The sequence below is a fragment of the Nyctibius grandis genome, chromosome 5 (genome assembly GCF_013368605.1).
Source record: "Nyctibius grandis isolate bNycGra1 chromosome 5, bNycGra1.pri, whole genome shotgun sequence".
In the NCBI taxonomy this organism is placed as follows: Eukaryota; Metazoa; Chordata; class Aves; order Nyctibiiformes; family Nyctibiidae; genus Nyctibius; species Nyctibius grandis.
The window spans coordinates 62,499,219-62,571,307 of NC_090662.1; the positions used below are offsets into that span (position 1 = coordinate 62,499,219).

General features: G+C 43.7%; 1 protein-coding gene across 1 annotated transcript; it reads right to left on the reverse strand.

Moving 5' to 3' along the window:
* Window positions 1–4,093: 4,093 nt before the first annotated feature.
* On the reverse strand, window positions 4,094–32,358 carry ISX (intestine specific homeobox). The gene is made up of 5 exons (XM_068402521.1): window positions 32,187–32,358; window positions 24,121–24,363; window positions 9,560–9,711; window positions 5,006–5,122; window positions 4,094–4,330 (listed from the first exon to the last, which is right to left on the reverse strand). Exons 1-5 carry the CDS (start codon window positions 32,356–32,358, stop codon window positions 4,094–4,096), a joined length of 921 nt encoding a protein of 306 aa, XP_068258622.1.
* Between the last annotated feature and the right edge of the window lie 39,731 nt (window positions 32,359–72,089).

Consider the following 72,089-nt stretch of genomic DNA (forward strand, 5'->3'; position numbering starts at 1 on the left):
TTCTCTCAGGTAGCTGATACGTGGGCAAAGCTGGTCCCAACCCTGCCAACTTGTCGCGCTCCCCATCCCCTTCTCCCCGATGTGTATTTTCCACCCCCTTTGGACTTTGTCCCAGTCTACACCCTCTTGACTGGTGCTGATTTACGTTGGTTCTCGGACCTTGGTCGTCCATCTAATTGTTTTTAATCCAATTGAGAATTTTGCCCTCAATATCTATGTCCCAGAGGGATTTACAAGGAAAGATTGAGGACACCAGATAGATAGGTGAGACAAAGAACAAGCCAGGGCAGTCTGAGGGCTCAGAGGTGTCTGTGGTGCACAAACATCATTGGCAGAATCGTGTCTTCCTCCTGCTGAAGAGGACTAATTTCCCTGAAATCGGTGTCTTAGCTCACTGAGAAAAGTCAGTGTGAAAATGGAAATCAGGGTCATAAGCCAGGGGGAGGAATTGTTCAAGTTACAAGGGGTTTTATGGGGGATTAAAGGATGAAACTGTCATATGGACAATGTAAGCAGAGTGTCATGGAGAGCTGTGAGACTGCAGAGGGGCCTCCCCCGAGGGGGCTGTAAGCACTGTTGTTTGAGTCACTTGAAATCAGGTGAGGTAAACCTCTAAGCATCTGCCATAAACAATGGCCCTTTATTTTGTCAGGGACTACGACAAGATGGGGCTCTCCTGTTGCTTGTTTCCAAGGTGCTATTAGGCGAATGTGACCTGATCCAGCGGACTGTGGCACCAGCTTTCCAGGACGTCCATCAACGGGGAGCGCGTAGCTCCATGCTGTCACATCTCATTGCCGCTGCCTTGGAGAAGTGATTCAGATCCGCTGAGGGAACAAAATGTTATCATGACTGGGTTTGAGCCCGAGCTCTCTGCCAGGACTTTTGGATAGAGATGACAACCACACATTTCTGAGAAGTGGGATGAGTCGACTGAGAGGTGGTCAGGGATTTTCTGGCTCAGACAGGTGTAGAACATGTGCTGGGAGATCAGATGGGCTGGTTCACTCCAGAGCAGCACAGCTGGAGCCATACACCAGCAGTGAGAAATCTGATCGTTTTTTTCCCAGCCACCTGCTCAGGGAATACCACAGACTATTACTCTGAAATTAGGATGAAACTATGACTGCATTTCTATACGCAGGTCTTGCTAGTGTGTGGTCAGCTTCCTCGGATGACTTGCTCCTCTAGCAACCCTTTGGCAGGTTTAAGATACATTTATGCCTAAAGCAATCCTCTCTGTCTGAAGGTCTGTGGAGTTTAGGGTGTCACAAAGACTGGTGTGCCCAACCTGGCATTTTCTGGAAACATCAGAGTATAAAACAATACAAAAATAGCATTCTGAGGACAAGCATAACCATGAAACAAGTGGACTTTCTTACTTCTTGCTTTGAGTATAGATAGGGGTGCAGAGGAATGGAAAGATGCCACTATTAGATGAGATGGGATGAGAACTGCAAGACTAGGAGATGTTGGGGTTTAACAAGATGCCAATGGCAGAAACTTCCCCACTCCATGCTAATTTATTCTGGCTGCCCCTCAGAATAAAATTATGAAATTGGTGAAAAATAAGGTAACAGTATTAAGTCTCTCTGGATTTGACCAGCTGCATATGGATGGAGATGCTATACATATCCTGAAACCTAGATTTGCTGTTCAGTGGGAAATTCTGAAACTTCATACATAAATAAGAAAACCAAAGTAAAATTGTTCTATGTCAAAACAAACCCTCCAAGTATTGAACCTGCTAGCAAAAAGGGAATTCTAAAGCTTTGATTTTTCAAGATGAAGTTGATGAAGTTTGCTCAGCAGCATTCTCATTTCTCTGGACCAAAACAGGGCTTCTAGAGGACCTCAGAGGCATGAAGCAGAGGTTCCAGATTCTGGGCAGGCATCATGATGTGTAGGAACCCTGGCCATGAGGTTATCAAACAGACACATGGAGTGGACAGAAAGTAAGCAATAACCCTAGAAAGCTGCTTAGTTTCTATTAAAAGGCTGGCGAAATTTGAACACTCCATATCCTGACCAAGAAAAATTGTCACATTATGATCATCCCAGAATCCTCACCTATGCTATGCAAATATTCCCACAGGATAAAGTGTCCCAATGCAGGTGCTGGCTTGCAGCCCTGGTCTACTTTTGCAAAGCGTCATACCCCCTTAGCTTTAGATGATTACAATGCCAGTGTCTATATTCAAGCTAATCATTGCATAGGGACAATTCACACCCTGGAAACTTCACTAATGCGTGGACTTCACCTAATCTAGCAACCTTAGTGTGATCACTTTTTCTTCTTTAAAGTGAGGAGGCCAGGGTGCTTAATTCAGGTGTGTGTGGCTGCAGTGCAGTCACCTAAAGTTGCATGAGGTGAATACCATAGCTAATTCCTGTTGATTTTAATCAGTTAGGTGCTTAAACCCTTTTGTTGGAGCTGAAGTTTCGTCCTGTATCTGACTGGACTGCCCTTCAGATGACAGATGACAGGGATGACTAGGATATAAAGTAAAAATCCAAGCAGGTGTGGGAAAAAAGTCTTGTGTAAGACCTATAGGAGGAAGGACATAGTATATCTGACTTCTGCTGAATAGTTGTGGCCTGGAGCAATGAAACCCATATAAGGCAGGATTTATCTTTTCCCCTGCAACAGTCAGCTACTCCCTAGCTTACAGGTCTCCCAAACCTGAAGTACATGGAAAGCTGGTACCAGCCAGGCAGCAAGAAAGCTATTGACTCACTGTGACCCACTATGTAACTAATAATTAGCAGCTAGAGGAAAGCTGAAGACCTGGCACCTGCAGTCTGGCTGGAGGGATTTCTTAAGTAAGCAACCTATTCAGAGTCATAAACCTACCTGCACTCCCACGTGCACAGGACAGCCTCCCCAGCAAGCCTTTGGGTCACAATTTGCTTTGCTTTTGGACTCTGTCAGGAATGGCCACCCTTACAAGTGATATGTCTGGGAGGGAGACCACATTTTAATGACTTTGCTCAGTAGCTTCCCCTGTCAGTGTGCAATATGTGCTGTGGCTGAAAGACAGAAGGTGGTGCAAACCTTTAAACAGTGCTTTCCAACAGTGCTTCCCATGAAAGTCAGTGGAGACATTAGTGGATTGGACCCTGAATAAGCAGGGAAAAAAAGCACCATATGTTGGAAGGAGATGAATATTACGTAAATAATAAGGCATATAGACATTTTCTAAGTGGGCAGGCTGATCTCATTATTGATCTACAATTAAACCAAACTGTGGGGTCATACCATCCTATTATGTCTAGCAGATTAAACTCAGTCTGTCTCTTTTCGTTATTGTTTCTGGTGGAGTTTTGGAGCTTTATTAATTCAGGTCAAAAATTGAGAGGCTTCCTCATAAGCATTTTAATTAACCAGCTGAAGAATTCTCTTGGCCCCAGAGACTCATGGTACCAAATCCAGAGCTCAGCACTGCTACATCTCTCAGACTGTCATATTTCAGCTCAAATTGTGTATCTGCCCCTTTATTCAAGTCAAAAACACAGACAGAAAATCAAACCCACCCCCCTCCCTCATTGACCACCTGGAAAGAAAAAGGTATCTTGAAAGTCTGATTTTTTGACCTAAACATGTTCTTTGGACCCCCCAGTGCATGGGGACCAGAATGTATGAGAAAAACGACCTAAACCTGCAGAGAAAAGCCCTTTTGGCTGGACCCTGGGGCTATGCACAGCTCATCACAGGCATCTTGCTTGCCCCAAGCCACTAGCACAACAGGGTCATCCAGCATTGTCTCAGGGCTGAGTAAAACCTTAGTCCTTTTGCAGGGCTGCTTGGTGCACTGTCCCTGCAGGGAGAGTCCCTCAGTTGAGCGGTTGGGTTTCTACAGAGCATGCTGCTCCTCAGGCAGATGGGGAGCTCCTTCCTGGTCCATGGTGGCTCTTGCCAATGTTTGCTAGGCTGTGGCGACTCATGGTGGCACTCCTGCGGCAAGATGACCTTGCACCACAGGCCACCCATCATCCTGGCAGGCTTGTTCAAGGAGAGAAACCGCACACCCCCAGAGTGGTCATGGGTGATAAAACCATGCCCCCAAAGTCCCCCATTCCCCTGTATCCTCCTCTATGTGGAGCTGGCGCAGATACTGCTCCTTTCCAACTTGTGGGGTAGCGGCATGCCGTAAGTGGGGAGGACATTGAACAGCAAGTACGGTTTTGGGAAGGGCAGCATCTCCAAGTGGTGGGGGTTGAAGGAGAGTGTGCTGGGCAGCCAGGCAGTTGTCAGCTGCCCTTGCAGCGGTGAGTAGTATCCCACGGCAGGGATGGTAGCAGTGAGCTTTCTTGGCATCAAGCTAGGAGCCTTTCAAGAATAAAAATGCAGTCTCAGGTGAATCAATACAGACTTTCAGTTAGATACAATTCATGATCAACCCTATTTGTTTCCCTGGTGCTCAGTAACTAAGAAGAAAAGTTTAGAAGAACAGACTCCCTAAAACTGAGTGGTGTGCTGTCACCCAGGGAGCAAGGCAAAATAACCTTTGTTCTAGCCATGGAAAAACTCCTGACAGGGAAAGAGCCTGTCTGCCAGCTTAGACAATATTAACTGTCCTGGACTTGGCAAGGACATGGGTCAAGGGCAAAAAGCGCTGGTCAACCTAACAAGGCTGGATGTTGTAAAGAGATACTGTCTATAAATAAACATGGCTTTGTGGCTGCAAATGTCACATTTCTTCCTGTTCAGGAAATTCCTGATGCTAAAGATATTTTGAATCAAAGTATCATTTACAGGGAAGTGATTTAGAAATAAAATGGGGAAGGATCATCCTGCAAGAGATACCTCACGATGTATTTACGAAACAGATTTAATTTCATGAAGAAATGTGTTATTTGACCATATTTGCTGGGATTTCTTTTCATCATATTGCCATTTTTGTCTTTCCAGTCCTCCTCTGGGACAGTCCCATGTGAAGAGGTGACCTGGTGAAGGAGAGCTCTCTCTCCCTCATTGGCTTTATAAATAGCCTCCGATACTCACTGTGATATCTGACTTGGGAGCAGGAATAAAATCAACTTCTGTCAGATGCTGAAGGCCACCAAAGTTGCCAAATTTTTCATGTTTCCTCCACTTTGCCCTCTGGTTCTGGAACCAGATCTAGATACAGGCAAGAAAGAAAAGGCACAGAAATGAACAGGAGATGAAGGAGGAACAGCTCACATCCATCTACTTTGCCTACTCTCTAATTGAGCATCAGAAAACATTGACCTCCAGCTCAGCAGAACCAGGGGCTGAATTTAAAGGAAAACACTGGATTCGACACAGCGCCTTTCACACTTTGCATAGCATGTTGGATTGCTGGACTATCATGACAGCCTCCTTTCTCTCACAGCTCACAGAAGAGCTAGGATCTCCCTGTTCAGGGAAAGACAGTGTCACAGGGTGCAGCAGGTCTTCCAGGGCTCTCCTGGGAAAGTAGACCCTTTCCCTGTCAAAGCTTTGCAGCAGTTAAGGCACACGGCATTATGTTTTCTCTAGGAGGTGCAATTTGTTGCATGACAGGGCTCTTTCACCCTGTTCCCAAGTGAACAGACTGGGAAAAGACCCACCTAGATGTTTTGCTGGGCTGCATAAAAATGTGTCACTAGTGGAGATGTAGTAACAGGGTTCTTCCTATATTTAGTTGGTAATGTTTTGAAATTCACATAATAGACCTAAGCATAAGACCCAAGGGGATGAAACCTTCTAAATCACTCAGCAGTCTGTTATCTGCCATCTCTTTTGCACTGGAAAACAGAAAACTAATTTTCTCAGGGGAGTTTCTTTCATTTATCAGCTGATTTTACCAGTCTGGCTTCTGGCTGAGGCACACAAGTATTTATTGTGCAGCCACAGCAGTGCATCTTGCTGCATTGCTGTGAAAAGTTGAATCCCCCTTGCATTGTAGTTTCTAGCTGGCCTAGGAACTTGCTGTTTGAACGTAAGCAAGTGGTTCACATGAACACAAGGTGTTAGTGATCAAAACCAGATGCTACTGGGCATAAATATGTACGTATTTAAACCAAATAATGAACAGCTCAATTATTTCTGCATGTCTTGCTCAGGAAGTAATGGGAATGTCGGGAGCCCTCTGATATATTGCTGATAGTTAGCAGTATCTGAGGTTACTGAAAGGGCAGTTTTGTTTATCTGGGTTTGCATGTGTTTGAGAACTGCTTAGTCTGTATGAACTGCTCCATTCCCTTTCTACTATGCAGGAGTTATATGGTGAAACAGCGCCATAAAAATGACTCCTCTTTAACATCGACAAAGTGTTTGAGGGCAGAGGGGGGACTGAAGCCAAAATTCAGCCTCTAAAGTGCTCCTTTCAAAGTCTGCACATGGGATAAAGTCCTCACTTCAGGGACTTTTTTTTTTTAATAAAGGCAAAGCTGTGTTCACAGACTGAAGTGCTCTTTTTTGCCCAACCAGCTCTCCAACACCCTTACCCTTAAAATGATTTGTCAATGCCCACCCTGAATTTCTTTTACTGGGATTTAAACCTATTCCTGCATGCTCTGTCTACCACAGATATCAAGCTACTCATATCATTTATTCTCTGCATGCTACTAACCTTAATTTTTCCAGTATTCCTGAGCTATGGCACTGAGACAGAGCACAGTATTCCCATGTGTGTTCACAAAAGTCACACCAGTGCTAAAGCCAAGGACAAGTGCCTCCTTAACCCCGCCTGACATTTCACAAAAGACTAATTTGCCCTCTCAGCAGTCAGCAGGTTGCCCAAGGAAACAAGGACTAAAACAGAGTGCAAAGGGAGGGTGTCATGCCCCATGTTGTAGGAAGGGCCTCCATTTGTTGCTCTGTAAGGTTGTCCGCTTGTTTTTCCCTTGCAGACACATGACCAATGATCTAGAGCTTGCTGTACTAAAGAATCAGCCTTTTCATTATGTTCCAGCCCCCTAATCTTTTTACCATTTCATAGCACTATCATTAAAGATTTTACTAGTTCAAATTCACCTTTGTGTCAGTAAATGGTTCCTATGAGAGACCACTTTTGAAATGTCTTCATTTGCAATCAAACAACTGTTGCAGACCCAGCTTGTCATCTACTAACACATGCCATTTGAGCCATAGACTGGTTTGGGCTGGGTTGGAATGGGCCTTTTAAAGATGATCCCTGCTGTGCGCAGGGACATCTTTCACTAGATCAGGTTGCTCAAAACACTGGCCAACATGACTTGGAACATTTCCAATGTCAGGACATCCACAACTTCTGTGGGCAACCTGTTCCAGTGTCTTGCCACCCTCATTGTAAAGAATTTCTTCCTTATATCCAATCTAAATCTACCTTCTTTCGGTTTAAAACTGTCACCAACAGTCCCATAATAAAAAGATGAGTTTGACAACATCTATTTTCCATAAACCAGTGTTGATAAATATTAAATATATTACCCTTTAATTCTTCATTAACAGAGACTCTCATTGGCTTTATCACTGTTTTGCCAAAAAACAATGTTTGGCTGACAGGCCAGTCATTATTTGGTTGTCCTGTTCACCCTTTAAATACTGACACAACATTAGATTTCTTCAAGGCCCCTGGAACGTCTCTTGTGCTCCAGGACTGATTAAATATCAACACTGATGACCCAAAGTGCTTCTCAAGCAGCTTTTTAAGAACTACTGGAGGTAAGTCACCTAGATGTCTGGATTTAAAAATATCTGTCTGTAGCAGCTGCTGTTCAACATTGTCTTTATGGAAAGTGTTTCATCATCATCATGTGATACTACCACCTTACCTGACATATTTCCAAGGATAGAGCAGAAATTATGACTGAACATCTTTACCATTTCTGCATTATCCTTGACAGTCCCACTGTTTCTATAAAGTAACAGATCAATATAATTGTTCAATTTTTTTGTTGTTGTTCTTAATGGACTTTTATTGAGTTTCTGATGATCCTTAATATTTCTGACCAAAGCTTTGGCCCATATACTTCTGCTTTGCTTATTCATTTTTTATAATTTCTTGTTTCTAATGTTTACTCATCCAGCATTCTTCATTTTGTGTTGCATGTAGGCATGCACACATGCAGGGATATAATTCCATCTATCCACTTAAACTGATTCACAGCAATCATGCCTTTATTTCTTGATTGGAGGACACAGGCTTTTTTGCAGTTATGAAATGTTTCACTTGGTTACCCCATGGTTGCTCACCTTTTTTTTTCCCCCCGGTTAAATTATCTCTCTGAGGTGATTTGACTTATACTGCTTTTAGCTTTGTCAAAACTATTATTTCAAAGTACCGAGAGCATACACAAATTCTCTGCACTCTATTTTGTATATATGTGACAAAGGCAATCAATCAAAATTATAACAACTTATAATTTGTACCTAAGTTACTGCTAATTTTCAGTTCTGTGGCTGGTTTCCCTTTATCAGCCAAGATGAGGTCAAACGCAGAATTTCCTGTGTCATGTGTAACACTATATAGTCTGGGAATTTGCCATCTGCAATTTATATATGAGAGGCTTTCTACTTCCTTCATATACATCTCAGGTTGATGTTTCCCACTCTTTTTTATTTTTCCCCCTACAGATTATAAATAATTTTTTAAACAGAAGATTGTCCTGTTCTTTCATATGATTTGCTGTTCTGTTGAGAGCACTGACTAGTAGCCCAGCTTGTGCTTTATACCATTGGAAGTGCATTGTGGGTGCACTGATATCGCTAATGGGCATATTACGGCTATGCTGTTCCAGTTCTCCCTGTCACCTAACTATGAAGCAATATCATCATGGTTAGTTGATAGTCCCAGGCATGTCATACTCAATAAACTGCTCTGTGTTGAACTTTGATTGTTAGAGTGGGATATGTGGATAGAAGTACACTGATGACTCCAGCATTATGGCGAGTACAGAAACTGCCTTGTGCAAAAATCGTCACAACAGTGCCTGGTAAACACCACCAAATTCCAATGCACAGTGGTATGCCTATTTTAATGTAGCAGATTTCATATGCAGTAAACATTTGGGGTCAATTTTGAGCTCAGTCAGCAAGACTACATTACAGCTGGGGGGAACTGGATTAGTTTCCATGCACTGAAATTACAGCCAGGGCATTTATAGCCTGTGATATCAAAATACAGAACAGTAAAGAAGCATTTTCGTTTGGGCAGTTATTTTCACTTTTTTGGAGACCCTGTAGAAGATGAATGTGGATGACAGTTTGTACTGGATGTATATTAGTCTATAAAAGGTTGATAAATGATTAATAAATATTTTCATAAATGGCTGTTCTGTCTCTACAGAGTCCAACAGGTTGCTCATAACCAGCCGTAACTCCTATTTGCTATGCATTTAATATGCTTAGAGCTCCTGTTAACCCTTTGATTAATCCCATTTGGTCAGTCCCAGCTGGATGACAAATATTTTTTTCCCTATTTGTAAGAGAACAGTGATAGTGGCCTCCTCTGTAAGGTAACAGAGAGGTCACATATTTCATTAGCGTTGTCACCCAGGCATAAACTATTAAGAATGTACTCTGAATAAAGAATTGGTGCAGTGAGCATAGCCTTTTGGAGACACAATGTACCTGAACTCTGGCTTCTGGGAGGTTTATCTTTGCTGCTAGTTGATTGCGAATATGGACATCTGGGTAGTGAGTCACTTGGAAAATCTTCTCCAGTTCCTGGAGCTGCTCAGCGGTGAACGTTGTCCGGATTCTCCGTTTCCCTTTCCTCTCAACTGTGCAAACAAGGAAAGGTGTATTGCATTTTACAGGAAAAGGCCACAGGGCCACAAGAAGATTCAGAGATCCAGCAATTTCTGTAAATTGCCACGCAGCTGGGATGGCACCTCCAGCACCTTCTAGAGATGTACTTACCATAGTAAGCAGAATCGTGTCTTCTGGCTCCAAGTGTCCAAGACACAGAATCGTGTCCACTGACTGGCTCCTGACCCAGCAGTGAATGTGAATGTGAATGAATTCTTTTATCATTCAAGGAGTGAGTTAAAAGTGCCAATTTGCAGTGCTAATTCCATGGATCCACTGCATGTCAACAGCTACAAAACCCTATGTATTTTAACCACACTAGCCCTGCAATGGATTTGGCATCAAATTCCTTTAGTGTTAGACCAACCTTTGACCCCTTTTTGCTCCTGTCACATGCACACATCTGTTGCTAATTTATAATCCCTTATTAACTATTTGTGAAGAAACCCTTAATGTAAATGGAACAAAAGAGTAGATACTCCATTTTGTCTTGGTGCTGTTCTCATGCCTGTAATGAATCACCATCTTTCTTTCAGCTCAAATTTTCCATCCCTATCTTTTCCTGTCGTACTAGTCTTACTATGCTTTCCTCAGGCTCGGAGGTATTATTTTATTCCATTGTCACTCTATTGATTTTGATGAATTTTCTCCTCCTGTATGCCAGCAAGGTCAAAGGGCATTCAAAATGCATGAATGCTGTGGAGGGAAGTCAACCATTCCAGTCTGACTGACCGCTGCTCTCTTCCCATACGATTCCTTCGGCAGTATTTAGAGATAGCCAGCAGTTTCACTGCAGCGTGACAGTGGCATTAAAAATGTTACCTTACAAAGAAAAGTCATGGTATTCTCCTGACTGCACTGTTGTGGTGTGGGGACTTTCTAAACAAGCTTAACCTTAAGAACTACAAGGCCTTAAAACCCATGGAGCAGCATATGGTGAATTTTGGATGCTGTGAATTCCTAAGGGGACTCTTAGAATGCTCCATTCCTTCACCTGCTGTGGTGTGACCTCACTAAAGACTTCCCTCAGCACTCCTACACTGTTTTGAAAATGCCCTCCTACACCAGGATATTTTATTTAGATCATGAACTCTGTATGCCGCTTGGTCTAACTCAGAATAAGGTCTAGGTTGTTCTGAAATGATACTGCAGGGCTGATGTCTTGCAAGGAGGAGGAGAAAGGAGCAGCAGAAGTGAGCTCTAAGGCAGCTGATCTACAGAACGTGGAGTTCAGCCTCGTCCCAGGGCTGGAATCCTCTCTGATGCACAAATGAAGTATCTTCCAGCTGACATTGAACAACCAGTGCAAAAAGCCATGCCCCAAACATTATGAGTCACAGGGTTTTTTTCTACTGAGCTTGGAAAACTGCAGCCTGATAGGGGCATAACAATTCTAATATCTCCAGTGACTATGATGAGCTTGCTACTCAATGACCAGAAGTAATTGGCAATGACACCATGTTGCTTGAGAAAATGACCTTTTTGAATAACTGCTTTTGGTCTTCCATAGTCTGATGACAACTGCCAATTCATACTATGTAACTAGATGCATACACTTCCTAATGGGAACAGTTAACCAGAGAAGGTTAGCTTATTCCCTCAAAGAGACTTTGTACTTTTTTTTCCCCTTTTGTTCAACCATTAGCATGAACTTTTCTTTTTGGGGGCTAAAGCAGTGAAAAAGGTAACTAAACACCTTGGCCAATATAAACTGGGCTCTGTGACAACCAGAAAATGACATTTTTCATTCTGTAATTGAAACTTCATTGTGACTCTGTTGACAAAGAAAATAAGGAACAAAAAATTCTGTCCGTTGACTGGGTAGGAAGATGCCTAGGACACCATACCTGGAGATCAGTAAGTGAATATATTGCATTGTGAATATTTAATATTTTCTAAACCTTTTGGATACTTTGAAAGGAAACCAGTCATGCAAGAATAACTGAGGAGCATCATTTATCATAAACACTGTTAATACTCCCATATCTCAGAAACAACCTAATAAAGCTGATGTCCAACACACTTAAATCCATATCATTAGACTTTTCATCAGCCTACCGAAGTACTACTCTTTAGACTGCAGCACTGGCTTCAGCCCCAAGAGAAAAATGTTATTTACAATGAATCTTGCTGGCACTACTGGGGCCGAGATCTGAAATGAGAAATATTTTTGTGGGTTTATGCTGAAGATTGCAATGGGTACCCTCTCCAAAGAAGCCCTGATTATAAAAGTTGCATCTACTTGAACCTTCCCAAAAGACATCTGTAAGGCGGATTTATTGCTATATAGATTAAAAGGGAAATACCAGTGCTGAGAATATGAATCTCAGGACACTACGTCCCCTGTAGATATGATAGAGCTAACAGTTCATAATGGTGTCTTGTCTGGAAGATTTTCACCTCACATCTCTCTGTGGGAGCTAGCCTCCATATCCTCCTGGGAGATACTGCAGTCAGAGTACCAAGCTGATATTTTGTCAAGCACATCATGTTCTGTCATACGGTAATGAATCTCTCTGCTATATTTGTATCATTACAACGTATGGTATTTGTATTTCTCTAGCACAGGGCAATTCATATAGCAGATCCTGACAAGTGAAGTTTGGCCTGACCTTGTCATGATCTCAGAAATTTGAGGCCTCCTTGAGATGTCTTGTACATCTCCCTGAACACTGAGCTGAGTTCCTGCCTCTATCCAGGGCAGAAAACTGGCTCCACAAACCCAGGAGAAGCTGCAGTGTCTACCTCCAGCATTTCCAGAGTGGAGCAAGAGATCCAAGCTCAAACTGTGACCACCTCCTTGTTCCTGTGGTCCTAATTGTACATAAACATCTAGGATGCTGGTGGGGTTCTTGTCCTGACAGGTTTTGTATGCCCAGGCAGTCTATGTGCCTTCTAGGAATCAGAAAGCCTTCAGGAGAGAGAACAAACCTGCCTACCTCCTGGAAGATTTCTGAATAAGCAAAAAAATCCCAATATACTTTTTAAAAAAAAGTACTAGGTTAATGAACTGAAATATAATTTCATGACTATGCAAAGCACGTCTACATTTTAAAACCTAAAATGTCATATCAAATAATAAAAAAAAAAGGTGTATTTTGATATTCCATCAGAATACAGCAAATAATGATTTAATGCAGCATAAACCCTTTTGTCTCATACATTAACCAGACTCTGCACAATTGGGATGACTGAAGTGGACCATGATGGGATTTAAATGAATGCCGAAGACCAGCTGGATCAGACTTCATCACAGCGGGCACCACACAAACAGCAATCATTAGTTCTTGCCTGTAAGCACATATGATGACAGCTATCATCTCCTCTTCATAATGGGGAATCAAAGCTAGGGCAAGACTTTTAGTGCCCAAACCAGAGACTACTACCTGAACTAGAAAGGAATGGTTTACATTGTTAGACTATGCTAGCTGCAGGACTTCTCCATAGACTGTATGTTCATACACACCAGAGACAGAGATGATAATGTGGGTATCTACCTTCTATAGGTATGTCAGTGATAAGAAGACGACTAGGGAAAATGTGGGCCCTCTCCGGAAGTAGACGGGAGACCTGGTTACCCAAGATATGGAGAAAGTTGAGGTACTCAATGACTTTTTTGCCTCAGTCTTCACCGGCAAGAGCTCTAGCCTCACCACCCAAGTTGCAGAAGGCAGAGGCAGGGACTGGAAGGATGAAGAACCACCCACTGTAGGAGAAGATCAGGTTTGAGACCATCTAAGGAACCTGAAGGTGCATAAGTCCTTGGGACCTGATGAGGTGCATCCATGGGTCCTGAGGGAACCGGCGGATGAAGTTGCTAAGCTGCTATCCATCATTTTTGAGAAGTCATGGCAGTCTGGTGAAGTTCCCACTGACTGGAAAAGGGGAAACATAACCCCCATCTTCAAGAAGGGAAAAAAGGAAGACCCGGGGAACTACAGGCCAGTCGGTCTCACCTCTGTGCCTGGCAAGATCATGGAGCAGATCCTCTTGGAAACTATACTGAGGCACATGGAAATCAAGGAGGTGATTTGTGACAGCCAACATGGCTTCACTAAGGGCAAGTCATGCCTGACAAATTTGGTGGCCTTCTACGACAGGGTTACAGCACTGGTGGAGAGGGAAGAGCAACTGATGTCATCTACCCGGACTTGTGCAAAGCATTTGACACTGTCCCGCATGACATTCTTGTCTCTAAATTGGAGAGACATGGACTTGATGGATGGACCACTCAGTGGGTAAAGAATTGGCTGGATGGTCGCACTCAAAGAGTTACGGTCAATGGCTCAATATCCAAGTGGACACCAGTGACAAGTGGTGTTCCTCAGGGGTCAGTATCGGGACCGGTCCTGTTTTACATCTTTGTCAGCGACATGGACAGTGGGATTGAGTGCGCCCTCAGCAAGTTTGCCGACGACACCAAGCTGTGCGGTGTGGTCGACACGCTGGAGGGAAGGGATGCCATCCAGAGGGACCTTGACAGGCTTGAGAGCTGGGCCTATGCGAATCGCATGAAGTTCAACAAGGCCAAGTGCAAGGTGCTGCATGTGGGTTGGGGCAATCCCAAGCACAAATACGGCTGGGTGGAGAATGGATTGAGAGCAGCCCTGAGGAGAAGGACTTGAGGGTGATGGTTGACGAGAAGCTCAACATGAGCCAGCAGTGTGTCCCTGCAGCCCAGAAAGCCAACCGTATCCTGGGCTGCATCAAAAGCAGCGTGGCCAGCAGGTCGAGGGAGGTGATACTGCCCCTTTACTCCGCTCTCATGAGACCCCACCTGGAGTACTGCGTTCAGCTCTGGGGCCCCCAACATAAGAAGGACATGGAGCTGTTGGAACGAGTCCAGAGGAGGGCCATGAAGGTGATCAGAGGGCTGAAGCACCTCTCCTACGAAGACAGGTTGAGAGAGTTGGGGCTGTTCAGCCTGGAGAAGAGAAGGCTCTGGGGAGACCTCATAGCAGCCTTCCAGTACCTGAAGGGGGCCTACAAGAAAGTGGGAAAGGGGCTTTTTACAAGGACAAGTAGTGACAGGACCAGGGGGAATGGTTTTAAACTTAAAGAGGGTAGATTTAGATTAGATATTAGGAAGAAATTCTTTACTGTGAGGGTGGTGAGGTACTGAAATAGGTTGCCCAGAGAAGTTGTGGATGCCCCCTCCCTGGCCGTGTTTAAGGCCAGGCTGGATGAGGCTTTGAGCAACCTGGTCTAGAGGAAAGGTGTCCCTGCCTGTTGCAGGGGGTCTGGAACTAGATGATCTTTAAGGTCCCTTCCAACCCAAACCATTCTATGATTCTATGATTCTATGATCTATCCTTGGCTACCAGCTTAAGTTGTGGGTGCTGGCAGGACATTTAGTACAGAGTTCAGTGGATTAATCAACCTAGACAGCCTCAAGAAATCAGCTGTTACAAGCAATGCAAAATCATCTCTACAGGGTTGAGGTGTGGAACAAACTCAGTACTGAAGATCCCGAGTCTAGAAGGAGCTTCAAAGTCTACCCTACAAAGAATATACAAGAATGAGAAGACAAAGGCTGTGCACAGCTGGTGTAAGTTTGGGAAGAAACTTTTAGTTGACCTGGGACATCTTACGGTACCTGAGAGCTGGATCCATTGCCTTGAACCACACAGTATTTTAAACTGTGCTGGAGTTGGGATGGTGAATGGATCTTCCAGATAATCTCTTAATGTATTCTGTCCCACTGGCAGCGAAGAAGTGTCCAGGACTAGATAGCATGGCTTCAGAGAGAATAGGCTTGTGAGTTTCTGGTGTCTCATGTCAGCTTCTTGGGTATGAAAATGACCCACATAACTTGGTAATGGGCAAAAGAAACTCCCTATCAGTTCATTCTTACATCCTCCACATTTTTCCTTCTTGAAAGGTGAACTGTTTTACAGATGAGACTCTTATGTAAGGGAAAGGTCTACACAGTGCTCAGAAGTGTCAATCCTACTGAAACCAGATTTTTCAAAGCTGAAACTAATCAGATTAAACAATACACAATAACATGAGGTCAGCTATGGGCCAGTACAGACTGAAGCACAGGCTTTGATTTCAACTGGAAATGAAATTAAATTGCTAACAAAATAGACTCCTGTGAACTAATCAAGGCTTTTGTCAGTAGGAAATCTAGAAGTGTGCATTTTTTTCTATAAGTAATCAGTCATTCTATTTCTTTTTTTAAAAAAAAACCTATAAAAAATACAAAAAATCTGTCTAAACTCTATGTTAACATTTTCTCTTGCAAAATGAAACTTTCTCTGACTGTAGCTTTGATACTTCTCTTTGCCTTGGGACCTTAGCTTAGAGATCCCATAGCAAACAACAGCATTCAGAATTACAGTCTAATAAAGAATGTGGGTGGAAGATATAAGACTAGAAAGTGTTGGAAGTGTAACATTGGCTTTGCAAACATGGCTCTAAAGTCTCTGGGGAAATAAGACTCTGTCTGAGTTTCCTGAGCTATTTTCTATGTAAAAGCTGGGGATATTCAAGTGCACTTTTATGCTCTGTGAAAGTCATTTGCAGGTTAGCTGACTGCTGAAACCAAGCCTGAAAGTACCAGGCAGCTAAATATGTCAGCATTTGCAGATGCTTAGAGATACAGCTGTCTATACATTGCCTTACTGTTGACATTGGAAGGGCCAGATTCTCCATGCTGATAAAGCAGTATAGCTCCTTTAAATTCAGTAACAGGCTCCATGTGTCCTCTGCAGATCTGGCTCTATTACTAGGTTAGACTTGGAGCAAGTTGAAACATTTGAACTTTGTAGAAATACAGATTCTTCTTGAAGGTGCGCAGTGAAAGGATGAGATCAATGGGTACAAGTTGCAGCAAGGAAAATTCTGATTATATAATAGGAAAAAAATGTTTTCACCATGAAGGTAGTCTGACATAGGCCTGGAGAGACTGGTAAGTCCCAGTCCTTGGAGATAATCTAAACTTGACTGGACAAAGGCCTAAGCAACCTGATTTAAGCTGGCCCTGCTCAGAGTTGGGGTTGGACAAGATGGTCTCCAGAGGTCCCTCCCAACTTAATTATGTGATCTCTGACTTCCAAACATCCATATGGACTGAAGCCCCCCCCCCCCACATTTCTTGCCTAAAGTAAGGGAATTTAAGGCTTTAATACTATGCACAGCTCAAGGAATCTGATTTACAATTGCTTACTTACACAGTTTTAGCTTAGTGTATTATGGCTTATTTCCACTATCTATCTAGTATAACACAGTTACAAGATATTAGAGGTATGAGCAAATCAATACCGAAGACTACTGCTTGTACCTGAGTTTGCTAAGTAAAAGATGTGCAGCTGCAGCAATGCCATACTTAAGCAAATTCGTTCTGGACTATAGTCTGTAGTAGGCAAATAGCCTATGGCACATCTTGCACTGCTGTTTCTCAGCTGCCCTGCATACCTGAGCCCGCTAGATAAATGCTGCCTCTGGGAGATCTCTGCAATTGCATCTCCCATTTACACTTAGCCCTTTAGCAGGCTAAGACTGTATCAAGCCTATTGGTCTCATTACAAGGGTGCACATACTGGAGGGATAAGGAGGAACTAAAAACACAAGAGAAGGGCTGGAAGTCAGTGCTGGCACATATTTGCTTTGGAGTATGTAATCTAGGTAGATGAAAACAGATGAGATCAGTTTATCTTGCTGCAATCCTCTTTGTCATTTCTGGACAGACACCCTCTCACAGTATGCGATAACCAGATCCAAAGATTTTACTTCTTCTTTGACAAGAACAGAGAAAGCAGTGAAATAAGCAAGCAAGTGGCTTTAGCTACATGTCCTCAGAAATATTTTTTTTCTCTGTGTAACAAAGTAGACTGTATCATTTGTTTCTCAGAAAGAAAGAAGGGAGCATTGAAAAGAGCCTCATTATATCTGGTTAAATTCTGTTTTCCCCTTTTAGCCTCTTTAAAAGAAGATCCTCTTGCTCTCCTTTTTAATTCAACCAATTATAGATACGTGGGTCTCCCAGCCGGTTCCTTCTCGTGGCTTTTCTGAACGTTGTTCTCTTGTGGTGACATTCTGCTCATGGCGGCCAAAAACCATGCTAAAAACCAATTGCACCTCTATCAAAGAGTTATTACAGAGTGCTGATGGCATCAGGATAAAACGTGCTTGTCTGTGTATAGAGATGTGCCTGTGGCAGTCCCTCTCCTAGTTAAAGAGATTGTTCATGGCTTTCAAAAGAGCTTGCGCTGCAATATTTAGGTGAGTATGGCAGTGTGGCTGATCTTTATTAAAGTGGTCTTTCAGCCTTTTTTAAGAAGGACTGGCATAGGCAGTGAGACTGATCTTAATTGGATAGGTACAATGTGCTCCAGATAGAGCCTCCTGCTAGTGAAACGCAGCATTTAGCATCCAGCTGCTGTCCGTTCAGGCGTTGCCAAAGTTAAGACAGAGCAGCACGACTTGAACTTCTAAAGGCTTGACTTCCTCCCTTCAGTCCACAACTCCTTGACAGAGAGTTGCTTCTACCCTGGCGCAGAGTACAGTGCCTAATCACCTGACATCAAGGCTGAAATGCAGACTTTGGGCGCTCTGAGCAGGAATGCTAAAAATACCAGGCTAGAAACCTGTTTAAGCAAGATGTATGGTGGCAGCCAGGGGAGTTTCTTAGTCTGCTTGTCAGAGGACTTGGCAAGGAGTAGATGGTATGTATGAAACCACTCATGTGGATAGTTCGATGCAGAGGATGGTTCTCACCATCAGCATGAGCTCCTGGTGAATTTAACCCTTCCTATCTGCCAGCAAAATGATGACAGTGTTCACAAATGCTGCTACCCTGAAATGGTGTTGTGCATAACTCTGGCACAGCCAGTGGCCAGCGAAATATCTGGAGGAAGAAACATGCAGGCCATGGTTTGAGGGACACCAACTGACAGGGGTGTGTGTTAGTCTCCCTCACCCGATATCAGTTCTGTACCTAGGCTAAATGACCTGCACCTTCATGAACTCCTTCAGGTCAAAGTGAATTTGGGCTAGGTATATGTGTGCTTTCCCCATTCAGCTAAATCTCAAGTTTGAAACGTATTTTCTGTGAATGTTCAGCTGTTGTCAAACTTCACCTTAAAAGCAGTGGCCAGTCTAATCCAATAATGGTTCTTACCAAGGAAAACAGGTTCCCTACCACTGTCCCCACACTCTGGTCAACCACTTTTGTCAGAAACCAGCCATTTGCCCATGGAGAAAGCTGAGCTTATTGCAGGTTGTACAGACAGTCTGTTTTCTACTTTATTCCTGCTCTTTGTGCTTATTTGTACCTGCAAACCTCTAGACATCAATCAGGCATGCTTGTTTACATCCGTTCCTCAGAGTCTGCGCTCCCTCCAAGAAAGCATAATTCCATCATTATTTTAGTACATAGTTTCTGCTGTTTCCCATTTCAGAATAAAGCACTTGCTAATACAGTAGGTAAAAGGCCTGCCCTCAATTTCAAAGAAGAGTAATTAAAAGTAACAAAACCCGTGGACGTAATGAAAAGTTCTCAGACAATTTAGAAGCTAATAAGTACTTGTAAGACCTTTGAAATAAACTTATCAAGATGTGCCATCAACTTTACAAGTAGTCACATTACACAGATTTGACTAGCAGGAACAAATTAACCTCTGGGTCCTGTGTAAAGTACCCTCTGGATCCAAAATACCCAGGAAAGAAAGGACTACTGGAGGAAAGCATTGAATTCTATGAATTCTAACATTTGCTTTAACTAAAAAAAAAAACAAACAACCCAAAAACCACAAAGAAACAACACAAACAGAATTTATGATAGTTCCCCAACTGCTGACGGCTTTGCTTTCTTCAGCTTACTTGTATCAGTGAGACTTCTATGTGAACAGAGTCTAAAGGGTGGGAGTAAAGCATTCAGGTTTCATGCCTTTCATTTAATATCCAGGGTGTGATTATAAACAGTCGGTCTTCAAAGAGGGAGAAAAACAAAGAACCAGCCTTCAACAATGCCTCAGGTAAACCCACTAAAACAAGGTCAATGGTCTGCTGCATTTCTAAATGTGTATAAGAATACTGCACTTCAGAGACACAGAGCTGCAGGGACAATTCACACTGATCAACAGAAGACAGGTAAGACAGCTAATGGATGCAAAATTATATATATAGGCATTTATTCTTTCCTCTTGCTTTTCCTTTTCATTTAGAATTGCTTCCTTTTGTTCTACAGGACAATGGGATGCTTGTGCCCTTTCTCACAGTCCCATTGGCATATTCTGGGCAGCTGATATTTATCTGGGATTGTGATTATACAGTGTTTCATTGTCTCTTGGGCGTTTTATAAATGCATTAAGGTAAGTCAGCATATTGGGGAAAAGACTGTTCTGCGAGAGATAAACCATGCTGTTTCACAGGGGTACACGGATTTCACCACATTGTCCACAAATGAACAGTACAAATGAATTTATGGCTTCAGAGAAAACATAAACACTAAGCTAAAGATGCTTGCAACTGGCATCAGTACAGAGGGGACATGACTTATACTAGAAGTTCTCCAGAACTGAGATCATCTCTATATTTCCTGTTGTGTTTAACAATAATTGCCACCAGAATTTGTCAATACGCTTTGGGATCAAAGATGTTATCATAATAATAAACAATTAGATTAATAAAAAGATACCTGAGCTCCCAGTCAGCAATGTGCAGAGGATTTCTGCTATGGAAATATTTGGGTGATGTTGACTCGTTATGGCAGCCTCCTCTACAGTGAATAATGAAGACATGAGCTGCAGGAAATAACATAGTTCAGTTTTTCCCATAGCCTGAATGCCCTAGTTTCTGGTGGAACTAGGAGCCAGCTCCATTTACTGAAACCTGATCTAACTTGTACTTGAATTATTGCACAGAGAAGAAATCCCACAAGGCTGGGCATCTGCCAGTGTCTTAAGGTGATGCTGCTGTCTGGCTTCTCCAAGGCACTGACGGCTCCCTTGCTGGAGCAGAGGACTGGAACCATTACCCATGTGCAATGCTGGGCACACTCATCCACTGCCTTTGGATATAAATAGTTCCAGTGCACACGCATAAATGTATATGATCAGACCCAGCATGTGTAAAAGACAGTGCAAAAGAATTGCCCATGAGGATCTGAACTAGGCTGGGATCTTGTACATTGCAGTCTTGAGCAGGTTAGGCAGGCATGGAGGCATGTAATCCTCTCAGGCTGCCGTGCTTGGCTGTCGTGAGCTGGTTAAGTCCCAAGGGTGTTACACAGAGCAGAGAGAATGAATTAAAAGGAAAGTGGGAGCTCAGGACTTAGCTTGGGTGATTACGTGGACATGTTGCTGTGATGCTGATCGACAGCCACAAGAGTTGGTCCTGCTTGTTCTTAAGTTTTGAAGACCCTGGCAGCGATGGCAGTTGCATACAGCAAAATGGCAGCAATTAATCATTTCACAGATTGCTGGCCCAAGCAATCTGTACCCACAGCTCCAAAGTAAAGCTTCTCTCAGAATGATCTCCTAAAACGGCTTTTATCAGTGCCGCTTCCCAAGAACCAGGTTTTCTGAAAAAGTTCTGCTGAGCTTTTCGTGCAGAAGGCCACAGGTGAAAGCACCCAACATTCAGGCTTCCAAATTCAACTGGAGGCTTAGCAAAACTAAATGCCACTGTCAGCACTTCTCTAGCATATGAGGGCTTTTCTCTTTTTTTGCTTACAATGCAACCTCTAAGTTCAAAGTGCAAGAGGCATTGCTACCTGTAAATGGTTTGTGATAAGGGCATAAATCTATTTCGTTTAAATGACACTGCATTTCTAAACCGCTTAGTCGCAAAAGCCATTTTGTGGGAAAAGCAAATTTTTAGGAACACTGCAGTGTTACAGGGTTTCCTGGAAATATGCTTCAAATTCCCACTCAGGGTCACAGTCATCGTGCTCCAGCTATCTCAGACCACCTGCCCACGAAGGGCATATTGTCATAGACTCCTCATCATCTTTCTCCTCCTATCCAAAAAAAGCACCAGACAAACCCCAGCCCTCCTGCCTCCAAGGTGATTGTATAACATGCTTGATTTCTTCTGCTCCCTGATAACTATACAGATGTGTATGCTTAGTCAGAGCCTAGTGCCCTTCCTCAGAAATTATCCAGGTATTTTATATAGATAGAGGTAGTCTGTGAGAAAGAGGTGAGGGAACGCCCAGCCAAGGTCTTCTTAGGTCTTTCACCTCAGAAAGCTCTCTTGCTGCTGAGGTTGGTGCTGTTCGCCTAGGCGCTTGTAGGCATCCTCAGTGTGGGTGTGAGGGAGGTTCTGGGGACACCTGCATGGCATATGCTATGGGCATTTGGCACTGCCTGGGTGCCTTGTCAGAGGACCTGTAACTGGCCTATAGCTACCATGCCAAAAGTGCGGCTGAAGAACCGCAGAGTCGATAAGCATGGAAACAGAAGTTAATTTGCTATCAGCTCGAGATGTAAGGATTATAGACTGCTTCAGGGATGGTGCAGTCTACCTCTCCTGCAGGTGCAGCTACTGACCTTGTCTGGGAAAGGTGACTCCAGCCACAGTCAGAGGCAGGAGAAAAAGAGCCGCCAGCTCTTCCCCCCCTAATTTAAAGTGGAGGAAGGAGGCTGAAGCTTATGATGCTGGAAAGGATTTTAAACCCAGGCCTCCTGCTCTCTGTTAAGAATGACACAGTGCGTGAACGGGATCCGAAACATCATTCTTTGTGCACCGCGGGGAAAATGCCAATCCAGTGCTTTAGGATCCTCCCCCCTCCTTCAGCCAGTTTCTATCAAAGGCTCAGCAACGGCAGGGAACAAGTAGCCTAGAAAATGGCAGATCATTAAACCTCTGCTTGGTTTCAAAACCCCACTGCCACCAGGGAACAGAGGGATTTTGTTTAAAATGCCTTTAAAATATAAGTTGTCATTGAAAGGGCCTGCTCAGCTTGGCTCAGTTTTGTGCAGATAATTACATACTTCCCCCCCTGCTTTGCTGATGAGGCTGGTACCAACAACTGTGCTGGTCAATGAGGCTAAGTGCTGAGTGGGGACAACCGCCTCCCTCCTCTGTCACCCTGGGAAAGCCACCTCCCAGCTCCAGTGTGATCCCCGTGGCTGGGCACTCCCTCCGGCATGAAATATACTCCTTTTTAGCACTCACAGGCAACTCTGAATGCCAGATACGTACAGCCCTGTCTCTCTTGCAAGGAGGCAGCATGATTTTGCCATACTGCCATCAGGGCAGAGGGAGGTTAAAATATCCAGTTATCTTACAAGGTTTCTTTCTGCATCAAGACAGATGCTGTCTTGTGCAGGAGGAGGAGGTGACAGCAGCTTGTCACAAGACTCATGTATACCATAGCAGCAGCAGCAGGAACAAAGCTTTTCTTTCAAATATATTTCACAGAAAGAAATGTTTCTTCTGCCAACTTGCAGAATATGAGCCAAGGAAGATGTGTGGATCTCAGTGAAGCCAGCTGAGTGACCCTGCATCTGCGGTCACATGACATGAGCCCATTAGCAGTCTTCGATGGACTTAATTGAAATTGCTTTTTTTTTTCCCTTTCAGAAAGAAGTGTATAATAAACTATGCAGCAAACGCCTTACTGCTGCTACTGAGAACCTGTTTTCTGGAGTGTAGTATGATCGTCTGTATTAACCTTTCCTAAAACTCAAAGAAGTTAAAGCAGTTTTTGTCACATGCTACTAATAAATTGCAGTCTGTCTGTTAGGAACTTGTCTTGTTCAGGTACCATGCATCCTGCTCAGCTTAAAGTCTCTGTGCAACATACTGGCAAAGTACGTTTGTATTTCCTTTGCTTTGGCTAAGAGATAGACTGCTATTTGCGAGTGTTCACAACTAGTGAAATTAGCAGACCCGGCTAGCCCAACATGGCTGGGCTTGAAAATTGTGCCTGATACATCCTGCCTGCCAGACCTATTGCACATCGACAGTTTGCCTGTGTGCATGCTGATGACCTCTTCATCACCTGTACAGTGGGTCCAAGGTGTACAGAACACATTAAGCTGATTCGGCATGTTCAGCAGCCTCGCTCCCCACGTTGTGCAATGCCCATTTACCAGGAAACGGGCATTGCACAACCCAGGGAGCGAGGCTCCTGAGCATGGTAACACCGTAAATTGCCACCCCAAGTAGGAGGGCAATAAACATGCAAAGCAGTCCCTATCACTAAAATTGGTAGGGTTGGCAGGCCTGAGCTAGATCTTTAGCTCAAAGAGTAGGTCTCCATGTTTTCGACGTCAAGACTGAAGAACCATCCCCGTGACTCAGCCATGAGCTTAGCAGTAGAAATATTTGTGATGTCTGTTGCTAGGTATTGTCACCTACATCATTGTAAGATAACAGCTGTGTTTTTTGGGTGCTCTGGGAGAAAGTTTGGACATAGAGGCACTCACCATGAATTGGATGGTCCACTGGAAAATCACATAGCTGATCTTCCTCTTCCTCATGTTTTCTTTTGTCTTCCAAGTGTTCACGTCCTGTGTGCTCACTCAGGAGGGAAGCTGGGCTGTCAGTAGGTCTCCTGCAGTGATCTGCCTGCACTTTCTTTGCCCTGGCCAAGGGTGTAGCACCTGTGGCAGTGAGAAGCATTTTGGCTGAAGGTAAGTCACAATCTAACTGACTCCTGCTGCTGGAATCTGTGAAGGACACAGCACAAGACAGCTTTGAATAAAGCAACCATCGTTCAGCGCACCTTCCACTTTGTGTGAAAAAAAAAAAGCATGGGTGTGGTTTAGATACTTCACCATTCAAACCTGATCATATTTAAAACGGCCTTAATCCTTCTGTGCTGTGCATCAATACCAAGATGACCCCATGTTGGAGGGACATGATCCTGGTGAATTTGACCCCAAAATCTAGCCTGTTCTCTGCTTCCTTCCACCTTAAAACTTTCAATGGTCCTTGTGGGAGATATTAAAAAATGGACTGCAGAAGTAAGTAAGCACAACCAAATGATCAAAAAAGCTCAGCTTCCCTGTCAGTATCCAAATCGGTGGCTGCCTTTTCTGAAGAACTCAGAAGTACAGTAGATAAGGAGCTGCTCTGAAAATCTGTCAGCAAGGTCACTGTGAAATTTGCTGGATGCCAAATGCTTTTAAAAATCTGGTCCTTTCTTAAATGTCCCTGTAGGTACATCTACCCTATAGGAAGATGGGCCAGAAAATAGGCTAAAGGTCAATGTCTTCCCCAATTTGGGTCCATTTGTCCTTTCTTCTACATCTGGGTTGCCTGCCACTCAGATTTAGGCATTGGATAATTCTAAAGGCATTCTTTGCCCAGGCTGTCAACATTTCCAATCTGCCTTTGTGACAGGTGATGCTGGTGATATCTAGGAAGGTACTGACAGCCAACTCATCTTCATGAAATCACCTGCATGCTCTTGTTGACAGGACAAACATAACAGGAGTGCACATTGGTCCATTTTCATGAAGTGCAGCCATAAGGTTAGCTTAGATTTGAGCATGGGCATTATAAACAATCTCAGTGGGAGCTGAAGGTAACCTCAGCAGTAACCAGTGGTGACATGTGCTAGGACACCTGATCCTGAGTGGTGATGAAATTGGCCAAAGAAGCCACGATCTTTCTTCTGCCATGGTGTTGCCTTATTTCTAACACCATCGCCTCTGTGTGTAGCAGGGGTACTGCAAAGATCTTTCAGATTAGTTTTCTGCTCTCATGAATGTAGTATGAGTCCTTACTCTTCCTTATAAAGGTAAGCGGACCTTGCAGTGCCATGCACTGAAATATAACATGCTGGGAAGCCTCGTGGTTCAAGGCAGTGGGCTGTCTGTGGCTGTTATCATCCCAAGGGAGGTATACCAGACACTCCCATTCTCTTACCCGCTCTTTTCTACATTAAATCCTCACCATAAGGCTCAATTCTGAGTGCTTTATGTGCTGCCTTTGGTAGATGCAATCAAGGCTCAGGCTTGACTCTTCAGAAACAAGATAACTGGGTCTGTGCTGCTTTAATGGCAAACCTACAATTTATTCTAGTTTTCCTCCATGCCTGGATTTCTTTGCTCGGAAAGGCAGAGCAAGAAGCAACACATAAGCATAATGGACCCATTGGGGAATTTAGGTTCCATGGTCAGCATGACCCTGAAGCAAATGTGACAGCACAGGTTTGTCTGCTATTACCACCAAAGAACATTAAAATATTAATACAATAATGGACTGCACTCCTGAGCAGCACCCACATCTAGGTTCTGGGATTTGCAGCACCTGTGGCTGTTCCCCTCTCCTCTCTCCCCTCTCATATCTAAATATCAGCAGGTGTGAAGCCCAACAGGCTGTACTGGAAGAAACTCATTTTTTTAATATATATTTTACTTCTGGTGCAGTATCTAGCATTGGCAAAGCAACTAACTTTTTAGACTTGTCAGAGTTTTATTTTCTGCACAAATAACAAGTTCTATTTGTAACCAGCCTTGGAGCAATGATAATTATAACATCTGGAGACAAAGTGCCCAATTCTGCCCTTAGTAAAAGCCCACACAATAGGAATTTTACAGAGGGCTGACACTGACATGAAGAAAATGCAGTTAGAAGAGCTCTGGAAATTAGTCAAAGCCTCATATCAATAAAGGATGACTGTTCAAATGCTATCTTTCCAAATTATCACCAATCTTTGGGTAAACTTCTAAACACAATTGCATGTGTCCAACCATGCTGACCTTAAAAACCTGGTATGAGGTTCACCTCTGTGTTTGAGGCATATTGTGCAAAATGGGACTCATTTAATCCCTTTAGGATCAACTAGGTTTGAGTTTTCTAGTGAGAAAACAGGTGAGAATTGGAACAATATTTGTGGTATAAAAGAGAAGGATAGACCTGGGAATGGTCACTAGTGTGGGGCTGGGGTTAAATGATTTGCTCAAGAATTCAGAGGATATCAGTGTCAGCATAAATTCTTAGATTTTAATCCCTCATTCCTAAATTAAGGACTAGTTGCATTCCCTTGCTAGATGTGATGCTGTGAAATGAACATGTTACAGAAGTGATGGTACTTAAATCCTACAGTAATGAAGAACATAAGGGTACCTGAGCAAGGTGCTCCTGTAGGTAGTGATTAAAGCTTTCATAAATGACACTGGCATTTTCTGAATTATAGAAGACTTTTCATACAGCTTCATCCTTCATACACAACTTTCCTCCCCAAAATTTTTCTCTGAGATGCTCACATACCCCAGTGATGAGCACAACTTATATACATAAGCATGGATAGAATAATTATAGACTGAAGAAGAGAAAACAGGAATGGAAGACTGTCCTAGGCAGATGGGAAAATACCAGTGTCTCTGTGAACTGGTGAAAAGGAGTGGAAAGATTTGTTGTTTGGGATCAAAGAAACAAATTAGAGTGGCATGAACCTTAAAGAGAGGCTGGAAAAATCAAGAAAGTTTTCTGGAGGATAAAATTAAAGGCAGATGATACTGAGTTTAAAGCACATATCTGAGAGTTAGGAGTCCCAAGGTCTAGACCTGTTTGCATTGCAACCTCCTCTGGTGCTTGTTGTCCTGAACAAACAAGGAGGCTGTCTGAAATGGTAGCTTTTTAGGCCAGCCAGTATTTTTTCAGTGCATATTCATGTGACTCCAGCAGAGATCTCTGAAAAATACCTGCGAATTGGCATGGGGTAAAATTTCCTCCAAGGAATGCAGTTTTCCTTTCCTTTTGTTTTCAGGGATGGCAACAACATTTCATCCTGGCACAACATGAGATATTTGTTACTGTCATGCACAGAAATGACTTTGACTTGTGGCTCAAAATGGTATTTTTGGCTTGACTTTCAATTGCATAGGAAAAGATAGGAAATTTCAGGCAAAATAGTAAGATTTCTTTTTGGAAGCAGGAGGTTATTTCAGATGGCCTAAGTTCCATTTCAGCCTTTTTGTGTAATCACTGGAGAGAGACAGACCTGTTGTAGGCATAAGGCTTATGATTTTTGGGGTCTTACTAAGGCTGTGAACAGGAAAGAGCCCATCACTGAGAAGTGCAAGCAGCTTTTTATTGTGCTGTTTTTCTCTTGCTTCTATACCACCTTCTTTTTTTTTTAGGTGGATTGTTTTCCCTTGTAATAGGTGGGGTGAATTGGTGGTATCAGCCAGGTGGTACCTATTCAGTTATATTTCTTCAGCTGTTTCCTCTTTTGCAATAAAGCTGGGTGGAGTGTTGCTAAGGGTGGAGTGTTGCTAAGGGTGGAGTAAACAATCACCATATTGACATTTGTGTGTGAAGCAGCAGTTGTATTCCCATTAATTTGCATATCCTTGACATAATGGGGCATAACACAGGCAGAATGACAAAATTACTGTATCTGTTACTGCTTTTACTATTAATTTCCCAGGTGTAATGTCCTCATCCCAAGCTTTCCTTAACTTGATAAAGGACCTGCTGTTGGTGGAACCTCATTGGCAGAAACTGGGGGAGTAATGAACAATTATTTCAGATGCACTTTCAAGTACATTGAAATCAAGTTCCCAGGAATTTCAGAAGAAGGATTTCTTCTGAAATAGGACTGCTATTCTCTGTTTAAAGGGACTGCTACTCTTCTCTGTTTAAAACAAAAGAGTTGGCACTAGGGAGGAGATCAGCACTTGCTGGGTGTTTATTTGTGTCCCTTGCAAAGGCCACGGTTACCCTTTGTAGGCACTGTGACAAAAAGAAGAGAGGGAAAGCATAGACTGAATACTAAAATGTCTTCTTGTTCACTATTCCTTTTTTAACATGGTGAGAGTCTTTCAAAAATTCAAAAATTTTAGTAGACTTCAGATCAACAGCTGCAGTTCCAGGTCATCTAGTAGTTGTCTCTGTGCAGTAAACTCACAAATGGCTAATACTGCAACTGGGAAGTCACACACTCATGAGAAGACTGCACAGTCTTTTTTTCTAGGTCCCACTGGAATTACACTTACAAAAACCTGTGAACTTAAGAGTCAGGCCCAGAGATCTTCTCATACATGATCAAGTCCTGCCCCAGCTTTCCATGAGAGGCTAGCACTGTACCTCACAACAACATTTTGTCAAAGAATCATAGAATAATCTAGGTTAGAAGCAACTTCTAGAAGTCATTTGGTCCAGCAACCCTGGATTTTCTTGGGAAAGGATTCCAGGGTAAGCTTTGTCTATGTCCCTCATTTCTGATATTCTGCATCTTCTGGTCCTCTGGTCATAACCATCTCCTCAGCTCATAATGGCTAGATTTAGACTTCAGGACAAGTGTGATCTTGATACCTAGACTGCCTAGATCAGCAGATGAGCTGGATGATAATTTCTGGCCTGGGTATTTACCTTATGGTAGCTATGAGTACGTGTGTGGTGCCAGTTGTTCCTCTCATATGGATCATGGCTTGGCTTAGATACATACCATATGGGATGTGGGAAATGTTCTTAAAATCCATAGTAAGATATAAGTCAGCCCTGACCCGCAGTACTTCCTTCTGTGCCGCTTCTGAACTGTTCCAGGAAAACAGCTGGATTTGTGTCCCATCCTGGAATTTCCAACAAGTTCCATAGCTCATTTCAGTTCCCTGACCTTGGGCAACACTGAGCGAAATTAGATACGGCTGGCTATTTACACAACTTGTTTAACGCCAGTGTTATATGGCATGAAGTTGAATGACTTTGATGAAATACAGCAATTACCCCAGGATGTATAGCATAGGGTATTGCACTTCTGAAATAAATAAACCTTATCTGCAAAAATTGGCAGTTCTGCTGGGAAAGCAAAGGATAATAAGCTTAGGTATCTCTTTGGTGTTAGTAAGAAACCAACAGTGAAAAAGCTTCATTTTTATTCCCTTTTTTAAACATCATTGATCAATTGCAAAAGCAACGTATAACAACATTTTGGAATATCTCTACAGCTTTCCTTTTTTCCCATCTCCAGTGACAGTTAAGTGAACCTTCATGTGTATATAAAATTTTCACTAGTTAACATTTTATATTGCCTTAAGTACATTAACCCAACCTTGCTTTCTAACAGGGGAGAGAAAAGTTACTATATTCTCTTGCTACAGCTAGTGTCTCTCTCTGGCTAGGTGATGAAGCAAGTCAAAGGCAAGGCCTGGCTGTTCTGCCTGCATTGCTTTCAAGGTGAAAAACTGACTGTACTCTCAGGTGGAGCAATTTGGGATGAGACAGTACTGGCAGTGCAGTAATGCAATCCTAGGAACCCACCATGTCCTGCATACAGATTTGTCAGACCTTGTGCTTGGAGCGGCATGCTTAGCTGGAACACGCAGTGAAACAGGGCTTCAACACTGATCATGAAACAGACTTCATACAAAAAGGTCCCGTCTCTGCCTTGCTTCTCTGTTCCCAGAGAAGAGTCTCACATTGTTAAAATGAAGTTCTATGGTCCATGTTATGAACAGCACTGACTTTATTTTCAGTGATGTTAACTGTCTCACTTTGGATGCAGTGGTACAAAGTGACTGCCATGGGTCCTCTGGAAAGGACTTTCAGCTCATAAAAGCTCATTCCCACAGAGCTCACACCAGAATTTCCCCCCCATGGCAACCTGGCACCTGGGCTCCTTCAGCATACAGGCCCCATTATGCTTGCACAAGCATCAGCTATGTTCTTGTACACCCCTTCAAACTACCACGCTCTTGCTTGTTTCAGGACCATATTTAAAACATGGCCTGGATCTGCTGCTGTTCAGGTCTGATCAGCACTGGCAGCTTTAGGAAACCTCTAAATGCTGCAGTCCTACAACAGTGCCAGTGATGAAACAGCCAAGCAACACTAGCCTCGACCTTCAGCAACCTTGTCTGTCTTTGAAGCTGCCCTTTATTTGAGCAGCAGGCTGGACTTCCAGGTGACCTCGAGAGCTCACATCCAACCTCAATTATCCTATGGTTCTGTGAAAACACCGCAGCGTGCTATCCCTTTCCCTAATGCATGGGTTTCTGTGGAAAGCTGCAGATACTGGCATAAAGGCAGCAGTTGCATACTCAGCCCCTATGCCTGGGGCTCCCACAGCTGTGAGATGTGTTGTGGGCTGGTCCTGCCTCACGGTCAGGAAACAAGCGCTGTACTGAGACAGTGACGTTACCCTGTGTCCAAGGTGAACAAGAAAGTGCAAGTCTTGTGCAAAGCATGGCTGAGAGGCAGCATCAGTGGGACTGCACTCGAGCTCAACTGGTGACTAACGTGACACTAGAGAGTGTGATCCTCATTTTGCTGTAGTTTCCTTCCTGATTTAGGCTTTGTTTGCTTTCTAGTCCATGTCAGTATCCAGTTTGGACATAAAAAGAGCTGAAACTATGCGAATAAGCAATAGTTGCTTGCACTGCCAGGTTTTTGGAAAAAGACTCTCTCCCTTACTACGGGGTGGTTCATCCAGTGTCCTGGGAAATGAGGTCCTGATCCTTGAAAGGATCTCTCTACATTACAAAAAAAAAGTGTAGCATTAAGCTTTGTTGAAAGCAGTTGAGCGACAGGTGAGTGAAAAATTTCTGTCAAAACTACAGGTCGTTTGTCAGTTAAGTGGATGTGTTTGTGTACATAAAACATCTCCTTTTCATGGAAGATGTAGATTAAAAAAGAAGAAGGAATACTAAATCCAGAAAATGTTGGCCATTGTTGTTTGTTTAAAAAAAAAAAAAAAAAGGAGACAATTTTTATGGGGGTAAAAGTTCACTCAAGGCCAAAGTAACTAAACCGAGGAAACTGAAGTCAAAAAGGCTAATGCACTTGCTGGTTTGCTAAGATTGAAGTCATGCTAGTTTTCTACTAGCTAGTTTTATTTAGTTCATGAAAGGACCTAGTGTCCCTGATGATAAGAAGAAATGATTAAACACAAATGCTTTCTCTTTTCTCGTTCCAGCAATTGAGTTCTAACACTCCTTAGCTACTGTTACTCTTACAGACCATTTCTCCTGCTTGAGGATGAGTGGTCGGATTTATCAGAAAATGGTACTGCTATGAGATTTGGCTGTAATTCCAGACAACAACCAGCTCTTGATATAAATGAAACTCCAACAACTTCATTAAGTTGCAGCAGTTTTAGGCTAGCTTCCTGAGTTTGAATGCCTGTCCTTCCTTATGACAGGAGATTTTTCTTTTTTTTAATAACAAAAGTATTGTTTTTTAAAGGGAAAGATACCAGGATGTTGTATTTGTTTACAACAAGCACTTCTCACTGTTACTGAAGAGGGCTACCCCCAATAACTGTTCACGTTGCATACCCACCTCTCCAGTGACACTGGAGCTTCATAATGTACAAAATCCCACCAAAGGCTGGCAGCGGAACACAGTCTACTGTGAGACTGGAAGCAAATTATTTTTTAAAGGTTATTTCTGTATGTATAATGAATGATTTGTACCTGATTAGGGAAATCCCAGATTCCTACAAATGCTAAAAAATGAAAATTCTACATAATCAAGCAGGAGAGCTTTAGGGGTCAAAAAGAAAGACGCATTTTCATTAAGTGTTACAACTGGTGCTTACCAAAGGCCAGTGGTGACCCTGCTTTTAGGGCTGGAGGTCTTTCAGCGTAGTTACTTCTGTTCCTGGTTTCACTGCTTCGGGCAGTGCTGGCAGAAGGTTTCTTTAAGATCTCCTCAATGGAAAAGGACAGGCTGGGCTTCCTCTGGCTGGCACACTCCTGGGGGTCCATCATCTTCCTTCCAAAGTGGCCACGGGACAGAGAGTCCTCTCCTGCTCTCCTGGCTCTTGGTGCACCCCGAGAAACATGCATCTGGGAAGGTGCACGTCCCTCCCCACCCGAGCCCGGGTGACCCGCAGGAGCACCAGGAGGAGAAACAAACGCGACCCACGAGTGAGCACACACGCCTGCTCCTCTCTGCCGATCAGCTTGGGACCAAGACCTGTGCTCCCGTGTCTAGGGAAAACAGCATTAGAAGTGGGGGTAAAAGCCTGACCAACCCCACCCACTGCCAAACATCCCCCAGCCAGCGCAGATTTACGGAGCTCTGAACAATCCCACGGCCATCCCAGGAGGAGGTGTGCTCCCCACAGACCCAGGCGAAAAATGCCCTGGGAAGGATTGCTTCATGTTGGTAAATCCTGGTTTTGGGGCAGTTATCCTCCTTTTCTGCTTTCAGGCTGAAACCTGTGACAAGCCCATTGGATTTGTACTATTATGGAGTTAAGATAATAAATGGCAGGGTGAACACTTGTCCCTCGTGCCATTTACTAGCAAGAGAGACACCCTGTAAACTTCTCTTGCATACAAGGAGGTGTCACACATGGAAACCTCCCTCACCAGCAATTCCCAGTTTATCCCTCAGCCATTCCCCCCAGCCATCAGCTTTGGTTCAGATTCTCTTTTCTTCTACTTTGGAAAGCCTTTGAACTTTCCAAACAGGTGCTTTTCAACATCATCCCATCTTATCAGTCACAACAGAAAAAGAGATTCCCCTTGCAACATGATTAGGAATAGGAATTAGTGCCCTCTACCCCCAACCTGTGCTCCTAAAGATAAAATATTATTTTCTTTCTCTCCTGAGCTATGAGGCAAGCTAGCTTGATAATCACCACTAGCTGCCTGCGCCTCCCAGTCAGGCGTCCATTGCAGGGGGAGAAGATTTCCCAGATAATGCGGATGAATGTCAGTGATTCCTCTCCTGAGCCACTTCTGTCTTCTCATTAATTTTTGTTTTGGGAAGAATGGGTGGTTAGATACACTCCCGTTCCTTCCCTGCCCCCACTGGCATTTCTTGCCTTCTTCTGAGATTGCCCCTCACCTTTTAAATTGCTACAGTTGTGTCTCCCTCTCCTGCTGGTTCTCCTCTGCGCCTTCCTTATCAGGCTCTTATAATTGTATTGGAAGGCCTTGCCTTATTTGTCCAATGAACTGACAATTCTTGAGCTGATATCCCATCATATGACCTCTTCATGGAGCAGAGACCAAAATCACTGTGTAACCAGGGGGCAATAAACCACACCTGATAAGATGAAAGGCTTTCGGCTTTTTCCAGACTTGAGATATTGGAAAAGCGGTGGGGGCGGTGGGGAAAAGAACAATAAAAGAGGTAAAAAGTGGTGCAGCCAGTCCCGATGAAGAATATTTAATTATCTGATTTTATTAATCAAGCTTCTCCCCAGGTGACAAGGTAGACAAGTGAGTGTCTCTCACACTGACAAAATGCATGGGGTAGAGTGGGAAGTGCTTTTCTTTGTTCCCTTGGCATCCCTCTGCCCAGTGGCTCAATGGAGCTGTTTGTGTAAAGGAGGATCTCGTGCCTTACTGGTTGTGTGATGAGGTGGCAGCTGTTGCGTGGTGCAAAAGGTCTTGTGGCCCTCTCCGTAAGGAGAGGACACCTTGCTGTTTCAAGCGCAGGGGGGTGCCACTCTGGCCAAGCCGTCCTCTCCTGCTTTGCTGCCGGCGCCTGTAATTCTGGCTGGGCACACAAAGAGGGATGTCTTCCCCTTCTCTGCTTAGGTAGAATGAGGGAGTGGGTAATTTATGGGCTTCGAAGAGGTGAGCATGTCACCTGTATGAAGAGGGAAGGGAAAGAAAGATGCTCTGAATCTACACCCTGGATGAAAACTGGCTATTTAATAACAAGGCTCCCCCTTTTCCTCGTGATTCCTGATTCAAAAAACATGAAAAAGCACAAGGCGAAATCTCGTGCATTCTCTTACAAATGCCTTGCTTTCCCTACTCAACTTGCCTAAGGCACTAAAAAAGAGGCCACTTCTTGCTTTTACTGGCTTCCTATAGAGTCATGGCTTCAAATCTCACTCACTTCCCAGATGTCATGAGTTGAACATCCTTGGCCCAGCCTCCAGTGTATTAATTTAGCATGTATGACAGTGTCTGGACTCTCTGATATTTACTGTGCTACATTTTATCTGGAAGCTTTCAGGCACAGGGCAACGAGCTCCATGGATCAGGAGCCTCTGTTTTTTAAGCCTCTCCTGCTGTCCATTTTTCCAAGGGCTCATGTAGGTAGGTGCAGGAGTGAAGAACATATTTTCCTTTGCTGTGGAAAGCTTTGGCTTTGGTTCGTTATTAAAGCCTCTTTGTGTTCAAGGGGCTCATTTCTTGCTGCAGGGGGAGGAGGAGGAGGATTTCACAGGAAAGTCTGATAGGTCTGAACACTCCTTTATGAGAGGACTCCTATCTTTGGAGGTCACTGGCTGAGTAAATTAGCCTAGAGGCTTCAGGGCAAAAAATACACCTCCTATCCCTCCTCTTTGCTCCAGCTCAATTTTTTCTGAGTTAAATACACACTGTTTTGAAAGGAAGAAACATAGACTTCTGGCAGTGATGTCTCTATGAATGCTCACACCAGCTCCCAAAGAAATCCATGCGCCTCCGTGTTAAAAATCTTCTGAAGAAAAGAGAGTTGATACAGACACACTCCAAGTTTTAATCTTGGTGAAATACCTTTATTCAATGATCCAATGACAACACGTACCAAGTGAAATCAGAGTATCTCCATTTTTAGAAAGTATGCACTGCCTGTCCCCACCACTACCAGATCGCTCTGCATAGGCACCTGCTGAGACAACGCTGTAGTCCCATGTCACAAAATCAAACCGTGCATGTTTGTATACCTATTCTGTCTTAGTTTGCGACTTTAAACCTCCCTGCTGCTCACAGGGACAAGTTGATTTTCTGTGTGCTTTTAAATGAGATGTGCAGATGCAAATTTACAACTTGAAAGCTTCCTTGTGAAGGCTTTATTTTTGTTCTGTCTTATTGTATTGTTCTTTTTATTAAAACTGAAGGCAATGCCAACCGAGAAATACATTTTTGCTCTTCTATATAGAAAAACACAACAAGCACTAAAGTAGGAAATAGGATCAATAAGTGACAACTCTTGAAAGAGGATTAGAAAGCAGCAGTGTAATGATGCATAAATCCCATGTTTTGCATACAAAAGTTTCTTCAGAAAAAAATGCAGATTTGGTATCAAAATGTTTAAGTAATACTGAAAGACTTGAACATTTTAATATTTTTTTAATATAGAAATGAAAAAATAGTGATAATTACCATTTCATTAACTAAAAAAATGAAATTCTTTGGAATGACTGCTAGTTTGGAATTTCTTTGCTTTGTATTATGTTAAAATAAAGATCAGTGGCAAAATATAGAAGCTTGAAATGCAAATGAACATTTTGCAAATTAAAATAGTTCAGCTGACCCTCTTTTTGAAATGATTGAATTGCTGAAATGTAACAAATTATTTATGTTCAAAACAAGAAATTATTTACTTTTAAATTACCAAAGAATGAAGAAGCTATTTTTCTGCCAAGTTATAGTATGATGGTTTTTGTAGGGTAGTTTGGGGATATTTTTACATTTCTGCTTGACCTGGAAATGCAGATGACTCTCATTTGTTACAATTATTGTGCTACTTGTCTAATTTAGTCTATAAATTCCTTGAGGCAGGAAACACATCTTCCCCTAGGGTTGCTGAGCTCTGAAGGCAACTCCTTACACCAGAAGGCAGCTGTCTAGAATAAAAACAGGCCGTGTTGATTTTCTCAATTTGTCCTGCCTGTGCCAAGCAAATCTAGAGGCCCACAAAGCCTCTGAGGTTTTTAAAATACAGTGTGCTTTCAGAAAGTGAAAAAACCTGGATGTGCAGACTCAAAATCAACTTGGGATCAATATTTGGGAGATTTTTGTCCTATATTGCCTGTGTCAAAGAGGAAGAAGAACTGTATTTATGCTGTTGGTCAGGAAGCTTGACCGTTCCTGCCCCACTGGTCTCTGACTCTGGATAAAGACGACAATGGGACGATATTCCACTCAACACCTCTGAAGTCTCTCCTTTAAGCTCACATTTTCATATGTGACTCAGAGTCAGAGCTGTCTGGTGTTTATGCACAGCATGGATGCTGCAACTGACAACACCTCATCTCCGAGGGCTTGTACTCAGTCAGCTGTTCAGAGCAAGTCTATGAGCTTGGGCAGTCAGGGGCACCGGTGCATAGGTGCACTGGCAGTTGCCAGCGAAGATGCAGCTGCAAATTGGGCACATCTCCTCTGAAGCTTCATATCCTTGTAGGTTGTCTTCCATCCTTTACGCCTTACTGGACTCTGACAATCTCCCCAGTGACAGCTGCTCTGATCTTCTCAAAGTTCAACAGCTGGCAATGATCTAGCAGAAAGCCCATGCAGCCTGCCTTCTGGAGTCCCTTTAACCTCAGATTTATTAGCCCTTTTGTCTCCGTAGATCTCTCAACAAGCTCATAAATTAGAAATATTAATAAAAGGGACAGTCTAGGTTTAAACTGATAACATTTATTATGTTTTTTTTATAGCACAATTATTATCAATTGACATTTAAAATGTCATCATAATCCATCAAGGTGAAATGGACTCAGAAATATATTTCTCCCAGACCAAAAATAATAACAGCAGCAGCAGCAGGACTGCAAGAGAGAAAGCACACAGTTTGAGTCCAGGTCACTGATCACATAGTTTGGAGATGGCTTTTAGCAACTTCATCCTCTGTTTAATACATTCTCGTATTTCATGATGTTTCTTTGCCCCTGCCAGGCCCCTCAAGCCCTTTAGAGAGGTTTTTCTACCAAAAATCTTTAGTTAATCCATGGTGGGGAGCCTGGCTCTTTGTTTTGGAACCAGCAGGAGCTGTTATATATGGGGAAGGCTGAGGAGATCAAAGATTGTCCTTTTCATAGCAATTCATGCCACTGAGTAGCAACTGCCATGGAGAACTGTCCAGCATGGCTAGAAACTGGCTTTGATCTGTCTGCTGTTTGGCTGACGGAAAGTTAAAAATAAAGAAGGAAAGTGCTTAATTTAGCCCATCCTTGCAAACATGGGAAGAACAACAATTCTCTCCCCACCTACTGAAGAGGGCTACAGAGGTTACATGTACAGAAATAAAAACAATTCTCCAGGAAAACAAAAAGTTTCAGGAATTGATAACAGAGTAAAACAGAAAGCCCATGACCTCTAGATCATTATTTCAAATTGGTTGTAGTTTGGTAGTGAATAAATGTCCGCGGTGATGCATGAAAATGTACTTCCCGTGTCCCAGCACGGTTCTTCATCAACCAGATGTGGAGAAGACACTGAATCCTCCCATGAATCACTAGAGCTACACTGGACTGTTGGGTTTTTTTTTGTAGCAGTATCTGCAATTAAAGAATTAGGCCTTCACAGCATTTTCTGTGAAGGAGATGGCCAGCAGGAGATGGCCAGCAGAAAATGTCAAGCTGTCTCATTTGCCTATGGGGAGGAAACTGGCACTTCCAATGGGCAATTCAAGCTATCCTCAGGTAAATGCCTGAAAGAGGTGCTCCTAACCTCCCTCAGGAGGCACTGGTCTCTCTACATTTTCAAGAGAGAAAGCCTCAATAAGTAATTTAGATTAATTATCTAAAAGTTAGGTGCCTAGAGTACAGTAACATCAAATCAACCGTGCAATACACAGATTGGGAGTGTGAGGCTGACCTTTTTTGTCCTGTGTTCTCAACCATGTGTGCGCTGGACTGTTTTGTTTTGGTAGACAGTTTTTTCCAGTGTGTTCCCATGAAAAAAAGCACACACGAATAAAGTGAGCCTAGCAGTAGCCAGCAGTCAGTGAGGTTAACCTGACCATCAGTGTCTTGGCTGTATGGGAAAGGTTTATGCTATACTAATGGGGTGGAGTTGCCAGCTACTGTCTCATTCCTGAGAAGACTGGTCTAGAATAATTCACATCCTGGGTACAGTTTTATGGGAAGTACCTTTCTCATGCTGGGAGTATTTTGAGATTTCAAGAGATGCTTCTACACCAAATCAGGAAGAAAAGTCAAACTCTCAAGGACTCAAAAATAAAAAGGCTTTTTTTCAGTTCAGTAGTCTCAGCTCAATAAAAACATTTCATTTTGATCATAATAAAACACTTTGTCTTGCTGTTGAACTTTCAATTATTTTTTCACCATCGTTAATTTATTTTTAAATAAAGAAGTAATGTCAAACACGGAAAAACAACCTTTTAAAAACTATTGGAACAACATGTTTCAAGAATTTGAAGAATTTTCATAATTTTTTTCAAATGAGTAGTAAATTCAAACACTAGCCTGGTGGTGTAGTGCTCTGCGTGTGCAGAGCAAATGCATGTGTTTTCCACCGATTCAGTTTCCTGGTCTCCTAGATGCAACTGGAAAATCAGCTGTTTGCCAAAAGACATTCAAGAAAAGTTATATTATGTATGCTTTTCCTAAGGCTGCTGTCTGTCCTGATTAACAGGAGGCATAGTTAAATACCTAGTCATATTACATTGTTAAACCCACTTTTTTCAAAGGCTTTTACTCTATTTCCATAGCTATTTTTCTCAAATCCAGTAGTCCAGTCTGTGAGGTATCCTGGAAAGCAGTTACTGCATAGATAATTTATGTGGGAATAAAGAAATTCTATATTGCGTGCAAAACAGGGCTTTTATCTGCCTAGGATTGTCACAGATTTCAGTGTGTACAAGTTTGCCAGCTTTACCTTTCTCTAAAATTGCTTTGATTTCCACAGGAAAAAAGCATTACTGTGTCATAAAGTTCCCAACTGGCTCTGACACCCTGCGTGGATTTTAACCAGTCAGATTGATAGGCTTTGCAAACAGTATAGTGAAACAGTGCTTTAGTTACCAGTAATTAATTCAATGTTCAGGCTTACAGAGCCAGTATTAGGTGGTAACTGCTTGAACCGTTTCTGCCTTTCAAAGCCAAGCAAGAGAGGGCAGCATGTCCTGTGGGACAGCACACCGGGGCTCCAACAGCACAGGTAGGGAACTAAAAATTGTCTTACATCCTTGTCTTCCACTTTAAGTCAAGTCTTCCCCATGGTGAAAAGATGTCACAGAATGCAAAGTGATGATACTCTAATCCACCTGATTTCCATGCAAAGATTCTCCTGCGGCTACTTGACACAGTGAACCCCATGATTTACAAGCCAAGAGCAACCTTTATTTTTTGCATATATGGTCTTCTGCAGCTTTGCAGGGTGGGAAAGAAAAAAGAAAAGAAAGAAAAGAAAAGAAAAAGAAAAGAAAAAGAAAAGAGAAAAGAAAAAGAAAAGAAAAGAAAAGAAGGAAAAAGAAAAGAAAAGAGAAAAAAGAGAAGAGAAGAGAAGAGAAGAGAAGAGAAGAGAAGAGAAGAGAAGAGAAGAGAAGAGAAGAGAAGAGAAGAGAAAAAGAAGAGAAGAGAAGAGAAGAGAAGAGAAGAGAAGAGAAGAGAAGAGAGGAAAGGAAAGGAAAGGAAAGGAAAGGAAAGGAAAGGAAAGGAAAGGAAAGGAAAGGAAAGGAAAGGAAAGGAAAAGAAAGGAAAAGAAAAGAAAGGAAAAGAAAAGAAAGGAAAGGAAAGGAAAGAAAAGAAAAGAAAAGAAAAGAAAAGAAAAGAAAAGAAAAGAAAAGAAAAGAAAAGAAAAGAAAAGAAAAGAAAAGAAAAGAAAAGAAAAGAAAAGAAAAGGAAAGGAAAGGAAAGGAAAGGAAAGGAAAGGAAAGGAAAGGAAAAGGAAAAGAAAAGAAAAGAAAAGAAAAGAAAAGAAAAGAAAAGAAAAGAAAAGAAAAGAAAAGAAAAGAAAAGAAAAGAAAAGAAAAGAAAAGAAAAGAAAAGAAAAGAAAAGAAAAGAAAAGAAAAGAAAAGAAAAGAAAAGAAAGAATATTTTGGTTGGAAGGAACCTACAACGATCATCTAGTCCAACTGCTGGATCACTTCAAGGCTGACCGAAAGTTAAAGCATGTTATTAAGAGCATTGTCCAAATGCCTCTTAAACACTGGGGGCATTGGGGCATCGACCATCTCTCTAGAAAGCCTGTGACAGTGTTTGACCACCCTCTCGGTAAAGAAATGCTTCCTAATGTCCAGTCTAAACTTCCCCTGGTCAGCTTTGAACCATTCCCATGTGTCCTATCACTGGATACCAGGGAGAAGAGATCAGCACCTCCCTCTCCACTTCCCCTCCTCAGAAAGCTGTAGAAAGCACACAATATCTATAAAGAAAGCCAGTAAATTAAAATCGGTTAAAGGCTGATCACTAAAGTCCTTTTTTCAGGTGCCTTATTCTAGAAAGCACAAGAGAAGCTGAGAGTTGTCCTGTCTTCTTTAAACTTCAGACTTCCCAGCACATAGACATGCACTTTTAAAGAAATTAATAATGGGAAAAGTGTCAATCATTCATACTCTCCCCTCCTGAGTCAGCCCTCTCCCAGGCTCCCTCCCTCCACTTCGGTAGCATTGCAACTTTCCCCATCCTCTCCCTGGGGATCCTGAGAAAATGATGAAGTGCACAATATTCCTAGACTTTCAGCATTTTGTTTTGTTTAATGGGCTCTGGTGGGATCTCATATTAATCCACTCTCGAGAGAAGAGCATTGTTGTTGTTCTTGTTGTAGGTGCTGCTGTTGTTTGCCCTCTTCTGCCTGAGGCAGGTCATAAATTATGTGCCTCATGTTCTTCCTCACTCCTGGACTTCCCTGTGATGTCCCATGGGACTCCATTAAGAGCTTCCTTGCTGCATCTCTCCAGAGAAAGGGCAAGTGCTGAAGTGGCAGAGCCAGGGGAAGAGAAAGGCTCTTGTGGCTCAGGGAATTACAGTATCTTTGGAGGGGAGCAGCAAGTCACCATTAGGGTTTGGATAAGGGCAAGATGTCTCCAAAGCTACACAGGCATGTGGGGATCTGCTGGGGGCTTGAGTTGCACACTGAAATAAATTGTCTGATTACAGGGCAAAAGTACGGTTTGGGTGTTTTTCCGTCTTAAGGTGCTCTCTGAGTCATGGTATTTCCAGTCATGTAGTGGCACAAGAACTCAGACTTCAGGGAAATGGACACTTATGATGTGTATCTGACTGCAAGTCCTTCTGTGGTCTGGCCCACAAACTACATACACCTGAGCCAAAGTTTAGCTCCAGCTGCTAAAGCTATGTCTAGGGGCAGAAAAGCCCTAGTATGGTTTTGCCTTTGGGGCAGAAAAGCCCTAGTACGGTTCCCCTGGGCGACACCTAACATAGCCACTTTCATGCATTTCAAATACATTTCCTGAAAGAAGCCATCCCGTGTTTTTACAACTACAGACATTTTAATCGTATTTCTGTATTTTCTGATGTGATGCTGAAACAGGCTACGAAAATCGTTTGGCCTATATAGTTGTTGGTTTTTTTTTTCCCTTGCAGTTTGTAGTAGGAAAGCAACCTTTCTGTAGTTGTGTGCCAACTTGGCCTCTCTTCAAGTGCACTGTCTGCTTTTTATCTGTAAAATCACATACCGGAAAGTCCGTCTAAAGAACATTATTAGCTGAGGCTGCAGAGTCAAGTACTGGAAAGCTAAGGCAATGCCAGACTTAGATTGCTTCTGCTAATACATTAAGAGACAGATGCATTAGGACATACTAAAAGCTTTTGTAGATGATTGGACTCCTGCAGAAGATCTGTCTCACAGGCAGGACTGATGAATTACCTGAAAAGTGACTCATTTGCCTGAACTCTCCCTCAGCCGTGGCCCCCAGCCCCCTTCCCTCTGCTGATTTTGTTCCATTGTGTGTGTCCTTGGCAACTCCCAGTAGGTACTAAAACCATGGTGGCTGTGGCACACGCCATGGCACTGCTGCAGACTGGGGAAGAGGCAGGAGGAGGAGGAGGCAGATGAGGATTGCCCCGTTCAGACAACCTCTGAGAGGGATGAAAGTGCATTTTTCAGCCCAGAAGGCAAGAGAGGAGTTTTGAGGCTAATACTTCTATTCAGGAGCTGCTAGGCAGATCGCTCCTCTCTGTGGTTTGTTCCTGGCTCATTCAGCCTCCTTTGGTGATGAGCTATCAGTCACTGCTGGTAAGGCACTGAAAAAGGGTGTCCTGGTTTGGCCCAAACCAGGCCAATTAGTCTTAGAGAAACCAAGGTCACTGCTAAATTCCTCCCTGCTTACGAATGAAGAGCCAAAGGGGGGTCGCAGCTGCAGGGGGGAGCAGACAGGGCAGGTGACCCAAGATTGACCAACGAGGTATTCCATCCCATACATGTCATTCTCACTTTCCTATTTATCACTAACCCACTGCCTCCTGGAGGTGGGGCCCAGGAGGGGGGGGCCCTCCTGTCTCCCACTGATTGGTACCAGCTTTGCCAATTCTCCAGTTAAAAGCCTGCAGGTGTGATGGCAGGGGGAGCTATTGCATTTTGCCCTCTGCCCGTGCTGGGTGGAGCTACTGCCTTTTCCCCTCTGCCTGTGCTGGGGGGGAGGTACTGCCTTTTCCCCTCTGCCTGTACTGGGGGGAGCAACTCTGCCTGAGGAGGATTTCCAAGCTCTCAGTCTTGGTTTTGTATATATTTGTATATATTTGATTATTTCTATTATTATTGTTATACTCTTTTTCATTATTATAGTTTATTAAAACTGTTTTAACTTTCCAACCCATAAGTCTCTCTCCCTTTTCCCTTTCCCTTTCCCTTAGAGGTGGGGAGAGGGTTAACAGAGAGCATCTGCCACCTGGTTAATAGCCGGGCCCAGCTTTAAACCGTGACAGATTCATTGGTGCCCAACATGGGGCACGAGAGAAGCTCCAACAGGTTGCTCTGATAAGTTGAATCTTGGCTCTGGTGGGAGGAGACCCGGAGAGCTCAGCTGAGAGAATATCAGATTTCTTCCTTTGAGATTTACAAGGGGTTGGAAAGTTAAAACAGATAGTGAAGATGGTGATGTCATTTTTGAATGCTGTGTTATCTCGTCTTTTTATAGAGTTTCTTTCACAATTGAGTATTGCAATGATGCCTTACCTGCCGTGGGCACTGTGTTATTGCTTGCTTCTTATGAATGTTTACATGCAGTTTAGCAGTGGGCGCTGGTCGAAATGTATTGTTTTGGTATGGGGTTTGATACTGATTTATGCTGTGATAAACTGGGCAGTTAATATTCCGATCTCTTATCTCTATGACACAATGATGGGCAGCTTTAATCACGAATCAGTAGCAGCAACTTCATCTGCACGCGCCAGGCGTCCTTTAGCTGATTCTGTTAATGATTACACTTCCAGTTTTACTTTGGGAAATAGTACCTTCTCCTTTTCTGCCAAGCTGATTCCACTAGATTTTGCGAAATTAGGATGGTGCTGTCTAGGTGGCATGTTTTTATTTTCGGTTGTCCTGAATGTGTTTCTGATGTGGGATAAGATTAAATATCGGTGCAGGGACAGTTGTAGGTGTTATGCAGCCACCTCAGATCCTACAGCGTGTACTGCCGCTACAGCCACTAAATCCACTGAAACCTCGACAGCCTGCACCACAGCTGCTACACCCCCCAAGATGACCACTGCAGCTACTCAGACTCTAACAAGTCTCAGCACTCCCACGATAGCCACTGCATCTACTCAGACCCCAGCATCTCTCAAATCTGTACCAATTGCTCCTGTAACCAGGAAGAAATACCGAAAGAAATCAGCTCGTGAAGAGAAGGATGATGACTGAGAGCCTTCTAAGGCAGAGCCATCATATGACCCAGGTGAGGGCCCTTCTCAGGCAGAGTTAGGGCCCGACACAGATGGGGGTTTCCTCGATCGTCCTTTTAAAACAGACCCATCACAGAAGAAAGGTCCTTCTAAAGCAGAACTATCACAAGAGGAGGACTCAGACGCAGAGATAACCTACCACTCCTTATCCCTGAAGGACCTGAGAAATATAAGGAAAGACTTCAGCCGTTATGACGGTGAGCCTATTATTACCTGGTTGCTCTGATGCTGGGATAATGGGGCAGATAGCATGCAATTAGATGGCAGAGAAGCCAGACAGCTGGGATCCCTGTCCAGAGATGGTGGTATTGATAAGGCGCTCGCAAGAAAGTCAAACACTATCAGTCTCTGGAGGCGACTCTTGTCAGCCGTAAAGAGCAGGTATCCCTATAAAGATGATGTTATGAGCCACCTGAGCAAATGGACCACTATAGAAAAGGGTATTAACTACCTTAGAGAACTAGCGGTGCAAGAGATCATTTATAGACACCCACGGGACATTGTAGATCCTGTAGATCCTGATGAAGTGGAATGCAACCGATCCATGTTCCGGAAGGTTGTGAAGAATGCTCCACCGACATATACCCATACATTGTCAATATTAGTCTGGGGAGAAGATGCTATGGCACGACCTAGTGTGGGTGAAATGGCTAACTGTATGCAACAGTATGAAGATAGTATTTCTTCCCCACTGCAGGCACGCATCTCGGCTGTGGAAAAACTGACTAAGGAAAACAAGGACTCATTGAAACAACTGTCAGACAAACTGTCCAGGATCGAGAATAAACTTGACTCTCTACCTACACAGGCGCGCGTTGCAGCTGTTAGGAGAAAACGTTCTCCTACAGGACCAGCTCAAAGGAAACAGAACACATCACGAGGTATCCTGTGGTTTGCCCTGCGTGGTTATGGGGAGGACATGAGCAGATGGCATGGACAACCTACCAGTACCCTACAGGCACAAGTATGTGAGTTGCAAGCTAAAAGAAATACCAGAGAGAATTTTTCTAGAAGGATGGCTGCTCCAGTTACCAGTGAGCAGGACCCCAGTCAGGGGAGATGGGCCTCAAATCCCTTTTTCCCAAGTGTGAATAGGAGAAATGAAGGTCCAGTCCCTGTAAGCAGCACGAATCCATTTCTTAATTAGGGGGGCCCTGCCTCCAGCCAGGTGGAGGAGAGGGACAACCGGATTTATTGGACTGTATGGATTCGATGGCCTGGCACATTAAAACCACAAAGGTATCGAGCCTTGGTAGACACTGGTGCACAGTGCACCCTAATGCCATCGGATCATAAAGGGACAGAACCTATCAGTATTTCAGGAGTAACAGGAGGATCTCAAGTGTTATCTGTATTGGAGGCTGAAGTGAGCCTAACTAAAAATGAATGGAAAAAGCACCCCATTGTGACTGGCCCAGATGCTCCGTGCATCCTTGGCATAGACTACCTCAAGAGAGGGTATTTTAAGGACCCGAAAGGGTATAGATGGGCCTTTGGTGTAGCAGCTGTAGAGACTGAGGACATTAAACAGCTGTTTACCTTGCCTGGCCTCTCAGAAGATCCTTCTGTTGTGGGGTTGCTGAAGGTTGAAGAACAACAGGTGCCAATTGCTACTACCACAGTGCACCGACGACAATATCACACCAATCGAGACTCCCTGATCCCCATTCATAAACTGATTAGACAATTAGAAAATCAAGGAGTGATTGGCAAGACTCGCTCACCCTTTAATAGTCCTATATGGCCAGTGCGAAAGTCTGATGGAGAATGGAGATTAACTGTGGACTATCGTGGCCTAAATGAAGTTACACCACCGCTGAGTGCTGCCGTGCCAGACATGCTAGAACTTCAATACGAACTGGAGTCAAAGGCAGCCAAGTGGTACGCCACTATAGACATTGCTAATGCATTTTTCTCTATTCCCTTGGCACCAAAGTGCAGGCCACAGTTTGCTTTTACCTGGAGAGGTATCCAGTACACCTGGAATCGACTGCCCCAGGGGTGGAAACACAGTCCTACTATTTGCCACGGACTGATCCAGACTGCACTAGAAAAGGGTGGAGCTCCAGAACATTTGCAATACATTGATGACATCATTGTGTGGGGTGATACAGCAGCAGAAGTTTTTGACAAATGAGAGAAAATAATTCAAATTCTTCTGAAAGCTGGTTTTGCCATAAAAAGAGGCAAGGTCAAGGGGCCTGCCCGGGAGATCCAGTTTTTAGGGATTAAATGGCAAGATGGGCGTCGCCTGATCCCAATAGAGGTGATCAACAAAATAACAGCTATGTCCCTACCAACTAACAAAAAGGAAACACAAGCCTTCTTAGGCGTTGTGGATTTCTGGAGAATGCATATTCCAGATTATAGCCAGATTGTACGCCCTCTTTATCAAGTGACCAGAAAGAAGAATGATTTTCAGTGGGGCCCTGAACAACAACAGGCTTTTGAACAGATTAAACAAGAGATTGTGCATGCAGTAGCCCTTGGACCAGTCCGTACGGGACAAGATGTTAAAAATGTGCTCTACACTGCAGCTGGGGACAATGGTCCTACCTGGAGCCTCTGGCAGAAAGTACCAGGGGAAACTCGAGGTCGACCCCTAGGATTTTGGAGTTGAGGATACAAGGGCTCTGAGGCCAATTACACCCCAACTGAAAAAGAGATACTGGCAGCATATGAAGGAGTTAGAGCTGCTTCAGAGGTAATTGGTACTGAAGCACAACTTCTCCTGGCACCTCGATTACCAGTACTAGGCTGGATGTTCAAGGGTAAGGTTCCTACTACCCATCATGCAACTGATGCTACATGGAGTAAATGGATTGCATTAATTACGCAGAGGGCTCAAATAGGAAACCCTAATCGCCCAGGAATCTTAGAAGTGATCATGGACTGGCCAGAAGGCAAAGACTTCGGAATGCCACCAGAAAAGGAGGTGACACGTGCTGAAGAAGCCCCACCATATAATGAACTACCAGAGGATGAGAAGCAGTATGCCCTGTTCACCGATGGATCCTGCTGTCTTGTAGGAAAGCATCGGAAGTGGAAAGCTGCTGTATGGAGTCCCATACGACGAGTCACAGAAGCCACAGAAGGACAAGGTGAATCAAGTCAATTTGCAGAGGTAAAAGCCATCCAGCTGGCTTTAGACATTGCTAAACGAGAAAAGTGGCCAAGGCTGTATCTTTATACTGACTCATGGATGGTAGCAAATGCCTTGTGGGGGTGGTTAGAGCAGTGGAAGCGAAGCAACTGGCAGCGCAAAGGTAAACCTATTTGGGCTGCTGAATTGTGGCAAGATATTGCTGCTCGGCTAGAGAAACTAGTCGTGAAGGTACGTCATGTAGATGCTCACGTACCTAAAAGTCGGGCAACTGAGGAACATCGAAACAACCAACAAGCGGATCAAGCTGCTAAAGTGTTCCAAATAGATTTGGACTGGGAACATAAAGGTGAACTATTTTTAGCTCGGTGGGCTCATGACACTTCAGGTCATCAAGGGAGAGATGCAACATACAGATGGGCTCGTGACCGAGGGGTGGACTTAACTATGGACTCTATTGCACAGGTTATCCATGATTGTGAAACATGCGCTGCAATTAAGCAAGCCAAACAGTTAAAACCTTTGTGGTATGGGGGGCGGTGGTTGAAATATAAATATGGGGAGACCTGGCAAATTGACTATATCACACTCCCTCAAACCCGCCAGGGTAAACGCTATGTGCTTACCATGGTGGAGGCGACCACCGGATGGTTGGAAACATACTCTGTGCCCCATGCCACTGCCCGGAACACTATTCTGGGCCTTGAAAAGCAAATCTTGTGGCGACACGGCACGCCAGAGAGAATTGAGTCAGACAATGGGACTCATTTCAAAAACAGTCTCATAGACAACTGGGCCAAAGAGCATGGCATCGAATGGGTATATCACATCCCCTATCACGCACCAGCCTCTGGGAAAATTGAACGGTATAATGGGCTGTTAAAAACTACCCTGAAAGCAATGGGGGGTGGAACCTTTAAAAACTGGGATAAGCATCTGGCACAAGCTACCTGGTTAGTTAACACCAGGGGATCTATCAATCGAGCTGGCCCTGCTCAGTCAGACCTTCTACATACAGTAGAAGGCGATAAAGTCCCGGTGGTGCATGAAAGGAATCTATTGGGAAAAACTGTCTGGATTCTTCCTGTAACGGGCAAAGGTAAACCCATTCGTGGGATTGCTTTTGCTCAGGGACCTGGATGTACTTGGTGGGTGATGTTGCAAGATGGTGAAGTCCGATGTGTCCCTGAAGGTGATCTGATTCTGGGTGAGACTACTTAATTCTGAACTGTATGTTGTTGCTGCATAAGTGTCTTTCAGGTTAAGACAGTGGTGATGAGACCGGAACTAGCTTCATCAAGTGGTGTCCAGTAACCTCCTTGAGTCTGACATCTTTAACCTGCAACCCATGGGCACGAACCATGACGAAAGAGAGACTGCTAGCCAGAGAGACTGCTGAGAGACTGCTAGCCAGATGGAAACCCACAATCCTGAACCAAATGAACTTAATGAACTTTTTGTATAGAGATGAATCATAAACTAGTGATATGTGTATATATATTTGAAAATGAAAAGGTAGTGGTGATCTGAGTATGACGTGAATGGTATGGAATAAGGGGTGGAATGTCCTGGTTTGGCCCAAACCAGGCCAATTAGTCTTAGAGAAACCAAGGTCACTGCTAAATTCCTCCCTGCTTACGAGTGAAGAGCCAAAGGGGGGTCGCAGCTGCAGGGGGGAGCAGACAGGGCAGGTGACCCAAGATTGACCAACGAGGTATTCCATCCCATACACGTCATTCTCACTTTCCTATTTATCACTAACCCACTGCCTCCTGGAGGTGGGGCCCAGGAGGGAGGGGCCCTGCTGTCTCCCACTGATTGGTACCAGCTTTGCCAATTCTCCAGTTAAAAGCCTGCAGGTGTGATGGCAGGGGGAGTTACTGCCTTTTCCCCTCTGCCTGTGCTGGGGGGAGGTACTGCCTTTTCCCCTCTGCCTGTACTGGGGGGAGCAACTCTGCCTGAGGAGGATTTCCAAGCTCTCAGTCTTGGTTTTGTATATATTTGTATATATTTGTATATATTTGATTATTTCTATTATTATTGTTATTATACTCTTTTTCATTATTATAGTTTATTAAAACTGTTTTAACTTTCCAACCCATAAGTCTCCCTCCCTTTTCCCTTTCCCTTAGAGGGGGGGAGAGGGTTAACAGAGAGCATCTGCCACCTGGTTAATAGCCGGCCCAGCTTTAAACCGTGACAAAGGGCTACAAAGTAGTGTTATTTTTCTCATCCAGTAAATGTTTCTATGGCCCACCCTGAAGGAGAAAACAAAAATTTACCTGCCCCACCTCAACAGAGTGCAGAGCAGCTGAGCTGTGCATGGCCAGAGCAAGGCACTGAGAAGCCCCCTTGCATACCCAAAGAGAAATCTGGTCAAGGATGGGTGAGGGCTGTTAGGGGCAGCTGGTGCAGGGTTTCTCCCTCTCCCTGCACCCCTGCCTACACTAGTGGTAATGTAATAGGGCAGTGAGTTTCCTTTCTGCCTGAATACTGAAGCTTATTCACAGTTTGGGTTGCCAAAAATAAAACTAATTGGCTGAAATGTTCCGTTTAGTTGTATTATGATGGGAGTACATTTTGAAAAATGAAAACATTTTCAGATTGTCAGTGCTCTTTTTATGAAATTCATGAAAACAGCATTTTAAAAAAAGAAAAATCTTTTCTGTCTTCTTTATTTATTTAGGGAAAAAATAAAAGTCCCTGTAATTTCCCTTTAGCTTTAGGTACAGCCCTTCCTTCTGCTGTACACTGACAGCAGATGTTGCTCTACCCATGACATACAGGTTGCCATTTCCAGCTTTCCTTCAAGGCCAGGAGGGCTAAAAACATTTCTCAATGAAAACAGAGATGGTGGTGTCATCAAAGCAGAGCTGGAGCCCCAGGCATATGCCTCTGCATGAATCTGTCCTGGGCATCACGTAGATTTCTTCCTCTGGATCTGCAAAGGCAGGTACAGCATTGTCTGTCCTTTATCCATGGGAACTTCCCTGCAGACAGTGCATACTAATTGCCATCCCTATACTGTTGACATGACTAGGTGAATACACAAGACAGTCACTGTCAGCTTTGGTGGTGTTATTTTTGTAAATACTTTTCTAAATATCGTTTACGTGCTAGTAGGCTAATGGTAGAGGTGAGATGAGGTTAAGAATCAGTTTATAATTACCCATCAATTCCTATTTTAAATAATAAGTTTCTTCTACTCCTTTGAGGAACTATGAGGAATATGGAGTGCAAAGTTGCATTATTTTTACATCTCCAAATCTGTCACCTTTAAATCAGTGCTCAGTTAACAATACATGTAATTTGTCCCTTGACTAACAATAGTGACACAGGAAGTACATCTAGATCCCATTTCATATTCTATCACTGGTTATTTAGAAATTGTACTAAATAAACAAAACCCTACTGCCAAGGACATTAAAAGGAATTTGAATGCTTCACTCAAGCATCCTCCTGCTTATACCTGAAGATCTATAGTTTCACTAAAACATTTTAATAAAGTTGAAACATTGAAAGTTCAGGGCCCAACTTGGCTCCCATAAAAGTCAAATAAAAAGTTCCTTTGATTGAAATGGCGGGTAGATCAAGCTTGCAGCATGTCTGTGCTTTTTCATTGATACCCAAGTGTTAGAACTACCAAATGCATCTGAAACATTAATTTTCTGAGACTATTTTGAATTCAAGAGTTCTGAAGATGCACATTTTGGACTTGGGGCTTATAGTTTATGACAGAAATATCACATTCCAATAAAAATCCACCTCAGGCATGACAAGCTAAATGGCTAAATATTCAGTTGGCTCCACCTTAATACATCACAGCAGTAAAAAAATTGCACATATATACATAAACACAGAGTCATACATAGCCAAAGACTGTTTTCTCTTGATAATGCAAGGTAATAGCGATACAGATGGCATAACACAATTCACAAAAAGCATAAGACAGCTGGCAGTGAATGCATTCGAAGTAGGATAGAGAGTGTACAAGGAGGATGCAACAGAGAAGAGGATGTGGTGAGAGACTATGTCAGTGCAGACATGCTCCAGCCAATGTCCAGCGGAGACAGTGTCCCACTTGGGACTGTGAAGCACCATGCAGATGACCTATTTGGATATGGAAATAGCATAGCTGTTCACGTGGAGCATCCACAGGTGACTCTACACAGTCAATATCCAGGCTGGATAATGGGCATACAGAGAATCAGGGAGACCTGCAGCATAATTTCTTTATTTCCTGCTTCACCCTCAAAAAAGACAGTCTCTGCCTTCCACAATAATCTTTCCATTAAGAACTTTTCACCATGTGTAACTGAGATAATCAAATCCAGGATAGTTCAGTCCAAAGAGAGTTGAAGGGTCCTTATTCTGTGGACCCTGCCAGACTCCACTTTCTTATTACAAAGACTAATCCAGCTTGCATATCTCTTCTATTTGTAGCTGGAGCAGGGAGAAAAATGGGCAAAAAACATCTTAAACCTTGTGTCGAAGCTGGTTGCTTAACCTGACTCATGCCTGCCCAGTTTGCAGTTGCTCTTTAGTGCTAATGGTCAGCTTCTCCTCCCTGTTTTGTCTCCACAGTGAATCATTGACAAATCTTACTGGTGACCTTTTAGAAGACCAAATACATAGAGAGTGTTTTAAAGACATACAGAGAGAGAGAGTTTGCACAGACAAAGTACTGGACTTCAAATACTAGAGACCTTTACGTGTGGAGGAAATAAAATTAATGCACTTTCTGCATTGCTTGTGTAGACTTAGTTCATGGATGAGAAAAGCACTAGGGTTTGGCTCACACTAATACAGTGCAGTGGCAGCATTTGGAGGAACACAGACAAAAGGAGTGAGGCCATTTGCAATTTGTGCAATGTACCTGATTTATGTGTTGTCTGGCCTGGAATATTGATCAGGTGAGGTTTTGCTTTTTGGCTTACAGTTACAACTGTTACAAAGCTTTCTGATCGAGCATGATTTAATGCCTCATTTGGCACCTGAAGTTTCACCCAGGCCAAACAGCACATGTACTAGGTCAGAGGAAAAGGGAATGGCTCTGTGTTTTCTCCTTCACATCATGGCTGCATTCAACCTTGCAGCGGGTCCTCTCTATGGACAGTCCAAACATGTAGCCTTCAGATCAATAGCCTGCAGTCACAAATAAAGGTTGGAAGCTGTGGGCTTGCAAACATGCTCCAAATCGATACGATTTTCTACTAATGTGGGAACTGTAATCATATTATTCACTGAGCTTGCAGTCTGTGTTTTATTAATTCTCCTAAATTTAGCTTCCACCTGGACTTCTCAAGGCACTACACTGAGTTTACCAATCACTTTTTCTTTAGCACCTAAGAACCTCCTTGTGCTAGGTACTGTAAAAGTATAGAATAAGTAGACACTTCTGAGTGTAAGATGAGAGGTGACCAATTAATGCAATGATCTTATGAAAACAGAAATATTACAAAAATCTTGTTATATCTTCATGCTGCCTTTGGTGGAATGGGCTGTACTAAGATGAGCTAAACCATGGTTGTAGTTCGAGCATTTGTATCTGAACTTCCTTCTAGGTGCATCAGGGCATGTCAGCACCATGTGATGCAGAGATGTATGGGCTAGTTTCAAACATGCTGGTTCCTCCAGGCAGGTTTGTGCTGAACTTTGCTGTGCTGAGATGCTGCTTCTAAGAACCATGGAACTATCTGTGTTAGCACAGAGTCCCAAACAGGCTACTTAGTCCTGTTCTGGGGAGTGATCTGGGTGAAGGAGTTATCTTTTACAGTGCTGGCTTTTGCATCAACACACAGTGCTGCCCAGAGAGAGGGAGGTGAACCCTCCATTCTCAGTGCCCTCTCTCTAAGCAAGTGAGGATTTAACTAAAAAGCTACTGCTTTCTCAGGTTTTCTTAGCCTGTGCTGTACAGCACAGACGGCTAGTCTGCCAGCGGTTAGCAGTGCGCTAACAAACGCACTGAGCTCTGAGTGACGGCAGATAACTTCCCAGATGAAAAGCACTACCTTGGTCCTGGGCTCCCTGTTCATCAGATATTCCTCTTCAAGAGCTTCCGTTTAATTTTCTTCTCCCACCTCCCTTTAGGGAAAGTGTGAACAGAACAGCGAACAGGATTTATTTTTTGCTTGTTAAAGCATTCATCTCCCACTGCTGCTGGGACCCACATGAATTCTCAAGCGCTGTGACAGTGCCATGGCTTGGGAAGGACCACGGCAGCGAGTGCAGCAGGGAACGGCTGTCACTGCTAGCAGGGTCAGGAACTGCAGTACTAACAAAGACTTCTCCAAAAGCTTCCAGCTCACAGAAATACAGAATCACAGAATCAATCAGGTTGGAAGAGACCTCTGGGATCATCGAGTCCAACCGTTGCCCTGACACCATCCTGTCAACTAGACCATGGCACTAAGTGCCATGTCCAGTCTTTTCTTAAACATATCCAGAGATGGTGACTCCACCACCTCCCTGGCCAGCCCGTTCCAATGTCTAATAACCCTTTCTGAGAAGAAATTCTTCCTAATGTCCAACCTGAACCTCCCCTGGCAAAGCTTGAGGCTGTGTCCTCTTGTCCTGTCGCTAGTTGCCTGGGAGAAGAGGCTGACTCCCACTTCACTACAACCTCCCTTCAGGTAGTTGTAGACTGCAATAAGGTCACCTCTGAGCCTCCTCCAGGCTAAACAACCCCAGCTCCCTCAGCTGTTCCTCATAGGTCAGACCCTCCAGACCCTTCACCAGCTTGGTCGCCCTCCTCTGGACTCGCTCCAACACCTCAACATCTTTCTTGAAGTGCGGGGCCCAGAACTGGACACAGTATTCAAGGTGCGGCCTCACCAGTGTCGAGCACAGAGGGACGGTACAGATCACTTCCCTAGACCGGCTGGCTCCAAGCACCGGAGTGCTCCCTTCACCGCCCGTGCAACCTTGGAGGTTTATCGCGCAGCCGCCTCTCAGCCGCAGGCCTGGCAGCCTCCCTACCGCCGTCCTGCCGAGCAGCCCGTGCCCTGCTCGCTCCCTGAGTGGATAGCGCCGAGAGGCCGCGGTGGTGCCCGCGCCGACCCGGCTGGGGAGGCCGCCGCGCAGCCGTGCCGGCCGGAAGCCGCCAGAGAGCGCCGTGCGCACGGCCGGGCCGCCTCCCCGCCGCCGGGCACCGCGGGCCCCGTGGACGCGGGGGGCTGCGCCGCGGCAGGGGCGGGGGGAGCTTCTTCGCGGGGGGCCTGGGCAGGAAGCGAACTGCAGCTCTACTCTTCGGCTCGCCCCGCGGGGCTGGGCCTAGGAGGTCTGGCTGTGGGAATGGACAAAGGGGGTTTTAGCACGGGAAGAAGGTGTGGGTGGGCGTGGGTCTCTAGGAGGAGCAGGGGAAAGCCGCGTGGCCGGGGTACCCCGGAGGTGTGGGGCAGTTTGGGGACTGTCGGTGTTAGCAGTCGGGAAGAAAGCTCATCCACACGAAGCAGGTAAGCAGGCACTTCTGTATTTCAGCGCTGGGGCACGGGGGATAGCTCCACCACACGTGTCCAACCATACATTAAAATCCATCATTTTTTATACACTTTTTCTGTCGAGTCATTATTACATAAGTTATTTTACATAAAAATGCATAGTATGCTCACTCTTAAATTTAATCTTTATGACGATTGGTTCCATTTATTATAACCTTATCAATATTCTTATTCTAAAACAATCATTGGTTAGTTCTACTCTACTGATTGGAAACTATCCCTGATATTCAAATCAAGATGGGAAGGGTGAGGGGGTTTCCAAGCAGCATAACTGGCGTCTGTGATGGTCTCCCTAGTTTCTTAAACAAAACACAGAAAACTCCAGTAACTCCCTGGTGAGGTTTCTCTGGTTACCTATTTCAAACCCAACAGTGCCTCTGGTTACCTGTTTCAAACCTGACTCTTCTATATGACCAAATCTTGATTATTTTATCAGAGTATTTGCAACAACAGGGCACCCTGGTGCTTTAACATCTTAGAAGGTAGGGGCAGTTTCACAGAAGAGAGAGGTTGTTGGTGTGGTCCCACAGGCACAGCGTGCCTCTAAATACTCTCTTTGGAAAAGAGGTAAATAGTGACTTGGCATAGTCAGCTGCTGATATCACATTATTTACAGCAGTCAAAGCTAAAACTGTGAAGGCTTGCAGAAGGAGCTTGAGAAACTGAGTAACTGGGTAATAAAATGGCAGATGAAATTCAGTGTCAATAAATGCAAAGTAATGCACATGGAGGAAAACAACCTTAACTATATGTTTGCAGTGATGGGCTCTAAATGAGCTGTTACCACTTAGAAGACAGATTTGGGAATCATTACATATAATTCTTCAAAAACATCACCTCAAAGCTAGCAGTGGTCAAAAAGACAAATGGAATATTAGAAATTATTAGGAAAGAAATAGTGAACATGATAAAAGACATACTTCTTGTTACCATGCAAACCTATGCTATGCTCACATCTTGAATGCTCTCTGCAGCTCTGGTCTCCTGGCAGAATAAAAAAAAGGTATAAGGTAGGTGTGGAAAATTTAGAACTGGAAACTTCATGAAGAAGATGACAAGGTTCGCTGGAGGGAGGGAACAGTTTATTAGCAGGTTTAAAAGAAGCACTGTAAGTACTCAATAGCACTGTGGAACTCATTGCGCACAGGAAATTTTGAAAGCCCAAACGTAATGAAATTTAAACAACAACAATTATACAAAGCTGTTGGCATTAGGCCAAACAAAGGCTGTATTTTTTGACTGATGTAGACACAGCTACAAGCTCAGGAAATAACATAGTTTTTAGCTGCTGGAAAGGCGTATGGGAATGGAAATAATCACTCAACCCCAGCCTTGCTTCTAACATTTTTTTTTTTTTCACTTTTGGGCTTCACAGACCTTTTTTTTTAACCAGCAAGGCCATACTTATATCATTATGCTAATGATAAAGAAACATTTTGGTCCTAAGGAAAATCAGTGGCAGAATTCATTGATTTAAAGAACAGGGAAATCGGTTCTGTGCTAGTTGGGTCGTGTCTCACTGTATGAGGTGTTACATTGATTGAAGCGAGACTGCTGGCACAGCATGAGCAGCTTATAACAGGTCGCTTTGAGCTACCCAGAGAGTAGCAGTGACTACGAGTGGGATTCATTTCAGCTAACTTCAGCTGGTGTTGAGAACTAGGTGCTTATTCTCTAGGCAACTGAGGTACTTCTTCCTGTCACAGTGATTCCACGGTACCAGATTTGCCAGAGGAAACAAGGACAAAACACATATCATGTTCCTGGAAAAAAAAGCAACTAAAACATCAGAAGTGCAAGTTGCCTTGTCTGCTTTTCAGCACCTGGAATAGGAAATGAAGGTGATAGTGTTTGGACACCTTAGGGTAAAGACATGAGCTGAGAACTTAATTTCCCTGAGGAATGGAGATGTGATACTCTTTGCCTTTGAGATGTAATAGAGTACCTATACTTTTCAGGTGTCTCAACGACAGAACGAGTGAGCAAAACCCAGAAACAGTATTTGCGTTAGAGGCATAAATATTTCTGTTTGGTGCAGGATTATTGAATAGGGATCCCACTTCATGTCATTAGTGAATTGCTGCAGAGCTGTAACTGCTTTGTCTAGCCAGGGTTTCATTCTCTTTTATCAGAGAAAGATCTTCTGCCGGTGATGAAGCATTGCTCCTCAGAACTGGGCCCTCACTACTGGAGCAAGCATGTTTTAGATTAATAGTAGGCAAAACTAAAGCAGAATATTGCAGAAGGCAATACAAATGAAAGAATAGTTTAAGCTGTATGTTTTAGGAAGGCAGGAAGGAGGGGACTAGGTATGGAGAAATCTGTTCCAGTAATATAGATTATATCTCTTTTTCTTTTTAATTGCTTATGTAGCAACTGATCTCCAGTTCTTCCCCTTGCACTGAGTCTTTTTCTGTTTTCAAGAGGACAGCTTAATGCATCAGAGACTTGAGCAGTAATGAAAACCTAGTATGTTTGTTCCAGAAATAATTTAAATAATGGAAGACACCATTTTAAAATCCTGAAGATTTCATGGTTTAGGAACATTCCTGTCATTCTCTCCAGATCTCAGGCCTTATTTACCTTATTTTTTAAATGATCAATCACTGAAGTTTTTCTGTGGAAAAGAAATATGTATACATACTTATGTATGTATTTATAAGCAGAGAGAAAAAATAAAGGGCTAATAATCTTTTCAGAAGTGTGTACATAGGGCAGTCAGCTGGTTTCTTTGGTATACACAATTAATTTGTATTAATTATCATGTATTGCAGTGGTACTTAGCAGCTGCCACTGAAATTGAAGCTCCCTTGTGCTGTATCTGTACAAACACTAAGGAAGAGTCCTAGCCTTGAAGCCATCAGTGCTTAACTAGAGAAGAGAAGCCATGGCAGGAAAGAGGAGACTTGTCCCCCACCATTTAATTTCTCTGACTGTCCTCATAATTTGTAAAGGAACATCCACCCAAAGCAGTGCTTGGTTAGAGACCTCTGACCAAGCTAGTGCCTTGGAATGTCCCAGGGCAGTACTGTGCAGAGACCCTAGAACAAGCCCCAGATGTAGAAAAGCCTCACAGATGAGGTGCTGCATGTGCACTGGAGTCCCTCCTCTGACCCAGGTTGGTGTGGGAGAGCTGACAGGCTGATGTGGCTTCCACCTCCACAGCAAGTCTGTGGATCATTGGCAGAAGAGCCACCACTCATCTTGCCTTGAGTGACAAACACACCTAAAGTGGCTTAGCTGAGGGCACACAAAGGGGCAGCACTAGAATAAATTGCAGACCTGCCTAAATCTTCCAAATGAAGCGCTCCCAGTCCAGCAAACCTTATCCACAAGTGTGTTTGCATCTAATTCCATGCTTTTTACTATACTGTGCATGGCACATTGTGGCTGGGAATAAATCATATGTTTTTGCAGCGTATGTCAGGTTTGGCTACATCTACTGGTCAACACAGTTTCTGAGTAGAGCTTTTTATTTGTTAAAAAAAAAGAGTTGCCATTAGCGCTCAGTGTTATTTCAATATGGTGATAATGCGTGTATTAAAAATGCATAGGTAGATTAGATATTTAACATTCCGTTGGAGTTCTGGCACAGTCTGAGGGCATGAACTGTAGCCAAGAATATATGGATTCCTGAAACTGTTTCCTGTGCTAAATCTCAGCATCAGCCTGTCCATAAGTAATGAGGAGAAGGATGATATAAAATAATGATATTGTTAAAATACTGTCACCTCTCCCTCCCCCACATTTTAAAAAGAAATATATTGCAAAAAATTCATAATGCACCTGGCCATCTTTCTTGTGTCTGTCTTTCTTCCTCATCCCAATGGAATCAGTGCTCTATATTACTCCTTAGATTCAGGAGATTATGGCAATCATCTTCTCGGTTTCTTCATTAGTTGAGCTGATCCTGTGCAAAAACTGTTTAAGATTCATGAGTGATTTTGCCTCTGCAAAGAATAGGAATGCAGCTGAGGAAAAAAAAAGAGAGGTTTCCAATATTCTAGTCTGACCAGGGGATACTGATGAGAAATATTCACACAATTAACTTGAAATAAAGTGCAACAGTTTCTTCCTTCAAGACTATCCCCACAAACCGAGGTGTGCCTAGCTCGCTGCATCTGAACCATTTGCATCCTCCCTCTTGTGCAGACTGATGTTGTGCAGACATACTCCTGCTTTACTGGGTCTCTGCAGAGCTCTAAGCTCTCAACAATTATCACAGATTTTCCCCAGTCTGGGAACCTTGAGGTCTGTGTTTTCTGTGGTCAGATCCCGTTTCTTCAGGTCAAAGTTTCTTATTTTCTTATACCAGAAGGCTTGCAGACAGGGAAAATCAGATTCTGTTGGTCGCTGATCCTGAGAAGCTGGGGAGATACGAACCCCCTCTCTGCCCACAGATCAGCTACATACGCCATCATGCCTGGGGCATGCTGTAGGGGTGCCTGAAGAACCCGCCAGACCCCAGCAAAGGGTGAACTTTGGCTTAGATAAACTCTAGGCTCCACATCTGTCTGTAGTTCCCACTGCACACCTCTCGGTGGATACAGGGATCATTTTAACTGAGTAATTTTAGGCTGATTGTCATAGATATCTCATAGGAAGAAAACCAGAACTAGCAACAGGTTCCCTGCTGCAGTGGGCTTATGATGCTTAGAGGTGCTAGTTGTGGCAATCTGGTGTAGTGCTATACAGTAAATGGCTTTGTGCCTCCTGATCCTCCAGACAATTAAGGAGACTGATGTGAAAGGTTCGCGTACCGTGGATCCATGCAGGAGACCATCACTCCAGGTGCTGCATCATGTCATTTCCACAGGGGGATCTGTTTGTCAAAAAGTGTTTGCAGATAACACCCATCTCCCTTCCCTCCTGGCTTTCCCATCCTGTTTCTGCAAGGTACTTGGAGCAAGGGTGTGGCATTGAATATGAGATAGTCTGAAGAATTACTTTCAGACTTATGTTTAGGCATACATTCTTCATCACTTTCTTGGATCAGGGCCTTAGCACCCTGCAGTCACCAAGTGAACAAGCCTAATGTGAAGCCAGTGCCAACTCTGAGTGGCTAAGCAACAGAACTGGCACTTTGTATTGATGCTATCTTCATTAAGAAAGATGATTCAAATATCATTATTTCTTGAAAAGCATCCAGCCTGTGAAAAGATTCAGACACTGTTGATCAAGTTACCATGGATTTCTTTTGAGACATTCAACCTATTAAGAGCAGGAATGTTTTGTCTGAAATGCTATACAGAAACCTACTGATAGAAATAATCACTTGCTAGCTGTTACCTTTCATCTTTTGTACATGAGTAGAGGTTTACCATGTTCCTAATTACAGTGAATTAGATTAATTTGTCCTAGCAGATCAGGCCATTCAGAGTGTGACTATTTTCTGGAAAGGGAAGAGCAAAAAACACTTCAAACAGTGAGTCCAGAAGAAAAGGTTGTGAAGATGGGCAGACGTGAGTCATAAAGGAGGGATACCGTAGGTGTCCTTCATACCTCTGCTTAATGTTTTTTCTTCTTGTACAAAGGCAATTAGTAACATTGTACACAGACAGCAGAACATCTTCATTTGAGGACATAGTTTATTGGAGTTTCTTAAAGAACCACTCATTATTTTGTATAATGGGGACAGAATCCTTTGAGGCACCCTGGAACGTGCAGGTTCTATCGACCACAAGATAATTTCTACTCTCTAATCCCTCTCTAGAAGGTTTCCCAGATGAACTCTGTAACACATCTGTTACTATAGAAATAATTTTATTCACTACCTGTTGGAAAACAAAACAAAAGAGGGACTGATCTAAAAAAAAATGTGTATGGCATTTTTTTCTCATTTACAGAAAGACCTTTTTACAAATTTTGGCAGTATAGAGTTGAGTGGGATGTGACCACAATCTAAGGAAGTGGGGAAAGAGGAGCAGCTGCTCCCCAGCCTGGAGCTAAGAGTATACATGGCATCCAGTACATGCTGTAAATAGAGCTATAGCCCCATCAACCCTCCTCCCTGTAAGTCTGTCCCTGGTGTAACAGCAAGGAAAAATTATGCAAAAATAATATTTGCTTTCACCTTAAGGTCCCACTCCATTGTAACGCTAGTGGAAACAAGAATCAGCGTCTCTGTACAAAAAGTGCTACTTGTTACTATAAGCCTTTGCCCTGTCTTCCTCAGGGTTACGAGGCATAACTATGCCTAGTAGCACAATTGCAGAATCTTTCTCTGAAGCTGTCTGAGGTTTCAAATTGTTTAAATCCTTCCCCAGGTTATGAGAAAAGTTAACACAAATATCTCCTCTTTAATTTTTAATCCAGAGGATGTGAAAACTGAGAGAAGCCTAGATTTCACTCACGTCTCTGAATGCAGCTAGCTCTGGGGCAGAATACAGTCACTTTTTAACAGTCTCTATCACAGCTGCATAATTGGCTGGGGCAGGACAGGAGGTGACTGAAAATGTAGGAATAACTCCTTGGTGGATGCTCCTTCCCCCTCTGTGTACTAGGGGAGAATCTGTAAGTTCACTGCAATTCCTTGGGAATCAAACAGCTGCAGAGGACAAGCTGAGGAGGAGAAAGAGGTGTCACATTACTGTACCTCAGGAAGGAGACTTCGATATTCATTATTTAAGCTCTTATGTTCCCACTGGGACTCAGGGAGGATTATGACCTGTCCTCATTGAGAGAAAGGTGACTTTAGCTAATACATTCTTGATTTGGTTTCTCATGGACTGTACTCCCTCCCACACCCCAGCTCTCCAGCCTGGTCTGCTGATTCGGATGGGGATTCCATCAGTGCAGCTGAGCTTCACTTGATGAGAAAGTTGCCGTTATGCTTCATGCCTCACTGGGCACAGCTCCTCAAAGACAAGGATGAGGAGACTGGGTTGTCTCTCTTACAGGTGCCACTGTTTTGACATGTCACCTTTTTGACACATTAGTATTATTAGCAAACACCGCATGGAAGCATCTTCAAACAGCTGGGGTTGGGCAAAGGGGAGAGAGGAGAAAGTCAGCCTGAATCATATCCTAAATGAGAAAGGCTACAGGATTTGCTGTTCAGAGTCACTGACCAAAAGAAAACATGTGTTGCAGGTGCAAATGTTGCATCCCCAAACATAGGATGACCAGTGCTTTTGGGACCAGCCAAGCTTTCTGGGTTATGTGTGCCATCCAGGTAATGCTGCCACATTTCTGACTGGGATTTCCTGGACGGGAAGGCAACACACATGAGGAGTTAGATGCTCCCTGGTTGCATCACAGCTGCTAAGTGTGTATCTTGGAAGCAGCAAAGCCACTTCTTTCTGGACTGATTGTGCTAAGCAATGGTACTGGACTAACAATGTTTGTCCAAAACCCTGAAAAATATCAAATAAACAAGATCTCAAAGGTCACTGGTACAGCATTTCCAGGCAGAGGAGTACAGGTTGTGCTCTACGAACTGTGGATGGACGGTAGTCATACATGAACGGTGTATTTCCATTCTTGGCAGGTGAGACACCTCAGATCGTGGGAGAAGCTGGAAAACCAGATATACAGGAAGGTGTGAGATCAGCAGGTCAGACCTAGGGGAGTGACCAGTGCAGTGTCCTGCTTTTTTTTTTTTTTTTCCCCCAGCACCATTAAAGGCTGAATTAGGTCTGAACTGGCTCTTTGCCTTTGTTCTGCACCTGAACTTCTTAATCAGCTCCCAGGCTGTTGCCTGCAATTCATCCTTGCCTTGCTGCCCAAAGACTGATACCTCTTAGGGCTACCGTCACTACTGCCACCTTCTATTTAAACTGATTAAACTAACCTGGGTGAATTTACTTGGGACAAATGAAGACATGCTGACACAAACTGCTACATGGGCTAGTTCAAAAGGGTGCTTAACACTAGGGGAGGGAAGGGGCGGGAAGAGGAGGACAGGGGACGCAAAACTGAGCAGCCGCTGTGGTAACATCCAGCAGCACAGCTGCATCAGAAGGAGGATGTTTGTCCACAGCCTCTGAAAGCAATTAAACTGGAGCCTTGGGTGGTCTGGCACATCTGAGAATAAGTGCTAGTTATTTTGTTAGCCAAATAGAGATTTGGATATTTGTCCTTATTTCCAGATTGTAACATTTGTGGGCCTGTGTGTGCTGTGTAAGTGTTGAAGGTTTGGTTGCTTTAATTACGCCTCCATTAAATGCTGTGTATCACATGAGAAGGCAATGCTGATTTCTAAGGTGAAGTAGGGGGAAGGGTAGTTCTGCTGCAACTTCCATCAGCCCATGAGGTGCCTTTTGTTTCAAATCAGGCTGTCTAAACTCAAAATGACAAAAAATTTCCAAAGAATTCAGCTTCAGAACCTGCTTTTTTGTGGTTTTGTGCATAATGCTTGCTTTCCTAAGGTGCCCTGTGAATGCTGTATTCAAGAATACTCATGTCAGGGCATCCTGGGACTGTGTGAAGTGCAGCAGTCTAAGACAGTGGTCCTTCAAACACTTCTATACACATTGAACTGCACTATGGTGAATTGTTTTTTCAATATATATTATACCTTAGTGCATAGTCCCTTATCCAGGTTTATGAACTTTTCATTATTTTCTTTTTATAATATTTCCTTCAGGGAAATGCAGAAGTTTGGAAAATACTGCTTAGGACTGGAGAACATGACTCCAGTTTTCTTTTAGAAAATAATAATTCACCAAAATCAAAGCATTTTTTTAGGATGTATCAATTTCAACTATATCACCTTGTGTGAAATTACCTCAGTCAGCACAGAATCACAGAATCACAGAATCACAGAATCACAGAATGGTTGGGGTTGGAAGGGACCTCTGGAGATCATCTAGTCCAACCCCCTGCCAAAGCAGGTTCACCTAGAGCAGGTTGTTGCACAGGGTCGTGTCCAGGTGGGTTTTGAATATCTCCAGAGAAGGAGACGCCATGACCTCCCTGAGCAGCCTGTTCCAGTGCTCTGTCACCCTCAAAGTAAAGAAGTTTTTCCTCATTTTTCAGATGGAACTTCCCATGTTTCAGTTTGTGCCGGTTGCCCCTTGTCCTGTCACTAGGCACCCCTAAGAAGAGTCTGCCCCATCCCCTTGACACCCGCCCCTAAGGTATTTGTAAGCATTGATAAGATCCCCCTTCAGTCTTCTCTTCTCCAGGCTAAACAGACCCAGCTCTCTCAGCCTCTCCTCATAAGAGAGATGCTCCAGTCCTCTGATGATCTTCGTAGCCTTCCGCTGGACTCTCTCCAGTAGTTCCTTGTCTTTCTTGAACTGGGGGACCCAGAACTGGACACAGTAGATGGAAATGTTTTGGTTAAGGATTATCAAACCAACTTTTAGCTCTAGTCTAATAGATAAGTTGCACCATTTTGCCTTTTAATATTGAAAATTCATCTCAGCCTGCCATACAATATTGAAAACATATGGCCAAACTGGCACTCTTTATATATAAATATGATCCTCTTCCTGTTTACCTGCTGCTGTGGTTACACCGTCCAAGGTGGATCTGGACACACTTTTCCCAGAAAGGAACACTCAAAGTAACTACACCAGCTGAACATCCTGCCACTGGTTTGGACTCTGATGTCAGACCCTGACCAATGTATCACATGTAAAATATACCAAACCAAGATATGCTAGACAATTACTTTCAGGTTCCTTAATACCCTTGAAAAGGGGATATTAATTTCCTGCTGGTCACACAGAATCACAGAATCAACCAGGTTGGAAGAGACCTCAGGGATCATCGAGTCCAACCATTGCCCTGACACCACCATGTCAACTAGACCATGGCACTAAGTGCCATGTCCAGTCTTTTCTTAAACACATCCAGAGATGGCGACTCCACCACCTCCCTGGGCAGCCCATTCCAATGTCTAATAACCCTTTCTGTAAAGAAATTCTTCCTAATGTCCAACCTGAACCTCCCCTGGCGAAGCTTGAGGCTGTGTCCTCTTGTCCTACCGCTAGTTGCCTGGGAGAAGAGGCCAACTCCCACTTCACTACAACCTCCCTTCAGGTAGTTGTAGACTGCAATAAGGTCACCTCTGAGCCTCCTCTTCTCCAGGCTAAACAACCCCAGCTCCCTCAGCTGTTCCTCATAGGTCATATCCTCCAGACCCTTCACCAGCTTGGTCGCCCTCCTCTGGACTCGCTCCAATACCTCAACATCTTTCTTGAAGTGCGGGGCCCAGAACTGGACACAGTACTCAAGGTGTGGCCTCACCAGTGCCGAGTACAGAGGGACGATCACCTCCCTAGACCGGCTGGCTACACTATTCCTAATAGAGGCCAGGATGCCATTGGCCTTCTTGGCCACCTGGGCACACTGCTGGCTCATGTTTAGCCGGCTGTCGATCAGCACCCCCAGGTCTCTTTCCGCTGGGCCGCTTTCTAACCACTCTTCCCCCAGCCTGTAGCGCTGCATGGGGTTGTTGTGGCTGAAGTGTAAGACCCGGCACTTGTTCTAGTTGAACCTCATGCTGTTGGTCTCGGCCCATCTATCTAACCTGTCAGATCCCTCTGTAGGGCCTTCCTACCCTCCAGCAGATCGACACTCCCACCCAGCTTGGTGTCATCTGCAAATTTGCTGAGGGTGCACTCAATCCCTACGTCTAGATCATCTATAAAGATATTGAACAGCACCGGCCCCAGAACTGAGCCCTGGGGAACACCGCTAGTGACCAGCCGCCAGTTGGACTTTGCCCCATTCATCACCACTCTCTGGGCTCGGCCATCCAGCCAGTTTTTAACCCATCGAAGAGTCCACCCATCCAAGCCCCGGGCAGCCAGTTTGTCTAGGAGGATGCTGTGGGAGACAGTGTCGAATGCCTTACTGAAGTCTAGATAGACTACATCCACAGCCCTGCCCTCATCTACTAAGCGGGTCATAGAAGGAGACCAGGTTGGTCAAGCAGGACCTGCCTTTCATGAATCCATGTTGGCTGGCCCCGATGCCCCGATTGTCCTGCATGTGCCGTGTAATGGCACTCAGGATGATCTGTTCCATCACCTTGCCTGGCACCGAGGTCAGGCTGACAGGCCTATAGTTCCCTGGATCATCCTTCCGGCCCTTCTTGGTCAATGCAGACATCTCTGCTGTTTCTTCAAAGTTGCTTGCTATGATATTTTCAGCATGGGGCCTGGCCCCACCAATACCAGTTCTTTCACAACTTCAGACATGGTGAAGCGGGTAGTCTTTACCCAGCCCTGCAGGCACCTACGGGAAGCTTTACTGGAAAGCAGTTAAGCAGTCTCCTATACAGCATGTAGCAAGACTTGCTGGGGACCTCTAGAGAGCTTGTTCATCCACAGAAACCTATCCTCCCACTGCCTCTGATGCCTGTGAGCATTTCTCTCTTCCCCCAAGCACAAGACCAAAGGGGCAATGCTAGACACCCTTTTTAAAATAAAAAATGGGCAATATGTCATCTATAATTATAACATTCTAGGCCTTTTTTATTGTTCACAATGCAGCTATAGTAAATGATTTAATTGTGTGGCACCTCTTTGCCCCTCACAGCAAGCACATAACACTTATTAGCTTCAACAGGAGTTATATGCACATAACTATGTGAGAAATGAATATACCTCTTTGATTAGAATAAGGTTATAAGCAGCAGGAGTCCATTATGATTAGCAGTAAAATGAAGAATTTTTCATAAATCATAAATGTTATTTTATAATTTCCATTTCTCCTTATCCTTTTTCTCTGTGTGCATCTACAAATTTATATTTTGTCCTAATTCAGGCACTTTGCAATCATCCCAAAAGCTGTTGTTCATTATAACCCAAAATTAATTTGCTGAATCTTTCTTTTTTAATTTCCAAAGGATCAATTATACCAGCAAAAAAAGGGGAAAAAAAAAGACTAAGAACAACAAATGTATTAAAATCACTCAATAATATTTGCCTGAATTGACTTTCTACCCTAGGGCTAGATCTGACTTGAATGTCACTTTGCATCCTCACCAAGTCTACCACATCCTAAAGTCCTCAAACTCCCAAATGGCAACAGAGGCGCCGTTAATATCACCTTAGCCACTCCAAAGCAGTACAAGGTCTAGCAGGGAGGAAGAAAATGCTACTGGCAACTGTACTGTACGGCTGATACCACAGTATCTGCCTAAGGTGGTGCAGGGTGACACTTTTTCTTTTGGTTGTGAACCTCTGTTCTGAAAAGGTATTTTCCCTGCCATCCGTTTACCCAGCAGTGATTCTGGGAGGCCACAGTTTGCATAACATAAGTGAGGGATGCAACTCTCATGCAGGCAAGGTGTGAGATCCCTCGTGCCCGTGAAAGCTTTGAGGCAACATTGGAAGGAAGGTGTAATGGTTCTGAGGTGAGGGTGGGACTGGGGCTGTTCCTTTAGATATAACTGTGCATCCATGGCTGTCAGAGATTGAACAGTGGACTAGGCTGACTGCCACTCTGCTGTGTCAGCTCCTGTATTTCAGACATATCTGCATGGAATTGCAATTCAGGCCAGTGCATATGCTGTGCAGATGACCAAGAATTACATCCTTCTTTGGCATTACAGGAGACATTTATGCTGAGAGAACAGGGAATCAAAAATCAACAGAGAAGATCTTTGGCACTTCAGGTGGAGTTACATATCTCAACAGAGAAGGTAGCATTTCTCTCCTGACATACAAAGCAAATGAAGATAAGTTGTGTTTTTCAGGAGCAGATTTAGAATTATATCCTCTGGTGCTGTGTACTGACCAGTCATTAGAAAGGACTGTTAAGCTTGTTGCCATTTCTGTTGTTTTTCCATAGCTGCTTTGGTCCTGGCTGAGAAATTGTATCTGGCAGAAGCTGAAGTTTGCATGTGGTTCTGGAAAGCGGCCATCCTGTGTTTCCAAAGGACCAAGCCTTCCTATGGAGCAGATCTGCTGCCACAAGGAATCACACTGTACCTTCCATTGAAAATTAAAAAATAATTCCTACCAAATGCTGTATGGGTTCATAGCAAGTAGCAGGCACAGTATCAGCTTGAAATAGGAGACCTATCATGACCAGAGGGCTAAAAGGCATGTTCGGCTGCATGTATACAGACATACAGATATAACCTCAGGATACCACAGTGAGCCAAATCCTACTGTGATTAACTGTGGCTGTGACATGTGTAACCAACATAATCTGTCCACATATTGCTGCCGTTTTGCACTATTTATCCTATTACTCCAAGCATTCTCCGCAAGACTGACGACTTCCCACTCAATTGATAGGAGGTTTTCCACTGACTTCAGCCGGTGTTAATTAAGTCTTGAGACTAAAGAAAATAATTTAGCTGGATCACTTCAGCATTAAAAAAAAAAAAAGATTTCATTCAGTTTGAGCACTAACGAGGTGGAATTTGGTGTGAGGATGAATATTTGTTTCCTGTGGTGGTGGGCACTTCTTTCTGAGAGGTGGAATGGTAGCTTTCCTCTGGAGTTTAAGGCACTGGCTTTTTGCTTTGCTGTTAGAGTTGATCTTCCAAAGAAGCTTTTGCAACACAGCAGAGACCTGTGCCCAAGTTGGAGAATATGGTTTGTGATGATGAGGGTCTCTTGTTTAGTGACAGAAAAGGCATGAGAAACTCCTTTACAGTTACCACTTTAAAATGCTTGCAGATTATAGCAGAATGGTCCCACTGTAAAACAAATGAGCCAATGCCCTATCGGTTCTTCCAACACCTACAAACACTATTACATTTATGCTTCTTGTGCTTCAAAAGTGAATGGAAAAAAGCCCTGAATTTTTATTGTGTTTCTTCGTATTTGGTTACTTTTTTCTTCCTAGAAGTCTTACAAACCTAGAATCAAGGTACTGGATGCAAAATGATATGTTACTTGCATATGTATAAAACCGTATTACCATGTATTAAAGTAAGTGATAACTAGCTCTATATTTAAGATGGCAAAATGTTTTTTATTATAAAACTGTATTTTCCAATAGTTGTAGCTTATGAAACGTCCACCTTCTAGGCTAAAATTTGCCATGCTTGGTGAATAGTTTTGAAAAGTTTACATATAAAGTATTCAGACCATTTCCAAGTAAGAATGAGAAGCAGAGTATATTTCTCCCATTGTATCTTGTGACCCTTTTCAACAACTCTTATGAGCAAAATGGCTGACAGTTGAAAACTGTGATTTGCCATGGAAATAGCTATGCCTAAGTTGCAATGCCCAGCCTTATTGTGAAGGAAATTGATTTTTATTTAACTGAGATATGAATGTTTGAAAATCCCATACCAACCATGCACTGTAAGGGCTTTTTCTTCTTTTTTTTTTTCCTAATTTTGCCTTACAACCCTGAACTTGGAAAGACTTACACAAATGCTTAACTTTGCATGGTCTGAGAAGCTCGCTTGGCTCCAACAGAATGACCACAAAGCATACAGACTATGTGGGTAGCACGTCTTTATAAAACAGGGTTACATGCTTATTTTTTTTATTACTGACATACCCTATAACTAATCTCAATGCATAATGACCTGGCCACATTTCAAATGCTTTAACAACTTAAAACAGGTTTGAAGGACCCAGACTCCCAGCAAAAGAAGCACTCTTCTTAGGGCATACACACTTCTCTCCTACTGCTATGATCTATAGGAAACACACACAGGGCAGGGAAAAAAAATACTCCCGAATTTTATCCTGGTCTTTTTTTTTGTGATTTGACTTCATAACCTTCTGCAATTTATGGCCTCTGTTTGCTGCACTCTGAACAAGGGTGCAATCTAAAATGCGGGAGCTGGAAAGCTGTAGTTCAGGATGCAGGCTGGCTTCACTAAGCAGCCATCCCTCTCCTTGTTTCTGAAGAAGCATTTGGCAGTTGATCAAAAGATGAACATTTGCAAATCCTATGCTGAAGTTGGAACAGTGAGCTTTTGGCAAGCCTAGTTAAAACAGCAACAAAGGAGTCCAATTCCAACAGCTATTAAAGGTGGTAAAGAAGCCGCCTACTGCAGGAAAAAGGCTGGTAAACTCTTTCTGCTGGCCATTGCCTTCCAGTCTCTGAGCAACTTTTGCAGGCATCTACAAAAGGAGGTGGAGTCAAGAGAAAATATGTTAGCAACAGACATTGAAAGGGAGGTAGTAAGCAAGGATTTGCTTAACAGAGCACAGCTGAAGAGCTTATGAATGACATTAGTACATATTTTTTAGAAGAGCTCTAGAAGCACGTATCAGAGGGTCTATTGGAGCACTGCCACTCAGTCGGGGAATCTGAGCAAAGGAAAAGCATGTATGGTTTCCATACATGCTCTGTCATTTGCTGCTGTATGACACTTCCCGTAACAACGGTGGACTTGCCTAGAGGCACCAGAGCCAGCCCTTTGCCATCTAGGTATCTCCACAATGCAGCAGTGCATTGAGATGCAAGCTCCAGTTTGAAGGCATATGAGTCATATTAATGTGGCCAAGCTAATAAGCTCTGCCTCAGGGAACCATTACCTAACATTTCAACAACTGTTTAGGGTAAAATGCCAAACCCAGATATTCTCCCTGCCCAGGCAAATGCTTGGATCAGTGGAGTAGCGAGCAACAGTCCCTCTTATTCTCTTGCTCTCTGACCTGATGATTGACCATTCCCATCTGGCTCATGGCCCATGTTGGATAAGGGCTGGGAAAGCCTAAATGGTGGGCAGGTTGTTAAGGAACTCAAATGAGCATTGCAAAAGATAGATCTGAATCTGTCTTTACTGGGCAGGGAAGCAAACTCAAGTTTTCCACTAGGAAGACCCCCCAAACCCACGACTGGATAGGGGCAAGCATTTCACTCTCCATCCTCAGAAAGAGGGAATGGGAACATCTCCCTGTAGTCCTGAAAAGAGCAGTTTTACTCTCCCAGAAGACAGGAAACCCCAGAAGCTAAGCCCTGCTCAACCACATGCTCACTACATTGCTCAGTGCCATATTCAGGCTGCTCTGACATACTGACCTCCTCTTCCCATGAGCCATAGTGTTCGTGGGCCCTTAGCACAGGTTCTGGATGCCAGTCTGAGGATCCCAGCCCAGAAGTTCTGTGCTGCAGCTGCTATGACCTCTCCTGGTTCTGGCCTGTAGGTACATCAGAGCCATGTGGCAAAGCTGAGTATCATGAGCTATTCCATCCCTGAGTCACACAACAAATCCTGCGAAGGGAGGGAGGGAGATGGGCGGGGGTCTCTGGAGATGAAGTAGGTGCATGATAGGACTGTGCTGGGCACAAATAAGGCACATTTTTCCTGATTTGCAAATGGCCATTTGTGATCCATCTCTCAGCACTTAAGAGGAAGGAAAAAGGTGTGTGCATTACAGCATGTTAGCTCTCAGCTTGCAGTGGGGGCAAGTATCAAACCAATTCCTCCTTATTACAGGCAGTCAGAGGGCTCACGGGTAACAAAGCCAGCTTATCTAAACAAAGAGGCAATTGTGTTTTGCACACAAATCATTTTATCCAGGGGCTATGATGACTCAAGCTTCATTTCTTGCAGCTCATGGCATCATTAGAAGGTTTCTGCTCTGAATTAGAACAGGAACCCTTGAAGGAATAATAGCCTCATGATTCATAGTCTCCTGTTATTTATTTGCTCTACAAATTACTTAATCCCATTGTAGAGAGATCAGGGTGAGGCTGGGTGTAGTGCGGGGGCCGCCAACAAGCGCTAAGGCCTGGGATGGTGGAGTGGCAGGGGCTCAGGCATGAACACATGTGGGACTGCCTCTTTGGGGCAAACTTTAAGCAGGAAGGCAGCTTTGTTTAGTGCTGGGGGACTTACTACCTGCACCTCTTACTGGTGTACATTTTCCACCAACTTTGAAGAGTGGTGAGATGTGTTGGCCTCACTCAGTTGAATTTAATCACTCTAATATCGCCTAGGCTCAGTGGGTTGTATAAAACTGTCATTAAACATGCAAGAGTAACACTGACGTTTACTCTGCAAGGAGGGAGAGAACATATGGAGTGAGCCCACGCCTTGTGCACTGCAGTACTTCAGAGACTGGATTAGCATCTCTTTTTTCAGTTGCTAGTCTGTCCTGGAAGGTTTGTTAATTGACTAGTGTTGTTAGCATGGTGAAAACATCACTGTGTTATCCTGAATGCAGCTGCAAGCATGATCCTAATGTAATCTTATACCTTCTGATGCTTGATTTCTAGTTGATTATCATCAATATTTGGCTGCTGACATCACAAGTGAGGTCACAACTGTTACCAAGATGGTGTTTTTTTGGCATCTCTCAGTTTTTCATCACTGTAGCCTTCCCTTGCTCCCCACCAACACTCTGCTTGTGTGACAGAGTGTTTGGTTTTATGGCCTTACTCCATGCCATATAACTGGCGTCAAGAGATAAATATCACCTACAATGGCTCCAGAAATAGTAGATTTTTTTCAG

Coding starts and splice junctions, on each gene's coding strand:
- ISX (XM_068402521.1), bottom strand. CDS start 32,358: ATGATGGACCCCCAGGAGTGTGCCAGCCAGAGGAAGCCCAGCCTGTCC. Junction 5,123..9,559: donor TCCCAGAAGCCAGAGTTCAG/GTACATTGTGTC, acceptor GCCTGTATCTAG/ATCTGGTTCCAGAACCAGAG. Junction 4,331..5,005: donor CTCCCAAGTCAGATATCACA/GTGAGTATCGGA, acceptor TATTCTTGAAAG/GCTCCTAGCTTGATGCCAAG.